At 48.2% G+C, this 63,369-nt stretch overlaps 4 protein-coding genes across 8 annotated transcripts; 2 read left to right on the top strand and 2 right to left on the bottom strand.

Moving 5' to 3' along the window:
- Window positions 1-15,094: 15,094 nt before the first annotated feature.
- On the bottom strand, window positions 15,095-28,071 carry NSDHL (NAD(P) dependent 3-beta-hydroxysteroid dehydrogenase NSDHL). Of its 2 annotated transcripts, none has more exons than XM_075435588.1 (9): window positions 28,002-28,071; window positions 26,686-26,855; window positions 25,867-25,917; window positions 23,364-23,525; window positions 22,305-22,451; window positions 20,760-20,888; window positions 18,547-18,689; window positions 16,823-16,925; window positions 15,095-16,102 (listed from the first exon to the last, which is right to left on the bottom strand). In XM_075435588.1, exons 3-9 carry the CDS (start codon window positions 25,885-25,887, stop codon window positions 15,767-15,769), a joined length of 1,041 nt encoding a protein of 346 aa, XP_075291703.1. In that variant the 5' UTR covers window positions 25,888-25,917; window positions 26,686-26,855; window positions 28,002-28,071; the 3' UTR covers window positions 15,095-15,766. The 2 variants fall into 2 exon arrangements, with proteins under 2 accessions (XP_075291703.1, XP_075291702.1); XM_075435587.1 differs by lacking the exon at window positions 28,002-28,071 and adding an exon at window positions 27,897-27,977.
- Window positions 28,072-28,379: 308 nt separating this feature from the next.
- Window positions 28,380-36,472, top strand: LOC104333409 (centrin-2). Of its 4 annotated transcripts, none has more exons than XR_012765475.1 (7): window positions 28,380-28,442; window positions 28,693-28,851; window positions 30,384-30,512; window positions 31,193-31,330; window positions 32,144-32,275; window positions 33,000-34,809; window positions 36,438-36,472. XR_012765475.1 is itself a non-coding variant. In XM_075435225.1 (6 exons), the coding sequence occupies exons 1-5, from the start codon at window positions 28,440-28,442 to the stop codon at window positions 32,231-32,233; spliced, it is 519 nt and encodes a 172-aa protein (XP_075291340.1). In that variant the 5' UTR covers window positions 28,380-28,439; the 3' UTR covers window positions 32,234-32,275; window positions 33,000-36,271. The 4 variants fall into 4 exon arrangements, 2 of the variants coding, with proteins under 2 accessions (XP_075291340.1, XP_075291339.1); XR_012765476.1 differs by lacking the exon at window positions 36,438-36,472 and having other exon boundaries at window positions 33,000-34,003; window positions 34,677-36,271; XM_075435225.1 differs by lacking the exon at window positions 36,438-36,472 and having other exon boundaries at window positions 33,000-36,271.
- On the bottom strand, window positions 36,389-40,140 carry LOC104333408 (glutamine amidotransferase-like class 1 domain-containing protein 3, mitochondrial). Its single transcript, XM_009938908.2, has 4 exons — window positions 40,033-40,140; window positions 38,074-38,245; window positions 37,063-37,264; window positions 36,389-36,581 (listed from the first exon to the last, which is right to left on the bottom strand). The coding sequence occupies exons 1-4, from the start codon at window positions 40,138-40,140 to the stop codon at window positions 36,389-36,391; spliced, it is 675 nt and encodes a 224-aa protein (XP_009937210.1).
- A 3,196-nt stretch (window positions 40,141-43,336) lies between these two features.
- LOC104333417 (uncharacterized) lies at window positions 43,337-53,123 on the top strand. Its single transcript, XM_009938918.2, has 9 exons — window positions 43,337-43,524; window positions 44,284-44,397; window positions 46,031-47,716; window positions 48,307-48,406; window positions 48,995-49,143; window positions 49,298-49,410; window positions 50,183-50,272; window positions 51,165-51,287; window positions 51,768-53,123. Exons 1-9 carry the CDS (start codon window positions 43,464-43,466, stop codon window positions 51,960-51,962), a joined length of 2,631 nt encoding a protein of 876 aa, XP_009937220.2. The 5' UTR covers window positions 43,337-43,463; the 3' UTR covers window positions 51,963-53,123.
- The last annotated feature ends 10,246 nt before the right edge of the window (window positions 53,124-63,369 follow it).

The raw sequence follows: 63,369 nt of genomic DNA, 5'->3' as shown, positions 1-63,369 counted from the left end.
CCCTCACCCTGCCAGGCGAGTAGGCAGCTGCGCTGTATGAAACAAGCTGAAGAGCTCAGTTTGGGTGCCTGGGGGCAGGCGACGCACACACGACCACAACGGTGGGCACCGGCGTTGGTGGTACCAGCAGAGGAGCCGAGAGATGGCTCGGGCACCACAAACTCCTCTCTTAGCAGGGAGCGATCCCAACAGATCACAGCCCATGGGCTGAACAGGGTAATAACTTCAGCCATGCTCTTGTCTGTCCCCATGGCACCGCTCTGCCCAAGGCCATGGAGACCGCAGCTGGCGGAGGGAGAGGGTGACGTCTCCTTACCCGCTCATACAGTCCTCTGCCAAGGAGCTGATGCACGGCCAGACCAGCACTCTTTGCTCATAAATTCTTCAAGTGCCTGAAATCAGCAGCCCATCGCTTAATTGGGAATGATTCTGCTTTCCGTGTAAGCCACTTAAAAAGATGTAATTATACCCCAGGAGATGAAACACTTACTATTCTTTAAAAGCTGACTGCAGCTCCTATTACCTGCAAACACACAGAAGAAAAACCTGCCGGCCATCCTCCTTTTTGATGGCTCAACTGCGACTCTAAAATGTTAATAACAATTTTTTAGCCTGCTGTTGTCAGGAGTTTGTAGGGCACTTGCGGTAATTAATAGCCACCTTGCCCTCCACTCGTCTTCGTGATGAGCTGGATCTGACGTTGGACCTAATTCTGAGGACTAAATGAATGCCCTGGGAAAGGAAGCAGAGCTGCTTTGATCCTGTCAATGCAGCTTTCCCCGGGGAGCACTGCAGGGTGCCTTCAGACCCCCGAGCTGTCCACACAGCCCAGGCCAGCCACCAGCTCACGTTACAGCCCTCCCGTTCCTAGTGCCTCTCCCTCCGGTCTCAGGACAGGATCCCCTTTGATGGCCGGGGCACCAGGCTGACTACCGTGCTGGTCCCTGCGAGAGCTGCATGGCAAGATGCTCTGCGCCAGAAGAAGCTCTGTCACTCAGAGCCTTTCAGGACAGGTACCCCACCACTGATCTGTGCACTGCTGCCTTCCCCAGCCCATGCAACAGGGAGTTAAACTCTTGGTGCCTCAACCAAAAAGTCATTAACAGACAACAAACTACGTCCTAAACCACTGTCACTTTACTTCCAAAGCCCACGTAGCATCACCCGTGCGACCAGCTGCAAAGCAACCCTGTCTTGTCTACAGGGATCCAGGACATGCAGCCAGCAGCTCTGGGCTCAGAGACCACCCCTGCTGTCACACTGTGCTCCAAGGAGCTCTCACGTGCTCCTTCTGCTTCTGGGTAGAAGCACAAAACTCCTTTCGCCAGCTAGGAACTCGTGTACTAACAGAGGACTTGGCAAGCGACCTGAACGCTGGCCCTCAGCCGCAAACAGGACTGAGGTCAGTCATGAGGAAGAATATCCTGGTTTAATGATAATTGATGCCTATTCTGACCTTCACGGTCCTCAAATTAGAATGCGTTTAAAGCTTGCAAAAGGTTTGAACCTGCTTCATGCGAACCTCCTAAACTCTGCTAGAGAGTTTAGACCTAGCCTCTACTCTTCAGCCCCTATGGCGGAAGGTGGGACCTTGGTTTAATGCTCAGCAGGTCAAGCCCAACCTTCTCAAACCCATGGGAAGGAGAGCCAGGGAGAGAGAGCTTCTCCACGTCAGATACACGCAGCCACGGGACAGCCTGCCCCAGCAAGGCCGTACTCGGGCTGCAGGATTGCTAACCCCAACCCGCGCACCGCCAGGCTGCCCTCCAGCGATCCACATTAGGCGTGGGCACGTCCTCGCATTTCTCCTGCCTTAGCCAGAGCACACAATGCAAACTTTGTGCCAAAGTTATGCTTCTCTGTCAGCTGTCACCTGATCCGCTGAGAAGCGAGAGCGGCGTGGATAGACTGTACCTGGTCTAGCATAAACCCTGCCAGAACAAAGTTAACTCTTTAAATTCATTGCTGCAAGGTTGGACCGCTAAAGGACGCCTATGCTGGATGAACACTTTGTGCCCAGTGGCTGTGACATTTTTGAGACTGCGTGCTTAGAACTAGATTTATGGCACCTTTGAACTCTGACTTGACTGACGTCCCATGCCTGGGAAGGATGGAGGCTCCGTCCCACTGTCTGCGCTGGGGGAAATGGGCGGCAACAGGAATTGCACTTCAGGCTTCACACTGCGAACTCGCAGCCTGCGATTTAGGATCTCCTCCCGTCTCGCGCTCGCAGGCGGCTCAACGTGTGTGAAGCGGGAGGTTGTCAGCCAGTCTCTGACAGCCCAGACCCACAGCCTGAGGCACGCTCCGGGACTGGGGCCGAGCCTCAATGGCAAACCACACCGAGCGTCCCGACGTCGGCTCAGTGTCGGGAGCAACCGGATGGCTGTGGGCTTCCAAACGGAGATCAGCTCATGCATAACTGCCTCCGAGCAGCGGGACGGTTTGTAGTGCTAAACCCCAGCTGAACGGTCATCCGTACAGGCAGGGTGACGAGTCCTCACATTTTGACAACACCCAGCTTCTCTGAAGGACCAGCTTCTCACTCTTGCCTTCCCCCTTTCCCATGCAGGGACTGCTTAACACTGATACTGTCACATATGTACTTTGTGATATTTAAGAAGCACCACGAGATTTCTGCAGTCGAGCTTGCGAACAATCAGGAATGCAATAGTTGGAGCAGCCCAGGCGACCTTAACTCAACCCTCCGAGGCCCGTGCAATGCAATAGCTCATCGGGACCTTGTTCAGCGCACGCAGAGCTGCTCTAAGGAGAAGCCAGGCTACAAGAGGCGGCTCTTTTCCCCAGGAACCACTGCTAGAGGAGTTTGAGGAGTCAGGGGTCAGCTGCAGAGGATGGACGGTTGCGCGGCCGCAGGGGCCGTTTTATGCCTCTGCCACAGTTCTTCCATGACACTAATCAAAGAATTTAAACTGCCTTATGGCCATCAAACTGTGCGCCCGCCTTTCTCAGGGTGGCCAGCACAACCCTGAATACGAATCACCGGAGCACCAAGCGCTGCAGCTGCAGCAGAGCCCAGCTGGCTCTGCGGGATCTCTGTGAAGAGCCGCAGCCCGGCACCACGGCTCCTCGGGACCTTGCTCACTGCTGCCTGGGGACAGTGAACACCTCTTCTTCCCCGAGCATGGGGAAAAGAGATGAACATCTGCAATTGCCACGGGGAAGCCTCCACAGAACTCATTAACACAAGCAACATAGACACGTTTCAGCTGTGTCCGAGGCAACAGCTGCAAAGCTGCAAATCCACAGCTACAATTTCTTTTAATTCACTTGCAACCACATACCCCACCAAATTAAAAAAAAAAAAAAAAAAAAATCAGTCTGACCAGATGAAGTTGGCAAAGACATGAGCTATTGAAGTCAGGAAAGTGTGGCATAAGCTTAATTAGAGCAGTACGCAAACCTGCCTATCCCCAGAGATCAGCTCGGGGCCCTGCTGTGCTAGGAGCCGTACAAACCTACACAGCACGACCACCCCCAAACACAAAACCTCACTGCTGTTGTTGCCAAAAATGACTAGATCATTTTTCACTATACTGGGTATACAGTTTCATTACTCTAATTACAAGGCATTAATTCCTAATTGCTCCACTAATTTCTGTATTTGAAAAGGAAGAAGGATGTAAAGGATGTTTACCGCACCCCACATGCCGCTGACCTTAAGCCTTGATGTCTGAAGATGAAAGCAAGGAGGAAGGAAAAGTTCATTTTGCCTTCAAAGGCAGAGCTTTACGTTTGTATCACAGACCTACAAGCAGAGCAGGACAGAAAATCTCCTTGAAGCTTCACGACATCGCAGAGACAGTACAAAGTTTTGCCAGGAAAAAGCAATGTTTTTGTAAAAGAAAACTAAACTCTGTAAATTGTGGAAGTTAGGACTTCCAGTTAAAGTATGATAAATTTTGGGGAACAAGTTTAATGCGTTTCCTTTGGCTGGATGAAGAAAATAAACTAGCCTAAGTACAACGTCCTGATCAGTTTGATGAGGGAGGACATCTCTGCCCCCCAGCTCGCAGTGGAACAAGCGGAATCCAGCTCGCCCTCCTGTTGGGGGCTTGTCCTGGAGCAGCAAAGGGCCACCCAGAGGGCTGGGGACAGGGACATGGAGAAGACATTCGCCAAGCTTGGAGGTGGGATGAAGCAAGGACTGATGGAGGTGCTTGTCTCCTCTGCACCAGCTTCACCACTCCCATCCCTTCCTTTCCAGGGTGCTGATTTCACGCTAATTCAGAGAGAAACAAAAGATGGCAGAGCAGGAGAGAGAGAAAAATCTCCATCTGCAGCCCTCTCTGTCCCGCACGGGTCCTGGGGAGGAGGGGTTGGAGAGGCAGAAAGTGCTGCAGCTTACCCCAAGCCTCCCCAGAGGTTGTCAAAGGTCAAATTTTCTCAAATTTTCACCATGTTGTCCGGACTCTGCTCACTCCTGCCCACAGGCTTCTTCCCAGCTAGCTCACCGCCATGCCCCCTGCTCTACGTAGTAAATCAAGAGGGGGACAGATTTTAGAAAGACGTGGGGTGATGGGCAGAGAGGGGACTTGGTGATCAGACGGGGACAAGCAACAAAGCCCCATACCCAAACCTCCCGCCTTCTGCCCCGTCTGTGTCATCGCTCTCATGCCGTCCCTGCAGCACTTAAGCACCGCTTTAGACCCACGCTTCGGTCCAACACGGTGCGGAAGCGAGCTTTATTTCCCCACGCAGGGGATTTAAAGCACGGGTTCAAGTCTCCCTCTCCCCGCCAGACCCCACGCATCGGCAGGCGAGGAAAGCCCAGCCCTCCTCTTCCTCCCCATCCACCCTCCGCAAGGCTCGGGGGAGAAGCCCCCCAACCCAGCCCTACCTGCAGACCCTCCTCGGCTGCGCCTTCCCCCCAGACACCGACGATCCTGGCCGTTCTATCCCTGGGGCTGGCAGAGGCGATGTCCGAGCTTCCCCTCCCAGGCAGCGAGGACGGCTGTGGGCCAGGCTGAGCTCTTACCTGCCGGGCCCGACCCAGAGGGCCGGCTCCTGGAAGCCGAGCCTTGTTTTGAGGAGGAGACTTGGGTGTGTTTTGCCCTTCAGGGGAATCAAACAGGTTTCTCCGTTCAGTCGGTGCGGTCTCCCCTCCCTGTGAGCTCTCTGCATTCCTCGCATTCTCCAGCGAAGGCCGGGCTCCCCAGCCCCCCTGCCATGGATGGGAGAGGGGAGAGCAGCCCCCCAGCTCCCACCCCACCGAATTTCTTCCCCCGCCGAGCCCTGCCAGGCAGGCTTGCCCCCCAGGAAGGAGGAGCAGGCACCCCGCTGCTGCTCGGGCACCGGCGAGCCCTCGAGTCCGAGAGCCGCTGACAGCGGTGGTACCCAGCTAGCATCAGGGACTGGCACCGTAATTAGCCCTCAGCAGCGATTGTCTAGTTCCAATTAATTAAATGAGGTACCCAGGTGTGGTTATCGCTATTCACTGCAGAGGAAATTGCTCTCATCTTCCTCAGTTTATTTCCCCTTCTAATTGCTGTGGTCACCACAAGCTCCCCGAGGCCCAGCTCTAGCGAGTCTCCGCACGGATGCAGCAGGACCCTTGGACACGCTGTTTCCCAGTTTCTAAAGACCGGTGGTTGGGGACGTGAGTTTAGAGCACTCATGGGGAGTTAGGGCTTCAGCCCGGGACTACCACAGGTTGGTAAGAAGGTGGCGAGGAAGCCCCAACCAGGCATCTGTCAGGACCTCTCCCCACCAGCACACGCGTTCCCCTGCCCCTAGGAACCCCTCAGCAGCGATGCCGAGTCCGTAGCCGATGAGCTGCTGGAGGGAAGCACTCCTGCGCTCTCCCCCCAGCTCTGTGATGGAGCTGCTGTAGGATGGTGGGCAAACCACCCGTGGGCTGGGCCGCGCTGCAAGAGGGCTAATAACCCATCCCCAGCTCCCAGCAGCAAACGAAGGTAACACCTGCACAGCCCCGATGCCAGCGGTGTTGCTCCAGTCCCAGATCTTTCTCTCTGATCTACTCACGCTGCAACACCAGCGGCAGTGCAGGCTCAGCTCAGCTTTCTTCCCCAGAGCCTGCTGGTGATCCTAGCTGAGATAAGCACAGCAGAGAAGGCTTCACAGAGCCCCACCCCGAGCTCCGAGCAGGCAGAGGGGTGTCCAGCACAGGAAAACTGGAACTGTTTGAAGTGGGCTGTTCAAAACGCAGCCCAGACCCTACCTCAGTAAAGCATCTTCTGGTTCAGGGCTCCAGCTGACAGCGCAGCTTTATTTTCAGTAACCCCTGAGTCATCCCATCGTTTGCTGAAGGTTCGTTCAGGTTCTTTCCTGCAGTAACAGTGACTAACAGCCTGGCCAGCCTCTCGGGTACAACAGCTCCTCTGCCAAGCGAGCAGAAGGGACAACCAAGGGTCTAAGGACTACACTTTTTTTCCAGTCTGAACACACTGTTCCACAATAAATGTTAAAAAAAAAAAACAACCCAAAAAGCACCTAGCACGAGCACCTTAAACACCAGAGAAATGGAAAAGGAGATCCTAAAACAACAGAGACAGAAGCTGAGTGTTGTTTTCCTAGATGCAGACAACTATTTTGTTGAACTGGCACAGATGCTGGCTAAAACATTAGTTGTCTATCAGCCTTGCTCCCTTCCTCAGAAGGAACACAGCAAAGAATTGCTTTTCTAATTAACTAAGATGAGATAGGTGCAGTATTAAGTAACATTTTTTTATTAGCTTGAAAACACAGGTCCAAGCATATGTACAAAACATCCAAAGACAGGACAAAGCCAGGGGTGTGGTGGCAAGGTAGAACAGCAGAGAATGTATTTCCGAGCTGGCAGCTCCATCACAACAACCCGGGCGCGCAAGCTGTTGGTGAACAACACGCTGCACAGCACGTAGCCTAGTGAGGCACAGAGAAATGCCACGCGAGACGCTGCTCCTCCACAGCCTGAACTGCCATTCAAGCCCTGTCAAACTTGACTCTCTAAAGCCTCCTCAATCTTCAGCCTCCATGTTCACCCTCCACATGCCACCCAAAGCCCCGCTGGTCCAGCACTGACCTGACACAGCCTTCCTCCATTTCAGGAGTCAGCTCCCTTGCTACCACAGCCTGAAATCCACATCGGTCCCACACTGGGTTCTCCACGCTGTGCTAGTCCTGCAGCAACGCTCCTGAGAGAAGGGACCAAAGGAGGGGGCCTACAGTAAGGATGGAGAGGGACTTTTCACAAGGGGGTGCAGTGATAGGACAAGGGGGAATGGCTCTAATAAAAGAGGGAAGATTTAGATTAGATATTAGGAAGAAATTCTTCCCCATGAGGGTGGTGAAGCCCTGGCTCAGGCTGCCCAGAGAAGCTGTGGCTGCCCCCTCCCTGGCAGGGTTCAAGGCCAGGTTGGATGGAGCTGTGAGTAACCTGGGCTGGTGGGAGATGTCCCTGCTCATGGCAGGAGGGTTGGAACCAGATGAGCTTTAAGGTCCCTTCCAACCCTTACCACACTATGATTCTATGATTCTAATTTAGCCATGGCTTTCTGCTGCAAACACGACCTATGTAGTTCCAGCTGCTGGCTAACACAGTTGTGAGGTGTAAGGCTGTTGCACAGCAGCACCTGTTGAGCGAAGGAGAGCAGCGGCCTGCTCACTGCTGTGCATCACACTGGCCATGTGCCACTCCTTGGGAGTAAAGCAAGAGGAGAGCTAAGGCTTGTCTGGGAAAGCCAAGGGAGAACTAAGATACTGCTGCAACTGCCACACATGGACAGCTGCCACTGGAATAAAAGGGACTTCATTCTGCTATACCTGCTCCCTCTTTCAGCTAGTTTCCCATGTAAATTGGGTACAGTTTCACTTGATTTCAGAAGCCATGATTCACTTGTGAACTGCAGTCCTGGGGAGGGGCAGCACCACACCACTCCTGCTTCCCCTGTGTCCACGGTCCCTGCAGTGCCGAGGCACCCACAGCTCCTGCCAGCGCATTGCTCCACTGCGGCAACGCCTGCGCTTCCAAGCTGGTACCTTCTATGAAAGGTGCCGGCCCACCGTTGCCATTAAACCCGAGACCTACCCAGCAGCCCCAGTTGTTTCTCTCCCATCTGTCTTGAAGCAGTGTAGCCCTTCACTTCAGGGGGTCGCTTTCATTTGCGGTAATGTAACTGCAAGGAGAAGCAAGCTCATGTGTTTCAGAGACTCGAGGTCTGCACAGGGGGATCACCAACGGCAACAACACGTCCCTAAAACACTGCACCCTCGTCACCATTTAGCACGTAGCTGCCAAACACCACTGTCTGCGGAAAGAGTAAAGCAGGGAAGCTCTTCTAGCCATGGCTGCTTCTAAACAGGAGCGGAGAAGTGGATGCTCCAAGGACAGCGTGAACTCATGGCCCTCTCAGGGAGTGGGTTTCCCAATTAACAGCAAGAGAGAGAGAGCACTTTAAAAAGTCTGGAAAGAAGGAATTCTCGAGAACAGTCATCTTCCAGGACTGGCAGAACAGAAAAAGAGACCTTCTGTATTTCTCACATGGACTAGGACAACACCAGAGCATCAGAGGCATTAGATACCACAGGAAAAGTAGTATATATGTATATACATGTTAGTATAGAAGTATACTAATGTAAACCACACCTTTGTCTTTTATTTCCCATTAAGGAGAGTAGGATAGGAACACACTTTTTTCCTTGTCTTTCTTCCCCTGTAGCAAAGGTTTTGTATACTCTTTGTTCAGCTCAAAATAACCACGGCCAGCCACGCAGACAGCTTACCTCGAATTGGAGATTTCCAGGGCTGTCATGTCGCCGCAGTTCACAGCACTCCCCTACTGCAAACCAAACTCTGCAAGCACATCTACGCTGGCTCAGCAGCTTGAACAGTGAGGGACAATCAGTCCCACACAAGTCTTTGTGGTTTTATCCCAATTAAGCTCTTAGATAAACCACCCTTTCCGAAGTATAGCTGGATGTCACTCACACCAGTAGGCACAGAAACCCTGATGGGTGTTTTTCTTCCTCATAATTACAGAAGCGTATTCCGTTTCTAATGACATGGCATTTCAAAATCACTGCAGTGGCCAGAGGCAGAAGTTTTTTCACCAGCAAGCGGCAGGCCTGCGTGACATCGGGCAGAGCACCACGCCACAGGGCCGCCGATACGCAGCACCGCCGGGTCCCTCCAGACCAGAGGCTAAAGGACCGCCCGGTAAGTCTGCAGGGAAAGACAATTTACGTCCCTTTGGGCACTTAACTGAGACAATCAGAGCAGGAGCATCATCTCTCTAGCTTCTAGAAGAGGCTGAGGGATAGAAACTCCAGATTTATGTTAGGAATCCATTCATTACGCAGTGTGTGTGTGTGTAGGGGGAGCAAAACTGGGTCTCTTTGCTAGTACATACAGCAACAACTGCAGTCCGATACTACTTTGAAGGCAGCAAAACTATAACCCTTACCACTGCACGAAGAGCAGCTTTTCCTGGCTAGCAGCTACAGGTTCAACACTGACAAATTCATGATGCTTCAGGAGAAAGCCACCAAATTCAGTCTCACTGGCAAGACCAGCCTTGTCTGGAAACGGCACAGTTAACCTGCACACCTCTGGAGCAAACCCTGCATGTGCTGAAGTCAACAACAAGAAGTCCCTTAACTTTGTCAGTCCAGGAGCAGAATCCAAGAGGAGCATTTTTTCCTCCATACCAGGTTAAAACAAAGAGGGTCTGGCTTGCAACTCTCCCCACCCTGCTGCAGATCTGGACTCCTTCCCCCGGCCAGGAGCCAAAGGAGCAGCTAAGGCTGGCATCCAGACACGCCAGGGAAGCCAGCCCAGCCCAAAGCGGGAGGAACGTCCCATCGCTCTGTTCCAACAACACAACCTCCTCCAGGGACACACACACACGCTCCTGCAGCAGGGGAGGAGGGATGGGCAGGTCAGAAGACCTGCCATTTCCCCATCTCCAGTTAGGAAATGTAATTTTTCTGTAAAAGCTGTAGGTGAATTTCAGCCTGGAGTTCCTGACTTTACCAGGAAATGGATTCTTCCTGAAACTCCTTTATGAGAAAAGCACAAGCACCTCTCAAAGATGTTTCACAGTTAGCACTGGTTGATGCTTGTTTCACTGCTGTTTATCTGCCTCATATTCTTAGTGCACTGCAAAGCAGATCATTTGGGATCAGCGAGACATGAGAATTACATCACACAAGGAAGCTGCAGCCACAGAAACCACTCACAGGCCGGAGAGAATGCCTAACAGCAAAAGATTTAAAGGACTCGCACTGCTTAGTTAAAAAAAATTTAAAACAATTTAAAAAAAGAAACAGAAGTGATCTGACCACAGTGTAAGAGAGCTATCCAGGAGAGAACGTGGCACACATGAAGGGCACTTGCATCCAAGCAATGAAAACAGAAAAATTGAGGACTGAGCTGCAAACTAGCCACTTTCCAACAAGAGTTTTGCCTTCGGTGGTGGGCTGGTTTGGGGTTTTTTTGGAAGAGCAATAGGCATTAAACGCTGCCAGTGCTCCAAAACATCAACAGGTGAGCTCTCAGTTTTGTGAAGCCCCGAAGCTGTCCCGGAGGGGCCCCTTAGCCAAACCCCAGCAGACGAGCCATACACAGATATCGTAGAATCAGAGAATGGTAAGGGTTGGAAGGTACCTTAAAGATCATCATCATCACAGGTAGGCACAGGAGAGCTCACAGCTAGCAGCGTATGTCAGGCTAGCAGGTCTGGCAGGCTGCGAACTCCAGGCATGCCTATACTGTAGTCTCTTCTTGCGAGGGTAAATCAGCTTGCTCTAAAGCTCTCTTCTGCCATGGGCACACTGCTACCACTTCCAGAAACAGCCAGTTTAAAACCAGTTTGCGTAACTCTACGTTCTTTTCCAGAGGTGCACACCTTTAGGAACAGTCATGTCTACGGGGTAGGAACCTGCTCAACTCTCAGAATCCAGGCAGCCAATTTTACAGGAAGGTGGTTGTACCGAGTAGCATAGCAATTCTTCTTGTTCCTGTGACAGCAGGGGACTTCAGCCCAGAGGCATGCAGCCTCCCTGACCAGCCCAGTCTGTATTCGAACAGTTAGCACAAGATATTCTTGAAAATTTTTAAGTATTTTCTAGTCATGAAATATTAGTCAACACTACTCCAGAGCACTGAACTCCATTGGAACATCTGCTGCGTTTTCGATAACACTTTCTCCTGTGTCACCACCTGGCCCCCATCCTTTCACAGAAGGTGGAAGGAAGGTGACTAACCCATCAATCCTTTGGGCCTTTGCCAACATGGCAGAAAACCGAAGCCTCAGTAGAGACTGAGCAGAGCTGTGGATGAGTAAAGGGTGTAAAACCACTACACCCATTTGTTACAAGGGAATCAAACTGGTTTTTCATGAGGTGTCATTACAAAGCACTGCCAAAACGCCAGACCTCACCTTCCTAATAGCAGGTAGCAGAATAGAATCTTATATCCTTGACTGCTTAGTGCTAGAATACAATAATCTCACCGTGGTCAGGAAGACACACCTGCACAGGAGGACAGGAGCTCTCAGTGCCGAGGCAAAACGGCCCTGTCAGCAAACGCAGGACAAAAGGGAGGCTGTGGCTAAGCGCAGCCTGATGGCTTTGCGAAGACAATAAAACAACATGTGCCATCTGGTAACAGGAACACCTCAAAGACGCTCTGTTGCAAGTCAGGAGATGCCTACTTATTTCTCATCACCAGCTCAGCAAGCTTCCTCTGGGCTCCGAGGCAAACAAGTTGCTTTCCTTCTCCCATAATAAGGATCAAGTTGCACCATCACTTGCATCTGTGGACCTGGCACTTTCCAAAGGCTTGCACAAGCATCAGCGAAACTTGGTAAACAATTCTCTCAAGGAGCAGAGTCCAGCCCACTGATGCCACGCTTGGCTCTGCAGTGCTAGAAGCTGCGGGAGCTCATACTAGGGCCTGGTGATCACTAGCATCAGCAGATTTCCAGAACGTAGGCAGGGATTTATTGAGTCAAAGGGTGGCCCTTTCAGTTTCACAAAATGCTGCATTTGAGCACTGTAATGCATCGTAGGTCCCTCTATTCGTACGTCATTGAAGATACTGAGCTTCCGCTGTGGTAACCACGCACTTGCTTGATGCAAGTGTTATCCTCCACCTGAAACCTCCTACATATCCACCTCAGGCTCGCCTTCAGTTTACCTCCGTGCCTTTTTGCTCACTGGGCATGCAAGATAATTTCTGACCTGCTTTTTCATCAATTGCTCCTCTTAACTGTTTGAAGTAATTAAAACCAAGCCACCCTTTTTCCTTTTTGGCACTGAGGTGTGTCTGGACAAGACCTTCCCCCAGGCCCTAAGGGCAAGACTAAGTTATCTCGTCGTCTGTGCATAGGTGCCCTTTGCAACCCCCCTGTAAGAAGGGAAATCAGGTTCTTGGTTACCTTAACTCCACCTAGAAAAGCACTTTTACTCCTCTCTCTTTCCCTCCTTCTCTTTTCTCTAGGGTAAGCAGCAGAAGATATCTCCTTTATCTCTCCCACTGCTTGTCAAACCAAAAACAGTCTGAGGTCAGCAAAATTAGGAGATGCAGCAAGAAAAAGCCAGGAAAGCAAAGTCAGAGAGATAAGAAGTTCGACAAGAGTGCTCTAGGAAAGTCTTTGAAGTCTTTAGCAGCTCCTGTTAAGTATTCCTAAGAACAGCAGATTGCAACTGTATTTGACCCCAGATATTCGGAAGGAAATTTTGATACTGGCAATTTGCTTTGTAGCCTCCTGTTTGCTTGCCTGCTGACACACACGCACACACACAAGATACAGGTTGCGAAGAGGTGGCAGGACAAATAAATCACAGCCAGCAAAGTACAGAAGGATCTCATCAGCTTGCCCAGCAGACACAAGCTGGGACTTACTCAGGTGCTTCTCAGGATGAGAAAAGAAGTTGAGAGGGGGAGGGTTGATCAGGGGTAGAAGGCTATCGATAAAGCAAGGTTCCTCCTCTCTGGTGGCCAGGGATACAAGCACAGCGATGTCAGGCTCCACCACAGCAACAATGCCCGTTTACTTGCTTTGGAAAACAGAAGCTAGTCAGTCTGCCAGAAGAAATGCTGGGAACCAAACTAATTATATAGGGAGTACCAAGTCAAACCAACTTCAGCATGATGCAACGCTTCTTTCCGTGCCCACCTCTGGGAAACTGCTCGCCCCCATACAAGCAACTGGTTTACCCTTCTTGCATTAACCAGACACGTGAGGGAAACCGTACTGCCTGCTGCTTTTTTCCAGCAGACTTGAGCTACCAGTGCCTCTTGTTTCGGTAGCACCTTCTGGTTGTTACCTTCACCTCTTACCTTGACAGTCCTCCAAAGGCACGGGGAGATGAGTAACCCTCCGCTGGAACTGTGTCCAAGCACCGACAGACAGCGTTTTTGGGAACGATTGAAGCTGCAAGGCAGATCTAGCTGGGGAAATGCCATCTAGAGGCCAAAACGTGCTTTTACCTAATTTTATTTTTGACTTCAGGTAACCGTAGTGCTCGCTCCTGTCACTTCAGTACAATCCTGTTCTCCCACCACCTCCCCGTGTACAGGCAGCGTTATTCTCACACCACAGACGAGGAGCTGAAGTTCTCTGCTGTGCTGCCCCACAAGTCCCAAAAGCAGCACCACCCTTTCTGCGCAGCGCTGCACCTGAACTACAACACGCTGTCCCGCAGGGCTTTCTGCACCTACCAGCTCGGATTTAGCAGCTACCTCTACCGCATGTAGCAGAGGTGCGTCCGAATTGTCCATCTGCACAAAAGGCCATTCTTCTAGTAACAAGCTAGGAGTTTAGCGTCAGTCAACTATGCTACAAAAATCAGAAGTGGGCCCAGCTTTACGGAAAGGAGCAAGCAACAAACATATTCCAGGCCTTCCTCCCCCCTTAAAGCAGGTGAGATGCCTGGCCTTTTACAAAACCTTGAGAATAAAGCCATGTCTCTCAGCCAGGCGTGGTTTCACCATAGGAGTGTTCTGTTTGTATATCACAAATTTTTTTTTGTTTTATATGTATAAATATAGCTGGGGCACTGGTACACACTTATAGAAACAGTGAGGGAAAAAATGGTCTTTCCATTAACACTGAATTTGTGCCAGCACAGTGATGCATCACAATCTAACAGGCTGAGGCTAACACAGCTCCGGTCGTGGAAAGCAGCCTCTGTCTCCCACCAACGTGGGATGACACAAGCAGATTCCAGAAAACCTAGGAACCACAGAGGTCTTTTTTTTTTTTTTTTTTTAACAACATGCTGCTGAAGAATTGCACTCTAGAATTCAAGCTTTACCTATTTAACCCTATAGGCTAAAAAAAACCACCCCACAAACCCAACAAAAAAAAACAAACCAAAAAAGCACCAAGAAAGGCCATGGTGGCTGACTGGTGCAAAGCAGAACTGTGTGAACTGGCCCAAGCAACTGGCTAGTATTTACTTCAAGCTCAAGCAAGGCAAAGGTTGGTGAAACTAGCTAGCTGTTAAAGCAGCAAATAAAAATTTCCAGGAAAAAAAGCACCCAACATAAAACCCTCCATAAAATAACCAGAAGTTAAAATAAAATTAATTTTTAAGCAGCATACCAAGCTCCTAGATGAGGTTAAGGCTCATTGAGTGAGGCACTTCTCATACTTCTGAAATCTGCAACATCAAAACTCCTGAGGAGCCAGGAACTGGCACAGAGGGAAGGTCCAACTCAAACCCTTCTTTTGAAAACAAAACAGGATCGAAGCACTTAGAAAGATTATAGGGTAAAGTACACTTAATAGAAATGTCAAACTAAACAGCTTGGTAAACACAGTATTTTGATAACCATTTTCTTGTGGAAAAGGTGTTTTTTTTCCCCCATGTACCAAGTGGTCAAAGCAACAGAAAAATCACTGTTACCAGCAATAACATATCGGACAAGATGAGGGCTTTGTGCAGTAGGATCTTCCACCTGATGTGGTTCTTAGGGGAAGTAAGGGAGCTGGGGTAAAACAGTATGTGCTAACCGACACCCGCCACAGCAAAGATTTCTCCCCCCACAAAGGGAATGATTAAAATCCTTTTTATGCTGAGATGTTCAGAATGGGATCTGCCCTTTCAAAGATGGAACACAAAATTAGGAAGTCATCTCTTCTTGATTTATTTGGGTTATTTTTGAATAGAAATCGGCTGCTGCAGAAACAAAGGCACGTGCTTCCTCAAAGAGAGCCCTAGCATGCATTTTCTCAGGTTTCCTTCTGATGCCTCAGCGAGAAGCCAAATCACCCACCAATCACAGAGGGAACAAGAAAATTAGCTTCAATAATTTAAGAGATGGGGCATGGCCGTTTTGGTGTGGCCCTCTCCTTCATCACTCTTGTACAGAAAAAAGCCAAACTACAGAGAGGAACCACTCGTGAGAAGCATTTCATTAACCAGTCTGCAGCTATGGGAAGAGGTGGCTCTTATCACCAGAGCAACAAAACAGAGGACACGGGTGGAGAGAGAAGGTGAAGGAATGCTGATGTGCTGGGTTGGGGCTGAAGAGGGCACAGCAGGGTGTTTATTCACAGTCCTTAGAGTTCAGCAGCTGTTTCAAAATAAGAAGTCACATCAAAGAAAAGAACTGTTTGCACAGCTCCTGTGTGAGTTTTTTTTCAACCCAGATAAAGCCGTCTTGATACCGGTGAGAATGGACTTTGTGAAAACTCCCTGTTCCAGAGAATTAGTGAAATTTGCTTCAGTATTCACGTTAAGATGTCAAAGCAATTAGTAAAATCAAGTAGGACAAAAGTCCATCTAGGACTTGTCAGGCCTTAGCCCGGCGCAGATGAGGGCAGCTCTGCAGAGTCCTGTCTATCGCTTCATCCAAGCTCACCACTGGTTTGTAGCCCAGGTCTCTTTTGGCCCGTTCACAGCTATAGTAGTGAAACGTTCCAGCCAGTGCTACCCGCATAGGGGTAAAAGTGGCCTTGATGGTGACCAGTGGACTCAACACCCACAGCAGCAGGGACAGGAATAGGGCCAGGTAATAGGCCAGCCAGTAGGGAATATGGTACTTGGGAGGATCGTAGTTCAAGCCAGTCAAGACACGGGACATGAAAGCCCAGAAAGGAATTGGTTCGTCATTTGTGATATGAAATGCCTGAAAAAGAGGAAGACAAAAAGCCAGATGATAAAATCATTACGCTTTTCACAAGTTTGTCTCCGTGATGGCCCATCTCATGTTCGTGCTGAGGAGACTGCCATCCCTGACTTGACTGAGAACACATTTTCCTGAGAAAGTGCTTTGCACTGACCACCTTCGTGTGAAAAGTGATGAACGCCCCCTTCGCTAAGAAAGCCAGCTACTTCTGACGCTCCAGGTCAAGATTACTCATAAATGGTCAAACAAACTGAATGATACAACACAATGCAAACACATTAAAGCATCCTGGCTGGATGTACAGTGCATGCCCAGAGCACAGTGGTGCCACGAAAATCTGTAAAAGTTTCTCCTGTTCTGAACACTATTGTAAAAGCTAAATAACTATGTTTCTTACGTAGGCAGCTTGGCTGCCCACAATTCTGCCTGGATTTCCTTTCACAAGGAGTTTGATAGCATGAAGTTAAAGTATATTCATACATCCTAGCCCATGTGGTGGCACACAATGGTCATCAGAGGAGCAACCATTCATTATACCCACAGACAGAAAAATATTGCCCCATTTGTGTGTGGTAGTTCCCCTCCTCTCCAAGACAGACGTTTGGTACAGACAAAAATCAGCCTGAATTACAGAGCAGACATATGAAACCAAGCGAGGCTTGCAGATGAAGTTTGGCTAGGGGACACCCGCTCCGCTCCCCTTGCTGGGGCCTTCCTTACCTTCCCACACAGGGGAGAGTCTTTCTGAAGGTTTTCTGCAGCTAGGATGTGTCCGTGGACCACGTTTCCCACATAGGTGAAATCTACCAAGTTCTTTCCATCCCTGCAACAGAAAAAAGGAAGAAGTTTAGCCCTAAGGCATGTTTGGCCACAAGCACATTTTCAGCCTAAGGGAGGACTTTCACACGAGATGTATTTATTCCAAGCTTCCCCTTCCCCGCTTTCTTGTGCTGCAATGTCAGGCTATACCCCGTCAGAGAGATGAAATCATTAAGTATTATTTTGGAGACAGAGAAAAGGCTGTTATTGTCTCAGCTGTTGTCAGGTCCCTCAAAGTTTACATTCCTGTAGCAGTGCCATTTTTAAACCTCACAAGTTACCAAGTTTCTAGGTGCTGCAGATCCCACAGGTCTCAGAATCAGCAGAGTGATCCACAGAAGCAGAACAAATAGAAACAGAGTTGCAATTACCACAAAGAAAGGCACTTCAGTACAAGCTTTCAGTTATGAATCTTGGGTCATGAAATTCGAACTTACTCCTTCAATAAGCCAACTTCAGCCCTAGCTGAAACAGATTTACCCTCCTGTGTTAAATCCATTTCTACACAGGTACAGAAAATGACAATGAATCTGAATATCACTTTCAAGAGTCCAGTTACATCAAACAAATGGTTTGTTACAAAAACACCACCACGCTAATTTGGCCATAAAAACAGTATTGCTGCGATCCAACATTCTGAGAAAGAATGATTTTCATTTCCTACATTCATGGGTGAATGGCTATTTTATTTGCTTTCTTGGAAGGGATATAGAGGTCTGCACAGGGGCAAGAAAACTCAAACGAGGAACGCGTGTTTGAGCTGGAAGAGAATGCAGACTTGCACAAAGTGGAAACCTTGAGTTTGTGTAGGTTTGCTGCTCACAGATCAGTTCGAGAGATCAATTCAGGAAGAGCAAGAACCAAAATAACCCAAACCAAAGGAACAAAAATCCCCAACACAAAAAAAAACCCCACAGTCCTGTTTCCTTTCTTCCTTCTACCCCAAGCACATATTCACATGTGCACACATACATATAAAGCAGCTCCTTTCATGTAATTAAAATCTATCATAAATTAAAAAGCACATTTCTTTGTGCTCTAGAAAAGTCTTTGAAATCTTTAGTAGCTCCTCTTGAGCATTACGAAGAATGATAGATTGCAACTGCATTTGACCCCAGCTTATTTGGAAGGAAATTAATATAATAATACAATCCATAAAAATATCCTTCATAGTAGTTTGGACTATTTCTTGCTCTAAAATTTCAGTGGTGCACTAGAAGCTCTGCAAGGCTCAATAAGGTGGCAAATAGCTTTAATCTTGTAATCAGAAACATTAAAGCACTGCCATGTAGGCTTTTTAATTGCAAGAACCTCAAATACCAGAAGTGTGTATTAATTAAATTAACAGCAAGTAATCTGAGCTCTCTCATATTTAAAAGGACAGCTCTTTAGACAATGCAAAGACAGCTCAAGCTATGTCAGCTTTCCCCACTGATATTCTTTTTGCATTCCGAACACTTACCATGATTTTTAAAAAAAGAATCCTGGATCAGAAATTAAAAATTAAAGAAACATACTTTTTTCCATGCCACAACAACATTACTGATTTAATATTATTCCCTTCCAAAAGGGAAGGTTCAGCATCAATTTTAACAAAAGCTATAAAATGGCTGATTCTAGCTCACCCAATTATGAACTTCATTTTGCCACTCTTAGCTGCTTGGATGAGGATGGGAACAAGGTGAGGGTCTCCAGGACCAAATATTCCATGGGGACGAACAGCAGTAGTGAAGAAATTGTTGCCTGGGTCATTCGCACCAAGCACTTCCTGCAGGGAAAAAAAAAAAGAGAACCGAATCAGGAGAGAAAGGTTGGGAAGAAAAATACGGCTTAGTAATATATTCCAAGATCATCACTACAAGGGGGGGTGTGTTCCCCCATCTCCTTGGGAAGACATCGGTGGAAGAATTACTGTCCACCCATATCTTTACAACGATCCTTCCTTTGTTCCCATCTCTTCTCCCACTTCTAATTAGAAAAACAGAGAAAAATCTGTTTTTGTTATTGAACACTTAAAGAATTGACAGGCAAAGGATGGGAACTCTTCACCCCTCTCATTTAACACCAGAGAAACTAGGGGAGCTTTGAAAATTCGTTCACCCCATGAATTCTTTGTGGGCATCTTGGAAAAAAGAAGGACACTAAGCAATTCAATCTCTGTCTCTCTCATCAGTCAATGGAAGGTTTCATTCCATCCTTCTCGATCTCAGTCAGAAGGGGTGTGATCCCATCTCCCAGCAGCACTAAGCAGATGTAGCAAGCCATCTTTGAAGAACATTTCATTCTATTGGGAGTTTCCAAACAACGTGTTCTACTAATTTTCAACAGCTGCTGGATTTTCTATTAAAATCCAAGAACAACGCATACAAATAAACACTGAATACTTTCACTGTTTCACCCAAAACAAAGACGTAATTACAAGCATATTGAGCTAGAGCTGATTGCCACTCATAAGCTTCTACTTGCTTCCACTTTATTAGTCCACTTTCCTGCAAAGTGGTTATGCTTGCGAACGAACAGATGTTTTTACACTGCATTTTCAATTAAGGTCTTTTCAAGGAACACAAGAAAAATTCTGAAAGGCTAATACTCGACTTTAGAGGGCGCACTGTCAGCTTCAGTATGGAAACAAGCCTAAATTCTTCTTGCGCAAAAAGCATAGATTCTTCCCACAACTGAAATGCAAGCCACTGAAAAAAGTTCAAAAAAGTGTTTCTTCACTTTGATTTTAAACACTCCCAAACCAGATTTAAACCACAAACACCGCAGCATTAAGAACCTGAAATAGACCAGATACTGGTGATCTGCAAATGTCCAAAGCAGCAGACATTCAGATGAAGGGGAAATTTTTAGATCTTTTTTAACAAGACTATTTTCAGTATACGGTCAATAGCATTAGCTATTTTTTTTAATATATATGTAATAATCTATACATTATATATAATTATTATAGAACAATAACATGTTATTAGGCTGGCATGCTCCTTAACTCAGTCCACATCTTGACGTCATCTTCTCTGTCCCCAGTGACTTGTTCACAATCCCAGCTGTAACTTCAGGCTGCAAATCTGGTAAATGGGGTTCAGAAACAGCCTTCCAGTAAGAGCACAGATGGCAAAAAACTCCCCTCGGCTGCTCTTAAGACAAAGGTGGATCAAGTAAGAAATGGAATTATCAGATGGCTCTCGCAACGAAAGCGACATCTCTGCTACTTCTTCTATTCTTTCTCTAGAAACAACCTGTGTAGCGTAAGACACTTCTTCATTCAACTTCCCTGGTAATTTACATCACAGCTTTATTCGATTCTCTTATTATTGAGTACACTGCTTAAGAGTTTCACCAGCCAAGGAAGACATAACTGAGTACTTCTATATCTGGACTGCTAGACAGCTGCTGGGAAAGCACCCCTGGACCAACCCATCAGCAGGCCTCGGGAAAAGGACATGGAAAAGTCCTAGGAAAAGGACGTGGGTCACTTGTGAAAGACACAAGCGGCAGCCATACTTCTCTGTAACGAACAAATGAATCCACAGCTCACTAGCTTCCATGCTGAGAATGAGAGGGCTAAAATCATGCAGATTTGTCTAAAAAAAGGGAATTTTGTGTTTCAGTCATATTCTGAAAACCCTGGCAGGCATTGCTACACATGCATGACTCTGTGCAGATTTTCTTCGCAGCTGTAAGAGCGAGATACTTCTTTTTATTGAAAAAGAGACGTGGGAGAACAACAGAGATCTGTTCAGTCTTGAAGAGTCTGTTGTGTCCCCTAGGGCATGCCCTACTTTTAGAAGGGCAGTTTAAGCATCGAAAACAATGTTAACCATCTGGTGACAAATACCTTCTCCTGCAGGATCTTCGTCTCTGTGTAATAGTCGATAGGTTTTTTTGCATAAGGGAGGTCTTCTGATCCGTTTTTTATGTCTGTGCCCTCAAAAACTACACTGGCACTGCTAGTTAACACCAGTTTCTGCAACAGACATGAAAGAAAAGTTGTTTAAAGCCTGAGACAAAAGCATCATTATTTACGAACGCTGAGTAAAGACAATAACGATGTTTAATCAACTGACTCTACAGATAATAAACTAAGTCTAGAACAACATGGGCTAACAGAAGATGATCTGAAAGTGCAGGTAGTAAAACTCCCACTCTTAATTGACTCTGTCACCTTGCTTAGTGCTACCTGAAGGAGATTAAAGCATTTCAACAAACATCCAAAGCAGTCAGTCAAAGGGAAAACATCTCCAGGAAAATCAGAGTGCTCACTTAGCTTGGCACATTTTAGCACTTAAAATGCAATGAGTGTTTAAGATATATTTGCTCATCTTGACGGTAACAATATCACAGTAGATTAAATCAAAAAAGAATTCTTATCTTGGATGTTTTTGTTAGATAAAAAAGCACTCTAGTGGATTCCAAATGGGAAATCAGTGATGTATTTCAGTAATCAGAAACATGTGGTTTTAAACAGGATCTATATTGTAATAGAAAGATGCTGAGATCCAACAAGCTCCAACAGACTTAACTCCTTGCTCTGACAGAACCCAGACTACGCCTCAAGGGAAACACCGCGGGGCCCATTTCCTATAACAGCTTATTACACAAAGGGGCAAAAAACCCCACAACAAACTGTGGGGCTGGGAGTCCTAGGTGACAGACATCATTTAATGCTAAACATTATCACTTCTGTATTTGTGCATGGACCCTGTGCAAAATGCATGCTTTGGAGGAACATCTCTGCCCAGAATAAGTAAAGGATCTTCACATGCACTGCGCTTGAAAATTTGCGAAGAATTTAAATGAAAACTCATCTGATAGCAAAACAACATAAGGAGAGAAAAAAAACCCCACACCACTCACAAGCTTGCCTGAACAGCAGCCTGGTTTCCTCAGGCTCGCTCTTTTGTGGACAAATGACTTTCTAAACCAAATTATACTGAGATTACGGCACAAGTGTGTTCCTTCTCATTACCTGTCAAAGAATTCACATAGGTAATAGATGCCATGAATACTTTCATTGCTGGAAAAGCTATCTTTAGAGCTGTCCCCTTATGAAAGCATGAAAGAATCCACTTGTCAGTCATGGTTCTCCCATGGGCGATTCCCAGATGTCTAGTAGGGGAAATTTTCATCAATGCTTTTCCTGCAGTCAGTAAGATTGCAATGTGTAGGTTTTCTGTGGCAAACATGGACGGAGCTTACACCAGAGTTAAGCAGGAGACTAGCAAGAACCTCTCTCTCCTACTATTTTTCACAGAACAAGTAGGAATTCAGTATCTCAGAGACCTCTGCCCCCCTGTCAAACTAGAGTGAAATTGGTCCATGCTGCAACTGTTATAAAGTCACATCAGCGTCTTACAGTCTCCATGCGCTTTTCTGCCCTTACCTGCACTCCAGCTTCTTTGCAGGCTTCAACGACTGCTTTGGTTCCCATAACATTCACCTTATAAAACAGCTCCCTGTTGTCACTTGAAGGTGCTGGTGATGCACAGTGAAATGCCACTGACACACCTTGTAAAGCTGGAAGCAAAGCCTGGAAGATACATCGCATGAGACAGCAGTGAAGCAACAGCAGTAGCATCTACTCAGAAAAAAAAAGGAAGAACACAAAACACAGTTCTTTTTCTCATGGAAAGAAAACCGCTAAATATCAAGTCATGTTGCTTCCATAGAGGGGAGCAGCTGGAACAGGATTAGGATCCAGGATGTTCACAATGTCCTCCCCTTCTTGCTGGACAAAAAAGCACTACATCATCTTTTCTTTCCAGAGAAGAACCTGGGAACTGTCTGAGACCTGGAGGCTATCTAGACTTCACTACTTGCAATAGTCTCAAGTGCAGGTATGAGACTCAAAACTACTTGGAGACAGGAGTGAGAAAACTCAGCAAGCAGCAGGTTTAACAGCCAACAGCACCCATGGCACTGTCCGTGCTCGAGACGACGGCCGTAAAGCTCCGAGACGTGATACTTTACACTGGTGGGGAGCCATTTCTTCACTTGCATAGGAATGTTTTTGCCAAGGCTCACACATGACTGAGTTAAGGTCTCGGTGTGCCTTAACTGTTAGGAATAATGCATTTTGGCTGAGGCTAGCTAGGAGAGCACCCACATGCAATTACCAGCAGTGACTCTAATTAGACTGTATATCTGAGCTAACAGCAATGCAAATCGTAGTACAGAAACAAGTTCTGTTCTTTCCAGCTTCAAGCACATGTCAAGTGTATTCCTTTGAATGTTCTAGATGAGGGTTCCACAGAAAACTGCTTAGGCTACTGGCTTCATAGGGAAAGGCCGGGGGGCATATCTACAACCCTTTTACAGCCTGTGCAAGGCCTTCTGGTGCTTTAGTGCTTCAACCAAGGCTCGGCAAGCTGTTTGAAGGAGCCTTCACTTAAACAAGCATCCTTTCTATCTACCCATGTCGTGTACCGCTGTTAGTCTGTACCTCTTTGTCACAGAGGTCTCCCAGGAAGAACTGCACTCCGTCACTGTCAAATCTCTTCTGAATATCAAACACGTTGACCGTGTAACCCTTCTCCAGGAGCTGCTCCACCATGTGCTGGCCTAAGAATCCTGACCCGCCGATCACTGTGCATTTCTTACCAGCCTGCAAAGACAGGGAGAAAAGCGCTTTAGCAAGCAGACATTCACCAACAAACTGCGCAAGTAAACTGATCTGAACTTTGAGACCTTCATGTGCTGGAATTTTACACAATAAGTCAGTAGCTACTTTAACTGGAGGAGTCTACATTCAGATATCAAAAGACTCTTCAATGCGTCTGTGCTATCACAGTAACTTAAAAGTTCAGACACGCTAACGGTGCACACAGCTCATGTGCTGGTTTGTATTTGGCAGGACTCTGCCTCATAACCAAGTGGCTCACGTAGTAGGGAAGAATACGAGGACTGGCTCTGACAAACTCTGCCCTGACGCTAAAGCAGACGGAATTTGCTTCAGCCACATGGCACAGATAACTCAGAATATTACAACTGTCACCGATAGCAAGGACAAAACAATGTTCAGAGAATGTGAAACTTAGGCTTCTCCAAGCCAAGAAAGCAATCAGGTAAAGGCAAGGCTTATCCTTTTTAGTTAGTCATTAGTTCTTCCTTTTTTTTTTATAAGCTTTTTAAAATCAATGCCTAGAGTTACTAATTAACAGACTCTGGTCTGGTCACTCGTCTAACTGGACTGAGACTGAAGACCTTACTGTGAACACAGAACAGACAAGCAACAAGTCTGAGGAAGCTTCTGTACAAAGAATGCTCTGTCCTGGTTGGAAGTAGATTTGCTCCTTATTGTTGCTACACAAAACCCACCTCTGCAGTTATAGTATCGAGCTGAAGGGAATTTTAACCTAGTGAAACCACAGAAAGACGACAATGGTTCAGCAGTTTCTAAGTGCTACATCGTTAAACAAAGGTTGTACTGCAAAGCATCAATTATCCACAACAGAAATCAAAAGAGTTCACTGCAGTCACTCAGTTATATTAAAGCACAACCAGTTACTTGGAACGGTGCACACAATGTGCAGTCTGATTAAAACAATTTTAAAAAGTTCTACTGGCTTGGCCCAGTGGTCTATTTGGTTTTGACAGCTGCAAGAGAACAGACGACACAGAAAGAATACATGAGTCTAAGGAGTCTCTGCAGTTCACTCTCCTTGCACTCCCCCACCACAGCAGGTCTGCATTTGCTTTACTCGTCGGCTTCCCGATTCTCCAAACTCGGTCGCACCCCTCCCCTCTCCCTGAGGAGGGGTCTAGCCTTTTCAGCTTCTCCTCAAAGGGCAGTCATGCCATCCCATTGACGTTTCTGCCTGCCTCCCCCTGTACCCCTTTCTCAGTCCTTCACAACACGTGAGCACCGAAACTGCTCGCTGCGCCCCGATGTGCTGAACCAAAGTTCTGCAGCAGCAGAGCGACGCCCTCTGTCTGGCTCTGAAGAGCAGAATTATTTTCTAACAGTACAGATAAGACAGTCCAGGTTTTTATGTATGATAGTTTTCCACTCGCCCAAGTGCAAGGACAGTGTTCTATCTGCTGATGAGAAGCAGATTTAACTAATCTTTAGTGCATATGTACAATATGCAATACAATCTAGTACACACACCTCCTGGGAAAGTTCTAAACGAAGCAACTCAATGACCAGAATCAGTGTAACTGCAGCTGACAGTGCTGCACCTGGATTAATTAGTTGTTTTAAAAAAATGCAGGTAGAAAGCCAGGCTATGCAAGATTATATTGATTTTAGGATATGAATTATCACCTATCTAGTGTTGTGCTGTGAGGATACAACAGCTTGTTCACGCTCTCTACCACTGCGCTACACTGGGGTTTTTGTTTCTTTATTTCCTAAATATCTGACATTCACTGGTCTTCCATAAGCTTCACATGAATTAGTGAGAAAATAGTTCAGAAGGTAGAAATCTCTCCATAAACAAGAACATAGGTATCGCAACAGAACAGCTTAATAAATTGTACTCCCCAGAGTAATGTCCAAACACCAACGTGAGCTAAGCAAAATGTTACTCTTTCTATATTCCAACCTCCAGCATTCAATGCAGTAACCATACAAAGAGGTCACAGCAGTCTAGCGATCTCAGGGACCGCAGCTGGGCTCCTACCTGCACTACAACATGGAATAACGTTTAAAGGCATGTAAAAATGATCCTGGAGCAACTAAATCTCCAGACCAACTGACTCGGCAGCGCTGACAAAGCCACTGATGTTCCTGGGGGGTCGGAGCATTCTTGGGTCTCTTGGGAACTGTAACAGCAGCAAACTATTCCTTGGTAAATCACATTTCCCCCAGCAATATCTCTGGGGTAGGCATTGAGGTGGAAACAGTCTCATGGGTTCTCTGGAAATGTTCAGAAGAAGTATCTATGAAAATACATTTCTGCAAGACAAATCTTGATAAAGCATCATATAAGTCCTCAACTTACCGATCTGAGGCGTGCAGCCATTTCTCAGGTGATTCAGTATCAACCTGATTCCTTTAAAAAAGGAGAATATTATTTTATTCGCAATACAAAACTTACTTAACCATGCCATTAACACAAACCAAACCTTTTTTAAGCAGGTTTCTAGTTACACAAATCAAGGTTTGAAGCCATTATGCTAAAGCAGAAGCATGAAATGAGTGAGGTAATTCTCCCTGCCCTGCTGAACAAACACGCACTACAAGAGTAACAGTGACACCAAGTAGCTTTCTCAAAGGCATAATTTTAATATAATAAAATACCCTTGATAACAAAGACACCATTTTAGCTAGTATAGTAGAACAGAATCCTAGAACAGTTTGGGTTGGAAGGGACCTTAAAGCTCATCTGGTTCCAACCCTCCTGCCATGAGCAGGGACATCTCCCACCAGCCCAGGGTGCTCAGAGCTCCATCCAACCCGGCCTTGAACCCTGCCAGGGAGGGGGCAGCCACAGCTTCTCTGGGCAGCCTGGGCCAGGGCCTCACCACCCTCTCATGGGGAAGAATTTCTTCCTAATATCTAACCTAAATCTGCCTTCTTTTAGCTTAAAGCCGTTCCCCCTTGTCCTATCACTGCACCCCCTTGTGAAAAGTCCCTCTCCATCCTTCCTGTATGTCCCTTCAGGTATTGGCAGCTGCTCTAAGGTAAATCTGAGTATTTACATTCTAAATAACACAAACAGAACCGCAGGTTTTGGCAATGTCCTCTTCAAGACTACAGTTGCTCGAGGGTGTTAAAAGCAGCAAAACAAGTTCAAGCATTTCAGCAGCCCCATGCCCACCTGTTCCACAGCAGCAGACACAGCACGGGGGAAACTGTCAGTGAAGAGGGCAGCCAGTGGTGAGATTTTCCAGGGTTTCACGTCACAGGCTGTTGACTCCACCGGTTTCATTAAATATGCTTTTCCTCCCAGCAATAGCAAACAGAACTCCTAACTCAGCTGGGATCCTACTGCATGGGGTATAATTGAGAGACAGAAAAAGGCAACACGCCTATTTAGATCTGTTTCCAGCATAAAGCCAAGCTGCACGCAAAGCCTTCTGATGGCTTTACGGTCACTTTAAACCTTTACTGCGATAAACTACTGCATTCGAGGCTGATTTGTTTCTCCTTATTCCTAGTTGGTGCTTCCCACTACCTCCTATTATTCATGCACTGAGATGGATCAAGGCTACGACTTGCTGAAAATTCATCATTTTTTGCCTAGGCAAGTTTCAGCTAGAGCAGCTCTTTGACCCATCTCACTTCACGAACACCAGTGCCATCACAACTAGACCAGATCCAGGAACAGCTCACCCATGCTGCTATAAAACCATCACAGTACCATACCTCACGCAGGCAAACACACCCGTGGAACTGGCTCACTCTGCATTTTAGCACTCTTCATTTTTTATTTTTTTCCAAAAAGCCCTTTGAAATGGCAAGGAAAAAGCCAAAAAAAAAAAAAAAGGCAGGACTGGGGCCTGTCCAGCCAGGAACAGCAAGCAGGTTTGGAAGGATGGGGACAGGGTGATCTACCCTCCAGCCCCCTCTTCCACCCCCCCTTAACACCTCTCCAAAATGCAATTTATGAACGGCTCCACCTGTGCTTTCCCTCCAGCTCGTTCAGCTCCCTCATCCCAGAGCCCCCCCTTCTCCCACCCCTTCAGCTTTCCTCACAGCCCCCTTAGGGTCTGCCCCCGCCCAGCCCCCTCATGGCCTGCCAACCCCCCCCCTCCCCTCATAGCCCCCCTCACGGCCTGCCCCCCCCCTCCCCTCATAGCCCCCCTCATGGCCTGCCCCCCCCTCCCCTCACAGCCCCCTTCACGGCCTGCCCCCCCCCTCCCCTCATAGCCCCCCTCACGGCCTGCCCCCCCCTCACTTCCCCCTTCACGGCCCGCCCCCCACCTCCTCCCCTCACAGTCCCCCTGCCCTGTCCCCCCCAGCCCCCTCACGCCGCAGCCCTCCCTTGCCCCAAGCACCTCAGACCCCAGCTGCCCATTCCACACCTACCCCACGCCGCAGCCCTCCTCGCCGCCCTGCAGGCTCTGCTGCCTCCAGCCTGCCCCTCCACAGCCCCCCACAATTCAGACCTCAGCCCGACCCCACCCCGCTCACCTCATCTCCCGGCCGGTGCCCTGCGCCCTCCGCCCTCGCCCCCGGGTCGGCCCCGCCCCCGTCTCTCTCGCTCACCAATCGGCGTGGACGCTTCCATCAGACCCCGCCCACTCCGCCGGCTCCCGCCGCTTCTCCTCGCGCGCGCCCTGGGCTGAGCATCGCGCCAGCCGGCTCTCGCTCGCTGATTGGTCCTCGGCCTCTGCCTTTCGGCCAATCGCGCTGAGGGAAGGAGGAGAGGCTCTCGGCTCCTCTCTTGGATCCGCCCCAGCCACACATTGGCCAATAGTTCTCGCCCAAGCGCCTGCCGCGCCCGGCTCTCCACCCAATAGCAGCGAGGGTTGCCATAGCAGCGGCGTAGGGGGATTAGCCAATGGGAAAGGGCGGCATTGAGTCTCGGCCTGCCGGGAGCGGAGTCGTCCGGAGGCAGCGAGCGCCAGGATGGTGAGTGCTGCCCGGCCCGGCCCGGCGCCTCCCCTCCCCTCCCCTCCCCTCCCCTGCCCTCCCTCACCGGCGGTGGGAGGGGGCCTCGGGCCCGGCGCTGCTCCCCTCCGGCTTCTCGGCGCTGCGGGGGAGGCCGCTGTCAGCCCGCAGCGGCCCCGGCCCCGCGGTGTGGGCTGGGGGCTGAGGCGGCCGCTGTCCCGCGGGCCCCGCCCGCCCTGATCCTGCTTTGCTCTTGTCTTGCCGCGCCAAGGCCTCCGGCTTTAAGAAGCCCTCGCTGGGAGCCGCGTCCCAGAGGAAGAAGGCGAGTCCCAAGCTGGAGCTCAGCGAGGAGCAGCAGCAGGAGATCCGGGAGGCTTTCGACCTGTTCGACACGGACGGCAGCGGGAGCATAGACGGGAAGGAGCTGAAGGTGAGCATCTGCCTCGTCCCAGGAGCGCAGTTCTGCGCATAGCAATAGGGGGTGACCGCCAAAATGACCTTAAACAGGAAAGGGGAGATTTCCCTCCCCCCAGCATAAAACCTTGTTGTCAACAGATGCATTTTTCTCTTCTCCTGCAGCTCTTTACTGCTGTATCAGGTGTCTTTAGGGCCAGGCTGGCCAAAATACGTTGATAGTTCTGCATTTTCTCAACTGTCGCCTTCTCTGTTAGTCAAACAGCAAAAAGAGTTTGTGCATATTAATAAGCGGGGTGTTTCCCACTTCGTGTGTGTTGCTGAGGATCGCATGCTTTGCAAATTAGGTTGTCCAAGCTATAGAACGCACCAATGTTACTAATTTTCATGCTTTTTATTTATTGTGAAACGTTTTCGGTCCCTCCCCACCCCTGTGGGAAGAACAATAATCCATACATCAGGACTTCTTTTGCTGTCAGAATTTGCCCTTCCGATTTGCTGGCCGTGTGTCCATATTGCTCCAGATGATCGCGAGATCTGATTTCAAACTCGCCGACTGTCCCTGTGTCAAAGGAGGAACAAGCAGAGCGTGTAGGGGTGCACACAGGTGTCTGCAGGTGCAGGCATCCTTGGATATGCTGCTTATAGCAGTGTTGTCAGAAAGGCACGCTTAGGGTTTGAACTGTGTTTTCCCAACATTCATTGAAATAGATTTTTGTCACTAGGATGAAAAATGAACTGGTTTAAGTTCCCTGTGGTCTACCAGCTGGAGACCCTCCATGTTTGTGCCATCAGATCGGGTTGGCAGAGTCTGGCAGAGTTGTGGGTATGACAGAAACTTCTTTCGTGGAGTTTCTTGTCTTGAAGTTATTTTGCCGAGACAGTTCTGGGTCTTCCATTTAGCTATCTTGCTTCCAGCAGGGCCCGAAATAAGCTCTTTTAAAAGTTATTATTGTTCATTGTCTTGTTTCTCATTGAAAAGGGAATACTAGTAGCAATTCCCTTGACAGGAATGGAATAACATTCCGTTTTCCAATAGCCTTGGAAATTGCCATCCACACAGGACTGTGTGACAGTTTGGGATTTTTCCTTTATTAATCGAGGTGGGACCCTTTATGTTCCGAGTTCCCATCACAAGGATTTGGAAAGTACATACCAAAAAAGGTATGCTAAGACTTTATAAAAAAATCCAAATTTTCTCAGAAGAAACATTTCTTCTGAGACTCTGTTATGTAGCCTGACCCTCCACATTCTTGCCAGTTCTGAGCTGGGGTGGTGGATGCGATGGTAAGAATGTGTTTAGGAAATTTCTGAATTAACTGAAGGACAACTCCAGAACGTGAACGGTTGCGTGCCTGTGTTCTGCATCGTGATGTGCCCTTGTGTGTACAGAGGAGGCATCGCTCTAAGTCTGCCCCTTACCTTGCTGTTTCCCTTGAGACACAGAATGCATGTTTTAACATGATATGGCAAAAATTTAATTTTTTTTCCCCTCCGTGGTTTTCTGTGTAGTTTTGTATGATTTATAAATTGGGTTTGTCCTTACAGGTTGCCATGAGAGCACTAGGGTTTGAACCTAAAAAAGAAGAGATCAAGAAGATGTTATCAGATATCGATAAAGAAGGAACTGGAAAAATCAGCTTCAGTGACTTCTTGGTAGTGATGACACAGAAAATGGTATGTACATTTTAAAAGTGAAAGTCATTTTGAAAATGGCTGAGTACCTTTCATCTCCTTTTGGTTTTAGTGGAAGATGAAAGCACTATTTTAACAACAACATATATAAAAGTTAGAATTGCAAAACAGGGACTACCCTATCTCATTTTTCAAGGTAAGGTTGAAATAATTATGTCATTAAGAAGTTTCTTTAACGATCAGTTTTGTGTGTGTGTGAGAAAAGGGAAAAACTGAAATCAAGATTTTTATCCCAGATTAAAACCAGCTCTGGCCTGCAGAAAGCTGTCGGGAGTATTGACACGTGACATGGATGGCTCGGTAGCAATCCATTGTATTTTCTTTTCTTGGGTTTTAAGATATTTACAGACGAAAACTCTGGTTTTAAAAATCTTAAAACATGTTGAGTAAAGGCAGATACTTCACAGTGGAAGATCCTGTTACTGAAATCCCAAGACGTCTGGCTAGATATGAAAGAAAAAAAACTCCCTGAAACCCCAAGGTTCAGGAAGCGTCGCTGTGTCTCTGCCGACCTTCAGCTGTTGAGTGTGTGATTCCTGCTGGCTGGGCTTCTTTAAATTTGCTCATGAAAGTTTCTCATTCTTCCTAATACCTTTATTTTGAGTGTTATCTACAACATAACCACTACTTTTTACCCTTAAACTTATGCTTACTTCTTTAAGGCTGAAAAAGATTCCAAAGAGGAGATTCTCAAAGCTTTCAAACTCTTTGATGACGATGAAACTGGCAAAATCTCTTTCAAAAACCTCAAACGCGTCGCCAGAGAACTGGGAGAGAATCTCACAGATGAAGAGCTGCAGGTTTGTACCTGGTTATGAAACCATGTCACACGCAAACACCCCCGGTCTGCCTTCGTGTGCAGCGAACAGAGAAAAGTCCAGGTTACGCTGTGCCTGTCGAGGAGGAAGGCTGTCACAGAATGTTCGTGTATTACTTCGTTTTGTACTTACATTCGTTTAAAACCTGTGTAAATAGTCAAAACCTGGTTCTCCTTCTGTCTGGAGAGCTGAGCCATCTCTGTGAGAGGTCTGCTGAACACTGGAGCTTGCAGCGAGGGTGACGAGTGGGCATCTCTGTCTCGGGGTGGGGAGGAAACCCCCACGGGGTCAGGTTTGAGGTAGAGGCAGCAGCCTCCCAGTGTCAGGTGCTGTCCTCCAGTGTCCTGTGGGATCTTCACACTTGAAGGGTTAGGGAAGTCTGCTCCCTCTCTCCTGGCAGAAGTGGAAGAGCTTGTGTCCATTCGTGAGAGGGAAGTGGAATCTGAGGTCGAAGATGGGCTAAGCATCCACGGCTGTCAAAACTGCGTCAGTAGAATTGCAGTTTTATGGAGTTACGGTGGTGTAACAGGAACAGCTCTGCTCCAAGCGCTTTGTTTCTTCCAGGAGAGTTCCTACAATACAACACTTTCTATACCGATTTTTGTCTAAATATATAAATAAAAACCTGCTAGTGTTGAGTTTAGTAAATATTTTGTAGCATAGTAGGTCTGCCCTTGAGCTAACGCTGTCCCCTCTAACACCATTTACTAAAAAGTGGTTCTAATTCTGAACTAACCTAGTAATTCTAATCCTAGTCTCATCTGCATCTAATTTCTGAATACAAATTTCTTTCAGGAAATGATTGATGAAGCAGACAGAGATGGGGATGGGGAAGTGAATGAGCAAGAATTCTTGCGGATCATGAAGAAGACCAGCCTTTACTGAAACAGAACTGTATTTATTTTTGCACTTGTATATATACGTTTGGTAGGTGCCTCACTTTTTTACAGTCTTTGATTTCTTCTGAGACAGCACAAAATATAGGTCAGTACTTTTTTCAAGTGGATGATCTTAAACTTGTGTTTGTGAACAGTTACCAAGTGCGAACGTGTTTACGTGTAGCAGCATGGTTGCTAGTTTGTGCTCGGAAGATGTTTACACTCCTTGTTTCCAAAGCCCATTTTCCAGTGACAGTGTTCAGATCCTCTCGGACTGAAAACCGTGTGTCAAATGATGGTGGTTTGGTAAAGAGGGGACTCAAAACCAGGTAGCGTGAATCTCTGTTTCCCCACAGTTGGCGTTTTTGGTCTCATGTCTCGGTTTGGACACAGCTACAGTAAACTCTTTATATGACATATTTGCAGGGATCAGCTTTTTATACTCAGTCTTATGGGGATTGTCCCCTCCCTCTTTTTTGGTATGTTCTTTAAACTGCAAAAAACTTGAGTAGATAGACTGCTGCAACTTAACTGACTGCCATTGAGTTCACACGTTTAAAGAAGAGAGGAGAGTTGCCAGTGCTGCTGCTGAAAGCTCTGTATGTTTGCAGGAATATTCAGTGGCTGCAAATATAAGATTGCATTTAAAATAAAGTGACTTATTTTGAACCGTCAGAGTTGTGGAAAGAAGTATAGAAAAATGCAAACACATCTGCCAGTACAGTGCACGATGCCCTCTGGTCTGCTGATAAATAATAAACCAATTTTTGCAGGTACCTGAAGAGTTTCAGCTTTTACGTTTGGACTGTTGGGTCTTCTGTGGGGCCTTGGTCACTAAGTGCTTCGCTCTGGAGGCCGTGGTCGCAGCAGGGGCTGTCTCTGCGGGACGTCTGTCTGTCCATCCATCCGTCTGTCCCAGCTCAGAGCGGAACGAGGGATGGCTGTTACCTTGCATGGGAAGGAAAGGCACTCCCGTGGCTTGCTGCTCGTTGTGTTTGTCGCACTGATCGCACGGGTTCCCCACTCTCCTCGCGGGTTCCTCCTTCCCAAGAACCCCCACCGCTCCCTCGCTCAAAATCCCGCTGATTCCCTTGCGGGGCTTGCATGGTTTGCTGTAATGGGGGCACAAGAGGCCGCCAAGGAAGATCGCATTTCTCACTTTAACATCACGCACTCTGATTGACTCATCAATCAGCCGAGGTTAATTAAATCAATGCATGACGTGGATCGTCGGTTGTGGGCAGTAACGGCCAGCTTGTCACCAGACCTCAGGGACCGGGCAGGACAGCTGCGATTGGAGCGCTGAGGGCATCGCCGCGGAGCGCGCCCGTCTGGTGATGGTGAGCGCTGAGGAGACGGAGTGGGGTTGTCCTGCCGCTCTCATCCAGAGGCCTGCTGCTTTCCCAGCCTGGTTGCGAATCTCCTCTGTCACCTTTTCATCAGCACATCATGGTAACGCCACCCGTGCTGCGGGGACTTTGCTTAGGCTGCCTGAAAGAGGGCACGGGCGTGCAGCGTGTCCCTCATAACTCGCTTCGCGGGTGGAAAGCCATGTTCCGGCAGAATTGCTGTTGTACTACCCTGCCTGCCGTGGGAGTTCATACCAGCACGTAGAGCTCGTCGCCACTCTGCTGCTGACCGAACCCAGCCCAGATCCGTAGCGGGTTTAGCCCCTTTCGCTGTGACGCTGCGGAGTAAATCTGAGGAGTCCTCTACCCTATCTTCCTTCACAGTGACCCCTGTCCTCAACAAGTTGAGGAGGAATGACATTTTGCAGGTAAAATTCTCTAACAGACCCTGTCCTCTAACAGGCTTTACAAACATGGTGCAAGCTTGTGCAGCTGATGGGTGCTTAGGCTGCTGCTTTGCAGGGTGTGTTTGCTCAGTCTGAGTAACCCGGATCGGAGGCCTGGATCCCGTCCGGCTGTAGAAGTGACACAGTCGCTTCGTTGGCCACAGTTGCACTTGGAACTTGAGTTACTGTCATCAAACACAAATGACTGACAGTAAGCATAAATGTTGGAGATGGGGCTAATCATTTACAAGCACCTGATAAGCAGCAACAGAGCAACTGGTGTTTGCCACCTGTTGCCTGTGGACCGCTTGCTGTGCTAACGGACTTTGCTACCTGGACTCCGCTTGTTATGCAGCCGTCAGCAGTGTAAGGTTTGTGCCAACTTACTGGCCGGGTGCCCCTCGGAGGGACCAAAGCCTTCCTCCCTGGCCCTTGCTGACAGCTCTTTGCTGCTGTTTTTCATGGCCTTGTACTACTGATGTTAGGCAGCTACGGAACCATGCTCTCTTGAGACAAAATGGTGGATGAAAAGCTGTTGGTGGAAAGTTGAGGTTTTTTCACTGCCTTCATGTATCTGCTTGTTTCAGGCATCCTTCCCTCTTTGTTTCTATTTGATATGTACACCAAGACATCGCCCCATTTTCGCTTTTGGCAGATAACCGTAAGGGCTCTGGGCTGTGAATCGGGGCAAGAGGGGATGAAGAGAATCGTCTCTGAAGTCAGTGATGAATCGTCAGGGCAGCTAACCTTTACGTCATTTCTGAAGGTGATGACTCACTCAGAAAACGGTATGCAAGCCCAGCTGGTCACAAAGAGTGAAATTCCTCATGCCTAACTTTACAAAAGCAGTAGATTGGGTCACTGGTTCCCTGAGAGGAGTGTTTCCAGGAGTTTCATCTGAGCTATTTTGGAGATATAACTTTGGGTTAGTTGTCCTTACCCCTCTTGCCTCTTTCCGTGGACTACAGAGGGGTCAGGATGGCTCGTTCGCATAGAGACAGCTGCATCTGGGCAGAGATCTCCTTCCCATCCCCGAGTGCGGTAAGCACGCACAGCACCTAGGAACCCCTGCTTCCCTTCCTTAAACCTTTCAGCATGAAATTTCAGTTCTGTCTTTAGCCACAGGGCTATTTATCTTCAAGACAGCGGTGAGGAAATGCCCTGCATCAGATGAACAATTCACCCTCTGTAGCAAAATCATTCCTCAATACCCCCTGACACTGTCAGCACCTCCTGCAGGCAACAGCCACGCGAGCCCCTGCAGTGTCCAAAGCGCTGCTGTTTGATACCAGCTCTTTGTGTCATGTTCCCTAGTTCCTCATCGCCTGTCTGAGACTCTTGTGGCTCAAAAACTTCTGTATCCTCTAATGCCTGGCTGCATGCAGACGCAGGCGGTGCACAGAGAGCACCAGCTTGCCTGGTTCTGCCTCTCCCATCCCTCCGATTGCGTTGCAGGGCTTTGTGAGATGCCTGGGAGGTGACTGGGGCGTAGCTGGTGTGGCGTCAACATGATCATAGTTGCCAAGGTGTGATTGCATGGGACCCACGCTAAAAGGACAGTGAAAATCCCCACTTTTCCCCTAGTTCAGTCAAAGCCCACACCTAACTGCAGGCTGGTGTATGCATTGCCTGTGGGTGAGGGCAGGAAGAGCCAGCGTGGGCCTGGCTCACTTTTGAAGTAAAATAAAAACTGTAGCGATCGGATCATTTTGGGGTTTGTTGCTGGTGACTTCTTCTTGTACCGTTTTTCCCGCTCATTGGCCAATGAGTAGCACTAAAAGCATGTCCTGACCCAGAGTAAAAAGCAAATAATGAAAGCAGAATTCAGTCCATGTAAAAAGTGTCAAATTTTATTCAGCAGCAGAAACGTGTTCTTTCCTTTTGCCACCAATTCCTCTGTTCTGTGAGGTGGAGGTATGTGGGGAGCTTTGAAGTACTAGCAAGGATGACTGCGTAAGCAATCTCAGAAAGGGACCGATTCCTGTCGACACATGATGTGCACGTGCCAGGTCAGCCCGGTCATGGCTGACAGGACCCAGGCAGCTCCTCGGCCACTCAAAACAAAAGACAGCGGCTGTGTTTGAGCCCTGTGGAAACCTGGCTTCTGCACGCCAGCTCGATGTGTGCCCACGCTCCAGTTGCTGCCAGGTTGCTGTCAGAAAGTGCTGTCTCCTTGGCAGAACATGGCAACGCTTCCATTGCTCCAGAGTTCTCCCTCCTCAGCAGCCACCAGTGGACTGGTGGGGGGGAAGAACTCCGTGTAGGTAGCAGCTTGTCTGTGGGCATGTGGGTGCAGAACGGGAAGGACGTTACCCAAGGCTCAGTGCCTGCACGCCAGAGGAGATGGGTTCTGTGGCTTTGTGGCATTCAGGCAAGTCTGACCACTTCATTGACCATTTTTCCAATGCCATCGTAGATCTCATGGATGGGGGCATTGCACATGAAAGCGCTGGTGGTCACCAGCTTGTTCTTCACATCCACGTGAATTTCAGTGACGTGTTTGTTCACGTGCTTGCAGCCAAGCTCCTTCATGGTCTCAGCAGTCTTTGCGTAAGGCCATCTGCAAGAAGAAAAGAGAATAAACCCAGTGTGGGGAAGCCGTCATTACACAGAGCGATTTGACGAAAGCCTAGAGTGAGAAGTCTGGATTGCAGAGAGAGGAGTGGTCCCTACAGAAGGCCTGCTCAAGAAGAAAGTCTTTCCAGAAATCTGAACATCTTCCTGACTCTAATTTATTCCTTTGTGGTGCTTGCGGTGTCTGTGTCCCTGTATAGTAATGTAACCCCAGTACAGCAAACTGTAAAAAGTAAGATCAGATTTCTAATTTTAACATCACAAACTCTGATTATTTATCAGCCAAAGTTAGTTTAATAAATGCATGATGTGGATCATTCATTCTGAGAGAGAACGTTCAGCTCATCACGAGACTTCAGATACCCAGGCAGGAGAGTTGAAACAGGGTGCTGCGTGTGTTGGGGAGGCATTGCTGGTGCTGTGATGTTCATGGTGTGATTTCGTATCAGCCCTCCAAGGTTACTTACTTCTCACACTCTGTGTCATGACCCACAGTCAGCTCGCAGCCTGGGAAGATTTTGGCTGCCAGCACTGGGGAAATGCAGCAGAGGCCAATGGGCTTTTTGGCAGCGTGGAAAGCCTTCAGGACGTCCTCCACCTCTTTGGAGATGATGCAGTTCTTGCCCTGGGTGGCCCAAGTGCTCAGGTTTTTAGCCACTCCAAAGCCACCTGAGAAAAGAGAAACAGATTAGACCAGGAGATTGGTACTCCAGGGCAGGATTTTTTTCAGGTATTACTTTGTAGAATGCTAAAATGAATTTGGTGGATGCTAAAATGGATTTGGTGGGTGGCAGCATTTGTCCAGTGTTGATAAAAGTACTAAAACCAGACAAGCTGAAGCTTTGTGAGCTGACTGCCAGGAGATGAGACATCACAGCACCTTTCTTGCTTCCATACAAAGCTGAAGCGGATAGCTATCGGTGCCCTGTTGGGTACTGGTTTTCACCCATGAGCTCTTTGCTGAATTATGGTGGAACACGCTGACAAGTTTTCACCTGCCTCTTAATCCTTGCTCCAGGCCTAATCCATCCCCACTGCCATCACGTGGTCATACTTTCGCTGAGGATGAATTACCAGACTGACCAAGCTTTCCGCTTTTGAGTCACCCCCTCTCTGTCCCAGCTTCTGCTGATAAGGAGGTAGGCACGTTGGTGAGGGAGGGGATAGTCTTACACCCAGTAAAAAAGAGCTCAGTAGATGGTACAGAGGATAATTCAATTGGCAGTTGTCTGCCCTCTCCTCTTGGGGTAAGCTGCTGCGTTGCCATGTTCTCCTTTAATACAGCTCCAAGCTCGCATGCCAGTGCCAGCACAGAAGGAAGATGTCTGTCCTTCCAGACCCTGCTTCCAGCCTGTTTTCTTCACCAGTGGCTCTGCCCAGTTCCTCTCCGGCCCGTGACTCCCGTGTCATTCCAGGCTTATGGCATATCTAAGCTGTTCCCAAGACTCTGGGCATGCAGACCCTGCGTGCCGTCCTACCTGGTATGATGAGGGCATCCAGCCCCTTGACATCCAGCTTAGCTAGATCCTTGATGTTGCCTCTGGCTATTCTGGCACTTTCAACTAGCACGTTGCGCTTCTCCTGAGTTGGCTGTCCTTTCACGTGGTCCACTACATGCATCTGGTCAACATCGGGAGCATAAACCTCTGCCTGCGGAGGGAGGGGAGAGGTCTGTTATCCTTCAGTCGTGTATCTTAAGCATGTTAAGGGTCAGAGGGAGTGAATGAAAATGCTTGAGTTACTTTGTTAGGAAAGAACTTTGCTGGTGGATGCAGTGACCTTCAGGCTCACCTGATGCCTCATACTGGCATGGGGAAGGTTATTGTCATGGGGAGGAGAAAGAAAGAAAGGTCTTTTGTAGCTTCTGCGCAGGAACATTCACCCTGACCTTAAAGGAGTGAGGGAGTTGTCAGGTGAAAGCGAAGAAGCGAGCCGGAACTGCTTGGCTTGGGGCCTGAAGTGCTGGAGGGGGAGCAGCGACTCCTTTCCTTCCTAGGGAAGAGAGGTCTCCCAAGAGCCATTGCTAGCATGGGCAAGGAGGAGCGGCTACAGACTTTGGGCTTGTCTATTGTGAAGAAAAAGGAGGTTGAGGGGTGACCTCATTGCTCGTTGCAGCATCCTGAGGAGGGGACGTGGAGAGGGAGGTGCTGATCTCGTCTCCCTGGGACTTAGGGATAGGATGCATGGGAATGGCTCAAAGCTGCGCCAGGGAAGGTTTAAACTGGACCCGAGGAAACATTTCTATACCGAGATGGTGGTCAAACACTGGAACAGGCTTGCTGGAGAGGTGGTTGATGCCCCAAGCCTATCTTAAACAAGGCGTTTGGACAGTGACCTGAATAATATGCTTTAACTTCTGGTCAGCCCTGAATTGCTCAGGCAGTTGGGCTAGGTGATGCTTGTAGACCCTTTCCAGCTGAAATAGTCTATGCTGTGCTGTGCTATGCTGTGCTGTGCTGTGCTATTCTTGGTTTCCTTAAGCAAGCATGACTAAAAAATAACAGGAAGGGGCTGCAATAACGCCTGAGTTTCCTCCACTAGAGGCCCTTGCTGATCAAGGGATGCGTGCAGGACCGTGCTCCGAGCTGCCGGCTGAGGGTATGGCAGGAGGGAAGCGACTGCAGCAGCTCCGGGAGGGAGGAAGAAGAGGCAAAATTATAGACAGCAGAGAAAAGGTTTGGCCAGATCTCAGCTTTAAGCCAGACAGAGGATACACACGTTGAAGGCTTTGGAGGTGGGTGGGCTGGCTCTGCAGCACGTCTACGTCACCACTGCGCCTTCGTGTTTCATATTGTGATTCCCAGGAGAACGGTTCTGACCCAGATTTGTGGGTGGCTCAGAGCAGAGGGTGATGTTAGGTAGGGCTCCTCTCCCTCCTCCCCCTGTCTCGCAGAGTGGCTGTCGTGACTGATGGCATATTTGAGTGGCTGCTTGAGGGTTGCCTTTTTTACCCCTGTTCAAGTTCAACTCATAAGAACTTCTCTATTTTCAGTTCTAATCTTCGGGAATTTAAAAAGGTGAATTTCAAGCAGCCAAAACCAAAAGTAGTCTTCTTTTTAAACAGAAACACCAAAGCAGAGAAGAGGAAGTGCAAGCCAAAAAGAATAGAGAATGCATTTAGGAAAGTTTGTCAGAGTTTGGATGCGCTCAGCACAGAGCACCAAGCCAATCCTCTCACCCAGCAAAGCTGCCAGAGCAAAGCAGAGACCGGGGAGTTCTCCACGCTCGCTGTAGCAGCTCCTACGCTGTGGCGTTTGCTTTGCCTCGGTCATTTACGCTTTGCAGTTCCCCTAGCAGCAATGGGGACCTTGTGATTTGTCCGACAAGTTGCAAAGCCCCATAGAGACATGTACCTTGTGCAAGAGAGAGAGACTGAAAAGCAGAGCAGGGCAAAAGGGGCCAGAGATGGGGCAGGAGCCTGCCAGGGTGCCTCTTACCTGTGCCCCCTCCCTGCTGAGATGCACCAGCACGGCCGAAGACTCGTGGATCTCGCTCCCATCGTACACCCCACAGCCAGCCAGCACGACAGCCACTCGCTTTCCCATGGTCACAGCCAGAGCAGGAGGATTCCCTGGAGAGCCCAAATTGCTGTGCATCTCTGTTCGCTGCCTGGAGCCTTTTATAGAGCGATCCCTCCCCCAGGAGCAGGTGGGGCCAGGAGGGTTGGGCTGCAGTTCTTACTGGCAAGAAGGTTTTATTTCCAGTGCCATGGGCAGGGCGTGTAAATATTATTTGTTTCCTCAACTGGCTGCTCCCTTGCAGATCTTCTTCCCAGCACGTTGTCTCCAAAGCATCCCCAGCTGATGTGACCAGTTCAACAGAGCAGCTGTGTTTTTCCTGCTGAACTGTCGATTTTCCATCCTATTTCAGACTAAAGTACCAAAGTCTTCGCACATAAGATGGTACCAAAGGGAGCCCACCCAGAGCAAGTATTCAAGCTGGTGCGTTCCTCTTTGTGCCCCATTTTTTCAAACCCTACACATATTTATGAGGATATGATATATCCTCGTACCCCATCTCTCAAGAGCAGACATTTTGCACTCAGTTGTAGTTGTTTCCTGGCCCTTGGGTCCTCAGATTAGAAATTAATACCTTGATTCTTCATCAACAGCACCATCTCTCCATTTGCCAGGAAGGTGGTACCAGAAGTTGGCAGAGCCCTGACCTCTGTAGGGGCACGTGGCAGCAAGACTGGCAGCATGCGATGGGGAAACTCACTCACTCGTGCAGAGACTTGTTCTTCCTTGTCCTTGATATGCTCACACCTGATCTGATTACGTACCTCTCTACTTTAGCTTTGCACTGCTGAAATAACTGTGGCCTGGTGAGGCTGTCTTGCCATTCTTCAGAGAACAAAAAACTTCATGCAACATCACTGAAGAATGTTTTTCAGGGGTTATTTAGAAGAAATTTTCCTTGGGTCTGTGTCATATTTGGAAGAGACATGAAGTACATCTTGTGTAGAATGAAGTAGTGTTTGGGAAAATTTGTTAGTTGAAGCAGGCATGAGGAAGATACTCATTGATAATGCATGTGATTCCATTTATTGCATGCATCTCTTAAAACTCGTGGTATCAGGCACCACATACTCCTAGCTGCTGACTATAGAAGCGGGAACAAAAAGTACATGAGAAAGGACCTGCAGTCCAGCTAATCTAACCCAGGCTTTTCCTTTCAGTTACTTTTATGACCCAAAATAGGAATCAAACTGTGACATATGTGTGGAAAAGCCCCAAAGCCTATTTAGTGATGTTTGTTTTGGTATCTAAGGTATTCTACCTGTGGTTTAGAAATACATTATTTCCTCTTGCATGAAAAAACAGCTGAATCATGCTGCAACTTGAACAGATAATTTCTTCCTCTTTCAGCTGGTTAGAGAGCAGTCCCGTTAATGATGGAACAAAGATAGCCAGAGGCTGATGATTTAAACAAACTCACTGCTTGCTGCAAACCGCATTTATCTCTGCCTGTTGCAAACTGACAGAGGTTGTTCTCCTTACTGGTATAGTGGGTTAGGTGTAACTGGACAAACCAGGCTTGTTCCAATGCTTGCTTCCTCGTGTGATAAGATCTATCTCAATAGACCTATTGAACCTAAAGAGCTAACTGCAATAAACATATTCTTGATAAATAATACTTTTCAGCTGAGTTATTCCATTCTGTGTGGGAATGTTCACACACATTTATTAGGGTGGAGACATTGGGCTTTAATAGTAACACCTTGCTTTAATCTGCATTAATATTCTAGTGAAGATGAGTGTGAAGGAACTCTGTTGCCTTAAATATCTTCTTGAAGGGTGAACATAGTTAAAGATAACTGTCCTCCAAAGGACTGAAGAAACCAGGAAAGTTTGGGAGCCATTATAGGGATCCAGCTGCACGATGGAAGCATGCCATCGTGCTCTGGCTGGCTCAGAGAGCAGGAGGAGCAGGGTCCTGTGACATCATCTGTGGACGCTGACAGTCTGGGGTTGTTCTGGATGCTGCTACAGATCCAATGCCTCTTGGATGATCCTGGAGGCCTGTCTTTGAGCTCCAGTCTGTGCAGCTCTAAGCCCCATTTCCAACAGCTTTTCTGTCCTCCAGCCCTGCCTGTGGAGCATGAGTCATGGGGGAACATAGAGCAGGATCTGCCAAGAGGTGCATCATGGGTTGCTGCTGCAGGGCCTCTGCAGAGCCATCCTTGACCAGCGCAGAAATATTAGTGTGAAGCTCTTTACACTGTTCTGCATCTTTGTTCTTGTCAAGAGGCTGGGAGTGGAATTTGCTGTAACTGAGGCTAATGGGAACAGGAGCTGAGTCCTTCGTGGGAGTAGACCCTACACTGGTCCATTGCCCACAAACAAAACGATGGAGGAATGTACTTATGTCCAGGCAAGTGTTGCTCCTATTTGCCGTGAAAGCTCGGTTAGCTCTTACAGAACAGTTCTCTGCCTAATTCCCACTTGACATGTGACCCAACATGATCCCAGGGTCAGTGTCCACTGCCTGCTGCGGCCTCCCCTCCACTGGTGAAGATCTTTATGCCCTGATCCCGTATTCTCCATGGGAAGCAGTAGAAGACTGAGAATGAACCCTTCATGCCACCTTTGGGATACAGCGGCAATCGTGGCAATGACTGATACTCACTGCCTGCACACTCCTTCTGGGAAGCCAGCAAGGTTCCTCTAGACTTGTCCTCACACTGACGGTCTCCAGCCTGCGTGTTTGCATTGCCACCTCACTCCTGAAAACCCCTGAGGAGCAGTTCCCTGCCAGCGTGCGCAGAGGGGCTGGGTTAGGTAGATGTGGAGTGACACGCGGACAGAAGTCACCTTTAAGGGAATGGTGCTGCATCTGCCCTGGGTTTGCCCAGCACAGGACAGTAGTGCCAGGCATTCATAGCTGTGACAGGGACAAACAGCAGGACCATGGCCAGTGTTAGGAGAAATAACTGGTCCCTAAGGAGCTCCTGGGCTTGAAAAGCGCTTGTTTGCTCCAGCAAGATGCATTCTTTAAAAAACCTTAATTTTAACTGGTGTAATTTCCTCACTGGCAGTAGCAAAAAGGCACCAGTAGTAATAAACCCTCAGTGCTATTTTTCAAGTGTCTTTTTTAACAAGGGTTAATCAGCAGTAAAATTAACAGGCCCCTGGAGGGAGCTACCAGCAGTCCATGCTGACTCACAGGTTGAAATTTATTGCAGCAAGGAACTCGTTTGCATTTCCTCCGGCATGCAGAAGGGAACACTAACAGAAGATGTTTGTAGGGAAAAGGGGTGGAGAGCAGGGAGGAACGCAGGCCAGTGGAGTTGGTTTGGTTATAAAGACCTAGGGAGGAAAGAGAGGCAGCATTTCAGCCCGCATCTGGGTCTTCAGCGGACTCTGCGATGGCAGACAGAAAAGCTGAGTCACTGCATTCCACCATCGGGCTCTTGGGCATTTCCGCAGGTAGGGATCAAGTCCTCTTGGCACGGGAAGATGGGGTTGGGACTAGCTCTCACGGACCACCCTCTTTTCAAAGGGGGCTCATGAGCCTGTTTATTCTCAGTCTTCTCTGCCTAGGTAAAGCTTTTAGATCCAGAGATCCCTGTGACTGTTTCAGCAGCCAACAAAATATTTGTCTTGGCTTTAAAGTGCTGGCCTGAACTTTTGCACTGGATCCATCCTGGGTGGGAAGCAAATCAAAACTTTTTGGTAGTCATTTTCATAAATGATCTTATTTGGATGCACTTTCCTCTCTTTTCCTTTTCTAGCCATTTCCCCTGCAGCTCCGTTTTCTGTGTTCACTCCCTTTCATTTGCTCCTTCTTTGCATTTCATCCTTTGAGTGCTGCCCCTTTTTGGTTTTAGGCTCGTTTTCTGTAGGCACAAGGCTTATGTGATCATCCGTAGTGTATGCGTGCCTCTGCCTTTTGGGTAGCTGGAAACGGAGAGCTGATTTTTACCTTTATCTAACAACAAGGGAGCACTTTCAAACATGATTAAGTTCCAGTTTCTTAAAACTAGGCACACCGAAAGAGGTGATATCTTGGACAAAAACCAAGTTACAACACCCACCCCCCCTCAGCTCCTTAGATTTCATTAATTGCATGTCCTGTACTGTTATTTTTTCTCTGTTCCCTGCTCTTGCCACTCTGGTTCACTCCTGGTTTTTTTGGGCAAAGTTTACAAGCCCTTTCTTTTTTTCCACCTCGCTTGTCCCACGCAGGATCACTCTTACTGGCGGTGCATTTCTACAGTCTGCCCAGAGCAGCCCCTCTGATCCCCAGCACAGCTCTAGGAGTCCTGCTGTTGGTGCCGTCGTCCCTCTTGGTGTATGCAGGTGAGACTCAGGGGCTGGTCAGCTTCAGGGCCTCCCCCTGCCATGGCTTTGCATCTGTTTGCTTCACTTTGCCAACGCATTTATACAAACCGTGGCAGCCTTGCCAGGCAACTGATTCATTCTCCTGGGGGAGTATGTCAGCACAGCAGTTTTTTCCTATATAGGCAATCAAAGAAATCAATGTTCGTTTTGAACAAATGCTTTGCCAGGATCTCTGGGAGTTTTAACAGGCGGAATACATGATTTCCCAGGCTTTCTGAGAGTACTTAGGGCATCCATGGATTGAAATGTCATGTTGATGTGTAAATGCCAGAGATCTACTTATCTGAGAGAAAAAATCGCTGGTGATAACAAAGTCCATGCTTTTTAGAATGAATGACGAGTTATTTCTTCTTTTTCACTCAGAGTGAGGAGGGCATGAAAATCCAGGATTTGATGCTGGTATTTTTTTCCCTACAAAGCAGACAGCTTGGGAGCGACACTACATATTTTAACCCATAAAACATAGGTCCACCTCTTCTCACAGTCAGCGGTGGCACAAAGTGTTAGCAGAAACCGCTTAGAAGGAGCTGTATTGGTGGGACCATATGGAATGGACCACTGGGCAGGTAATGTTTCACAGCTGGTGGGAATCAACAGCCTGCTACCAAAGGCAGGGATGTCTGTGCTCCCGTATCCCAAGAGGTGCATACTTGTGTGATTACGGTCCGCTCTGTCTTTGGGGCTCATTCAGCAGAGCTCTTGCTTCCCTTCCCAACTGGAGTCTGGCTCACAAGGCTGTGTCAGATTGAGGAAGAAATGAAGCACAGGTCCATTACAAAGCTCCAGCCTGGATGGTAGCTTTCAGATCTATCCGTACTGATCAATATCCTCACATCGCGAGGTGAGAAAGCATAGCAATAAAAATATGGTACTTTGTGATGTTGTTTGGGGGTAGTAAGTGGGTTCCATCCAACATGAAGTATTTCAAATCAAGGTCTTTGTCATCTGAGGGATCAGGATACCGAACAGGATAGTTCTTGAGAAGGAATGGGTTTTGCAGTTCCTGTGCTTCTGTCTTCTGAGAAGACCCAACTATTTATGGGGATCCAGCAGGTTGTATGACACTTGTGGTTCAAACATTGAACCTGACGCCTCACAGCAGGAACAAAACAAACCACCAGGCAACCCAAAAGAATGAGGTGTCAGGACTTAATTTGCATTAACATATTATGGTCTTGTTATTGAGTCTTGTAGGTGTCGTGAGGAAGGTAAAGCAATGGCTTGCTGAACCTCGACTTCATTAGGGCAAACTGCATGCCAGGCGTGGTACCGTGTTTAGTTGAAGGAACTCAACTTCGAGTACTTGAAGTACTTTGAGCTCACCTCCGGCACTCTGATGAACACAAAGTGTGGTGCTGATGGAGTCTTTGTGGTCATGTCTACACAGTGTAACGGGTCACAGTGCAGACCTACCCAAACTAGTGACAGCTCCGTCAGCATCATGCAGAACCTGTGCAGCTCCTTGCCAGCACAGTGATCACACTTTCAACACACCATGTGCCTACAGCCCAGCTGCCTGTCCTAACTATCACTTTCCATAACCTACTGTCTCGAAATCACAGTTCTGTCTCCGTTGTCATTTGTTTCACAGGAATTCGGAGAAGCCTAAGAAATGCCTCCCTGTTTTTGTCTCTCTGCTTGACCATCTCAGTGTTCTGGTGTGGCTATGGAGTGGTCTTCATCCTGGGAGGGCAAGGACTTTTGAATGACACTGGTGATTTCCGCAATGCCTTGGTGCCTGGCCTGGTCACATTTACTTTAGCATTACTCATAATTGCAGTGGTGGGCTTCCTTTGCAGAGAGGTCATTCTAGCTATGGTTGCTTCTGCTGTCTCGCTTGCCAGTGCTCATGAAGTTGCCACGCATTACAGTACAGCTTTCGGTTCCTCTGCTGTGGCGTGCAATTATATGATTGTCTGCTTGGTTGGTGGTTATTTTGCTCTGGGAAGAATTCTCTATTTCCTAACCAAAGAGAAAATTGCCCTCCCTGGCACAGATCTGACCAAGAAGAAGACTCATAAACAGATCCAGTCCACCAGTGGCAGCATGAATCATTTTGTAGTCACCGGTCTGATCCTGAACATGCTGTCTGCCAGTGTCTTTGGCTGTAGGCTGCTGGGCGTCACTGGCAAACTATTTATCGGTCAAGTGCCCTGGCTGTGGGCAGCTGGGGTCTACCAGATTGGCGTCTGCATTTTGTCATACCGTGCCATGGATGTACTAATGGCTACATTCTTTGGTTTCACTTCCATCCTGAAATTCGCTGAGGGCTATTGCCTTCTGTATCCAATCTGGCAAGCAGAGGAGCCATCTTTCTCTACTCCATTCCTGGTGGTTTTCTCAATTCTTTTTGCTGTCTTGGCTCTGTTTCTCACTCTTAAGAGCCCAGTGGATGGCTTGTATTTGCTGTTTTATGTGGCCTACTGCATTGCATTAGCTTGCTGTCCCAAGGGATTTTTTGAAGGTGGACCCCAAGGCGTGGATGTGGCCATCTTTGTGGTCTCAGCCTTGATGACTCTAATTCACCTGTACAACGTGAAAGCAAGTGCCAGGATCCCAACAGGGAAGGGTGCTGTGAAGGCCCTGCTTGCTCGCAGCAGTTTTCTGAAGCTTCGTGAAGGGGCAGACCTTCACACTCCCTACCTAGGCTATTCCAAGTACGCAGACGCAGAAGTACTTGGCTATGCATGCAGTGTCCTCGCTTCTTTTGCTATAACAATGACAGGGGACCCCCAGGCTCCGCTTGCTACTGTTGTAATTCCATGGGTAGTGGTAGCTGGTGGGATCCTTAAGCTTCTAGGTGGCTCAGTGGCCTTTTCCCGGGGTAAAACCCTGGAGAGCAGTGCCTTCATTCTCTATGCTGTCATGTGGATCATCTGGGGCTTGACAAGATATGGTGGCCTCTATGGCACTACCAGAAGCTTCCACACAGCAATAGGCATCATTGCATTCATGCCCTTCAATGGCTTCATTGTCTTCTGCACACTCTTCTTAAATATCGCCTGGTTCTTTTACTCCCTCGCTTTCTTGCTCATCGCTGTCAGCTTCTTGCTGGATGCCATCCATGCTCTTCCAGCTGGCTATGACATTGCTGCCACTCTCATCTTTGGTCTGGTCAGCTTTTACTGCTTCCTCTCCACCCTTTTCAACAGTGTCTTTGAGGGTTCCTGCTTACCAATGGGTAGGCCCATTGTGCAGCTTAGTGGTATGGGGGGAGGAATGACCAAGTGCCTTCACCTGCCTGCCAGGAAAGCTTCCTCAGTCAAGAGAATTGCAGGTAAGGGAAATACATAGGGCATAATGTGGGGGTGGAGGGTAAATTCTGGGAGGTTTTGTAGCAGAACACTATTATAAGGACATTTTTCCAATCCACTTGTGGAAACCATGATAATCTGATGACATTCTGATGAAGTGGGCCAAGTTATAGGAGTAATTAGAAGCTAAATATAGTACGGGGAAAATAAGACCAATTCCTTGCTAGGAGCTGGGTTTAGCAGTGAATTTGCTGCTGTCTCTCCTGCATCATATCCCTTTCTGCTCATCCAGTCTGAGATACATGAATCCTCCAGGCTAGGGCTGCCACTGAAAGCTTTGTACAGAGAAAGCAGGGCAGATGCATGGTGCTTGCTCTCTCCACAGGGCTGAATGACTTCTGGTCCTGATGAACGTGGTCCAGAACTTCCCTAAATGCCAATTATCCTCTTGGATGAATGCTAGAAAATACACTGTCAGAGGAAATGCTTTGTTAGTTGGGAAAAGGAGATGAGAGCACCAAATTGGCTGTTTCGTCTGTGACAGCTCTTCTGTGAATTACAGCCCCTTCCTTCTAGTCACTCAAGGGGTTCTGCCCTGTTCACATGCCAACAGATATCCTGAAGAATGGAGGGACTTGCGGCATCCCCACAGATACTGTGTATGTGCTCGTGGCAGCCTGTAATAGGCCTGATGCTGTGGAGAAAGCTCACCAGTAAGTATTTTTCTTGCTTCTTCTAGCCTTCACGGGAACAGCAAGGTGATGAGCCTGGGGGAGAAGATCCAAATGAGGAAAGGAGACAGTTGATCTGGAATTGTCTTCTAGGATATTGAAGGCTCCTGGCAGGTGATGGAGCCAGGTAGCTTGGATATCATAAGGAAACCCAAAGAAGTGGCAAATGAGGCAGGGGATTATTGTACATGTTTGCAGGTACATGTTGTCACAACCGAAACCCCTCTTGTGTTTAGCAAATGCCTGTAGCCGTACTTTTGTAAGCAGCCGGGACCCCCCATATTGGTGGGGTTTCCTCAGAACTTGGGCAATTGGGACTTCTACTCATCACTGTGAGAGAAGCTATAAAATTTTGATTTGGAGTAGACATTCCTCGTTGGGAATAGTCATTAAGGTCCCTTCATATCAAGTCAGCTGTTGAACAGTCCTACTTTTACTACAGACTGGTGACCTGGGGCAGAGCCTACACACCTTGTCTTAACTTTAGGCCTCACCAACACAGTTTCCTTTTTAGACTGAGAATAAATCCCCATCTTTTACTTTTTCTCATTTTTCTTGTCTCCTTTCCAGCTCCAAGCGCCAGGCTCAGGATCGGCCCATGTCACTCTGGATTTCTAGCCTAAAGCAGCTGGAGCCTGCAAAGCATTTGTTCACCCCCCTCCTCTGGGACTTCATGGAGGCTGCCTGGCCATCTCCTATTAGCTTGGTCGTTCCCAGAGGTGAGGAAATGTTGTTACTTCCAAGCTCTCTGGAGAGCTTTGGCTTTGAAACTCCAACTTGAAGTCATGCATCCCTGCCACGCCATGTGCTGCATGGCAGTATTTCTGGTAAGATGACAGGGGACCAGAAGTGCTGTGACTCTTCCTTGTGCAGGTGAATGGGTGGGCTTCCTGGGAATGAAGGACTCAGCTAAATACGTCGGCACCCCTCAGAGCATTGCCATCCGCATCCCTGACTGCACTGTCACCACACACCTCATCGACTTGGTGAGTGGCCAGAGTATGCTCATCCTGGCAGCACGAGTGACCAGACCTTGCCATTCCACTGCGTTCTACGGAGCAGGCTTGGTGTCTTGGTCACCAACACCCAGGTCTGCTGGAGGGGAGAGGGACAGTGAGAGGCTGGAGCACTCTTGTCAGCCCGGTTGGCATGTCACCTCTCCTCTCTTTTTTCTTTTCTCAGTGAAGAATCCTAGCATGTCCAGGTGAGTTTGGGGAGTGAAAAGTGCTAAAACGAGTAACTGTGGCAAGAAAAACATCATTAAGAAGGGGTGGGGTACGTAGGCAGCTGGTAGCTGATAAAAGGAATAACCACCAGGTCAGAAAGACAGAAAAGACGTAATTAACAGCCACTTTGTCTGATTTCCTACATAGAACACGTTTGTTGCAAGTGTGGTTTTATCTGAAGCCAGAATAACTTCAGAAGGTCCAGAATGTGGTCAGAGGAACAGTGATACCCTGCATGTTCTGCTCACTTCTAAGACAAACATTTTAGGTCTTTGGCAATTGCTATTGCTGGAAAACAAAATATTCTTTCCTGATCAACATCAGTAAACCCCAGTTCAGCAGGGTGTTAGTCACTCATACAGAGATTTGGTGGGACTGTAGTTGCCTACAAAGTAGGTGTCTCTACCTGGGTGAGTCACACTGAGTTCTCACTAGAGTCACTGAGCCTCACGAGTGAACTTCAGAGTTCAAGTCGTCTGTTTTATACAGCAAAACGTGCTCAGAGCTTTTATTCCTATTTTTCTGTCACCAGGTTGGCCCCATTGTGGTCACGTCAGCTAACCCAACAGGAGAGGCAGACACAACGCACCACAACCAAGTGTATGCCAAGCTGGGAGATAAGGTAACTGGGGCTCTGTGTCTTTTCATTCTGGCTGGTCCCAAAAGACATGGGGATGGAAGAACGCAACCATTTTGTTTTCACTAGGGAAATCAATAGATGACATGAAGAATCTGGGAAAGCATCTCATGAAAAAAGTCTCATGGACACTCCTCATGTTGGTGTCAAACAACAATGTAAAATATAGAACTTGGTGGGAATCCAAAATACTTCTATTTTATATGGTATAGTTATGGCTTGGCAACATGAGCTGGTTGATCTTCCAACACAGAATTATATGAGAACCAAAAAAAATGCTTCTTTGCTTACAGGCAATAAAACCACTGATGCCTGAAAGCGCCAGGGCTCCAGCTGGCGTTGAGCTGTCAGAACACAGGGGATTCCCACCTAAAGCTGAAGCTCCTCTATAACTGGTGCCTAAGCTACAAAATATTCCTGGCTTTTAGAATGTTAATAAGTTCTGGAAGTAGAATGGTCATGGCCATTCAAATAGCTGTCTTTCATTTCACTGCTAAATCCTGAGAGTAGTACACTTCGTATATTTATGGCAGCCTTTGTGAAGGCAGTTTTAAACAGAAGGTGGTACAAATCTTCCAACTCTAACTCCTCAAAAATCTGGTTTTCGACACATTTATTTTGTATTTGGGCCTTCTTCAAAGCTCCTCAGCTTATGTAAACTTGTCTTTGCTGTACTGCTGACCCACACCCCATAGAGCTCTCTCTCTCTTTGCTTTTATTAAGTTCATTCATTCCAAATTCAGCCCTTAGTGTCAACAGAGTGGGGCAGGAAGGAGAAGAGTTGCCCTTGATAATACCTGCTGTTGAGAGGGGGAAACTGCCCTCTCTTTTCGCAAGTGCCTGGGAAGGACTTGTTGTGAGCATCTGTGCTCTTCAGGTGGACGCAATACTTTGTGATGGGCCTTCTCCAGAGAACATTGCCTCCACCGTTGTGGACTGCACCAAAATCGACAGTGGAAACATAGGATTCTTCAGAGTCGGCATCATCCCCAAGTCTCAGGTAAAATTAATGGTGATTTTATTTCTGCTCCTGTTCTCCATCTCCATTAAGTGGGTTTCAGACTAGGGGTTTCCTAGTTCTGTAAGGAGGTGAAGAAATCTGTGGTAGCATGAGGATTTATTGTAGAGTGGTGTGAAAGAGCAGAAAAACAAAGCTCCATGTGTCTCCAACAAAGCCCGTGTCCTGATCCTGCCGCCGGACCACCACTGCACCTCTTTGTGCTAAGCATGTTGCTGGAAAGAGCTCTGAGATCCAAGGTCGTGGACCTCCGTGGGGCAGGCTCTCCATTTACAGCTGTCCCACCGACCTCTGAGCAGACAGAAATGCTTGGTGTAATGCCAAGGCTGAGCCCAGACACGCAGCACAAAAGAGGATAGGCCGTTATTTCAATAGCTGAAATATAATAGATAATAATAATAGAATAAACTAGTGCTTTCCCTTAATTACTAACCCACTCACCGCAGTGTTTACTAATTCCAGGTGCTGCAGATACTGGAGCAGGTGCAGAAGAAGCACACATTGGTTCCTAACAGTGGCACTAGCACCACAAAAGGCCAGGAGGAACGTCTCCATCGTAGCCACGCTGTGCACAACGGGGTGGGCACGGCTGCCTCGGGAGAGGCAGCGCCGGTGCAATCCCCCAGCAACAGCTGCAAGAATCACACGCGCCTCTGACTCCCATGCAGGTCAAGCAGTTACGTGCTTGCTAGGAAATTGTTTGCTGGACAATGACATGTAGGTCAAATTGGGGAATGGGAGAGGTTTCCCAGCTGCAGGGGTGGTTTATTCATCTTAGTATAGATACTGCTAAAATATCCCAGTGCAGAGCTGACTTACAAACCACAGTCACCCAGGAGTAAAATTTTCACTTACGGAAACTGCCGGCTTTCACTGAAGACCAGATATGACCAAAGAAGGTGTTGTATCAGTGATGGGCTGGGCCCGGAGTAACAGAGCTTTTTTCCTTTCACTGGGAGTTCATACCTTCAGTTTGGGGCACAGAGTCACGTCAAGTGTTTCGTATTTACATGTTGGGGGAGAACACTGCATGAAACTTGGAGTAGGAGTGGGAAAAGGGAACAAGTATTCAGGTACCGTGCTAGTGAATACAGTGGACTTTCTAAAATAGGTGAGGCAAAGCACGGCCTTGGGAGCTGGGGCTATCTTCTGGTACGTCTTCTCAAAATGGAGCTGACAGAACCCAACACTCAAAAGAAATGCTGTTTTCCGAGATGCCATTTTCTGTATTTCACAGCCAGTGTGAGGGTGGAATTACCATTTTGATGACTCCAGTGGTATCTCCTAAGAAGTGCTGGAGCAGTGTGGAAGACCCTCCCTTCCTGTGCTATCTCACGCAGAGCGCGAATTTCAGGAGAATCCCCCACACTGCGTTTGAGGATGCTAGAAGCTGGTCTCTTGCCTTACAGCTTAACCTGACACATCTCATGGTGCTTTTCCTCCAGAGTGCAGATTTAGCGCAGTGGTAGCCGCTGACTGGGAGGAGGTGAAATGAAACTTCAAATCAACATGAGGAGTCTTCCTCAGCAAAGACTGCATGGCTGTGCAGTTAGTAGCTGGTTTAGCCTCTGAAAACTGTTGATCTTATTCTTACCTGACTCAGGTGCAAGGTGCTGATTGAACTACAGCTGAAACCAATGAGCTGATTCATTGATCTCACCTGAAGTTCTGCTGGAACTTGAGCATAAACGCTGTGCAGTCAGAGGAGCTCAACCTCTATGAACTACGGCAAAACCACGTCTTTTCAGCTTGTACTTACAGAGCTGGCTCTCTTCCTGCCGAGAAAGAAAATGCCGCGTAATTGAGTTTGTTAAATGATTTTACTGATCTACTTACTGTATCTCTTTGGAGTTTATTAAAACTGGTTTTTAGAAAGCAATAAAATATTTTCAATGAACAGTCATACGTCACACAGAACTGTGCTATCGCCTGCGACAAGTCCCTGGAAAGAATCCTGTGGGTCAAGGGGTTGTGGATTTCAGCATGCTGGCCATGCACGAAGGATCTTAGGAGGGAATCAAATTCCATTGCTTTCCGGGGTGGGGAAGAGGAGGGAAAGAGAAGATCATCAACCCCCCAGGTGCCAGCTCCCCTGCTGAGCAGTGCTAATGAGCTCGTAAACACCAGGGCTGAATTTCATCCCTTAACTCCGTTAAAAAAAAAAAACCATAAACATTGAAATCTGAGGAAGTGTGGTAAGAAGCATTAATCTGGAGAGGTGCTGAAGCCTCACAAAGCCTCTTGCTGTGGGAAAACAGCCCTGGCTTAAACACACCAGGGATGCTGCTGCCCTGTGCTGCGAATGATGATACGTTTTAGTGTGCCAGAAATTAAAAGTGATTTAAAAAGGTAGATTCATCACAAGATGCCTCACCTGGGTCCATTTCTCCTCTTTCACTCTCTCCACAGTGCTTGTTTCTTACAGAAAATTTTCACTGCAGTGTCAGGGCACCGGGAGAACGTGGGAGGGAACAATTTCTCACTTTGCTGAGCAAGGTGCAAGACGGGGAGATCTTTCACTGAAGTTCAGTCCTTATTTTACCCCACCTGCAGCTGTCCTGTGCACAAGCAAACTGGAAAGAAATAGTTTAGGGAGGAGGAGATTTAAATGGGAAGTTTCAGTTAAATCACGGCAAAGAAATTTCCAGTATTTCCAGAGTTTTCCCAGAATTCAAGGTGAAGTAAAACACTTTTTAAGAGAATCGGAGAGCAAGGAGGACACAGTTTTAAGTGGCAAATCCAAAATACTTCAGCATGAAATTATCGAGACAAACATTTGAACTTTTTTCAGCATATTTTCTGGAAAATCACAAATCAAATCCGTTCTGAGGTACTGACAAGAATTTATCAAATATTTTCATCGCTCTAAAAATGTAGATTTTGGTCAAAAATGGTTGCCCAGGCCTCCTCAGAGGAGACCCTCCTTGAGCTCTTCTGGTGCTGTTCCTCTCCTGCCCTGCTGACTGGGAAGGGATTGCTCCATTGCAGTGTAGCAGAAGAGAGGGACAGAAGAGGACGTGGGGTCCTCAGACCTCCATCACAGGAGGAATTTGAAGTGACTGAGGAAAACCAGAGGCTTCTGAGAAAGGCAAATCTTGGTTGCATTGTCGATGACTTGGAGTCCTTTAGGCCTGAAAGGTCACCCTGGGAGACATAATAACTCTCATGAATGTGCCTCTTTGTGGAACAGCCAACAATAGCCAACCCACCGGGGATGGAAACAACCCAGGAAGAAGGGCTGTCCCACCTTGATTTTGCCCTTTGTGGAGTCCAGACACCCCTGTCAATGGAAAGAAAAAAAAAAAAGAATGGAAAATAGAGAAGTGTATTTTCCAGTCGCAGGAAAAAAACAGCTCACCCTTCTGAGAATAGAGCTGTGCCATAGGGACAGGAACTGACTCAACGTCATCTCCAAGGGTGCGTGTTGGTGTAGTGGGTGGACCTGATACTGGAGTGGGTAGAGCAGTTCGGGGAGGAAGGGCGGCATCACAACCACCTCTTGAGTGTAACCGGCCAAGCAGAGGCCTGGAGACATGGGCAGAGTCACGGAGGGCCCTTGGCCACCTCCAACTTCAAGAAACACCAGGAACTGGGAGCTCAATAGGGACAGAGCCCCGTCCTCTTTGGCTCCTGCTCCTGAAATAGGAAAGTCAAAGTCTGCCTGTAGCTTGGGATGGGATGTGAGGTGGAGGAAAAGGCAGAAGCAAAGTCCTGCTTAATTGGGTGGTAATCAGTCAAAGCAGAGCCCTTTGATCTTGACACTCTTTGAGGGCACAGCATCTGAAAACACAACCCACAGTGATTTTGTCATACTCACCTGGCTGCATTCTTCCTGGTACTCCTCCCTGTAACATCCAGGGCCTAGGGTCATTGCTACAAAATCACCAGGTGCTCCGGTTTGTCGCTTTTTTGGGAAATACCAAAGAACAACAAACAGCATATTTCAAAATCCTGGGCCAGCTCTTCAGCTGCTCCACAAAACACTGCTTGGATTTACGTACCTGATAGCCGAGTTGCGGTGCCCAGCCAAGAACCGGACAACCTCTAATGGTCTAGAGCCGGCTGGGAGTCCCCGGCGCTCATGCCAGCTGTTGTACTGAGTTTATGGAGCAGCTCTGAGCCGGGGCTCAGAACAGAGACAGCCGGGTGACAGCAGCCGGGCACTTCACCAAAGCAGAAAATAGCTCTGTTAAAGCTGTCTTTTGCTGTGTGTCTCCGTTGTTGTAATTCACGGCGCACCTGAAGTCGTCTGATGTGAAACAGCAGTAGGGGATTTATCTGCCTAGTGAATAAAAGCAATTGTGTAAAAAATCATGGGGGAAAAAGCAGTCATGTGGAAATTAAGCTTCTTGAGTCGTAACAAGAATAAACAGGATTAACTTCCATTTGTGATTCCATCACATTCCTTCTTTCTGCCCCAACTAGAAAAGCATCTGTTGGCTCCAAGACTGTCATCTCCTCTATGCACGGCACTGTCTAGCTGGGGCTGAGGAAGGAAAGGCTCCCTAGTAGCTGCATCTTTGGGCAGGGACTGGTGGGTTTAGCAGACTGTGTTCCCCTGCTCCATTTCCATGGCTGCTGGCATCCCGCTGCCAACGGAGCTCAGTTAATAACGACCACGTGTGTGAGGGCTCGTGTTCAGCTCAGTGGCTCCATGGTCTTTGCCTGTGACCTCTGATGGAGGCGATCCTGCACCTCCAGCTCTGACGGTGTAAATTCCAAACCCGGAAGTTCTCCACTTCGATCCAGTGTGAAGGTGCACAAAGACAACCAGGCACCAGATCCAGCCCTCCGCACTGGTTCCCATCTCAGTACTCAAGGCATCCCACAGCAGCACTGCTGTGGGGCCCCAACTTCTCAGCCCCATGGACAGGATGGAGAAAGATGGTCAGAAAGCGCTGCAGAGCAGTCAGGGCAAGGGGTCATGTTGGTGGGCTGGATGGGGAGGTCTATCCTGTACATCCAGTTGAGCACTGCCTCTGGCCATGGTTCTGCAGCTGTAATAAATACCTCAACCAAAAAGCCCATACCCAAAAGCTCAGACCTGTTAGTTCTTGTGAGAACCACCTTCTCGTTCCTTCCTGGAAAACACAAAGAGATCTTACTCGTGTTATTATCTCTTCCTAGATACCAAGAAGCAGGAATTTCAACAAATTTTTCTCCTCTGGCCATGAGACGGATGTCAGGGTTCAGACAGACATCCTGAGATAGACATATCTGTGGAACAGAGGCACTGTGGTCACTTCAGGGCCAGCTATGCCCAGGCACCTCTGAGGAGCCTCACGTTCTCCACGTACTGCTGCAGAAGCAGAAAACTCTTTGACCGCCTCACGAGGCAGCCCGTCTTGGCTCTGTACAGCTCTCAGAGGAGCAGGGGTTGCAGGATCACACCCCGAATTTAGAGACATTCTCTACTTGAGCACCACCATTCTCTGGCCCTATTTTTCATGTTATCCACCCAGCAGGAAGTAACAGGGGCCTTTCATGATGAGAAGTTTATTGCCAAGTTTCAGTAAACAGCCAGCTCTGAATTCCTTCTCTGACATAACACCAATTACTGGAGGTACTACAACAACCTTCCTCCTTTGACCTGACTGATGGTTCACACCAAACAATTGCTCTCTTATCTGCTGGGTTAATGACGGGTACCTATAACCAGTTTCTGACTGTTATGGGTTCCACCGTGACCTTGTGCGGTCAGGGACAACACCCTAAACTAGCAGGATATGCCCAGATTTCCTTTTGGTGTGCTATTCTTAGGAACCTGGAGGATGGGTAAGTACCAGCAGCACTGACTCTGCCCCTGACCAAGCTTGCCTTATCCCCTCAAAATTCCCAGAAGTCCCGTAACCGCCTCTGGCATCCTTTCCCCTTTAGCCTTGCTAAGGACCATGTCCTCCCGTACTCGGTTATCAGATCTTACGTGACCCAAGGGGTACCACAGGCCCCCTGTCCTCCTTCTTAGCACCCCTTACAATTGCTCCAGGCTCTCCTTGCCTGCGGCTCCAAGCACCTGCGTTCACTTGCAAAATAAACCAAGTCAGAATTCAATTACCAAGAGTCTCTTGTGCTAAGTAGAAACGGCAGTAGAGGTGGAGGAGGAATAAGGAAGGAGCAGACACAACAGCTTGTACAGTTCCAGGTGTGAAGAAGAAACCTAATCCAGTAAGCAGCAATGACCATGATTGCTGGGACACAAGAGACAGGCTTGCTTCTCCTTGGCCACAGAAAGAGCTGAGATAGGGTTTCCACAGACTTAATGTCATTATATTGTCAATAATATATGTTCTCCGTCTTGCTTCCAAGTTCTAGCTCTCCAAAGACACGACAAAGTGTGAGTCAAAGGAGGCTAAAGGCCTTGCCCATGTCTCTTCATAGCTAAACTTCTGATAAGAAACAACGCAGCTTTGGGAGGCTGCATAACTGCAGACCAGCTTTACACAGCAGCTGTTGGATCCTTTGAGGGTACCTTGTCTGTGATACTACAGGTTTTGGTGCTTTTTGAACTTTTTGGATGTGCTTTGCCCAACACAATACAATTTGTTCTCTCTGTTGAGGAAATGAGTCCCACCAGGTCTCTGGGGGAAGAGTAAGAGTCGGGCAGGAGGGCACAGGAGTGTGTTCAAGAAACTCTAGAGACTGGTGATTTTTTCCTGCTACTCTGCAGGAAATTATGTTTAAAATGTGCATTGCTAAAATCATGTTAATGAAGTTATGAAGTCACTGCCTCCGGGAAGGTGCCTTTTCCTGATTTATAAAATTATCTGACAGATAAAATGAAACAATCAATCAGTGAAAAATCAGGAACAAGGAAGGAGAAGGGTATGGGCAGAGCAGAACCGAAACCAGATGGCACAACCCTGGACATGGGTCAGCTCTAGGGAGGGAGTAACCAACTCACGGGACCTGCCATCCTGGCTTCTGAATGACGGTTTCTTGTTTTCAGATTAAACCATGACTGGTGAAAGCTACCAGCTGAGCATCCAGAAGAGTGGACAAGTTGGCGTTCTGTGCTGAGATGGAAATTCAGTGCTCCGGGAAGCTGAACTGACCAAATCTTACTTTCCTGAGAACGGAGGCACTGCAGAGGATTGGGAGACTTGGTGGTGCGGGCACATGTGCTGTCATCCTCCAGCTGTTGGTCTCTTGGTCACAGAATGGGCCTGTCCATGGAGGGCCGGATGGTCATGCCCTGATCTTCCCTTCACCAGGCTCCAGCATCTCTCCTGGAACAGAGGTGCGATGCCCTTCACCACTCACGACACTTAGTGCAATTTACTGCCTTGGTGATGAGAGCAGATATTCAGTTGTGCAACAAGATTTTGCACCAATGTTTCTTTTAATAAAATAATGACTTTCTGTCCCCTCGCCTAAAACCTTCTCTCCCATGCCTGCCTCTACACCTCTTTCCCTCTCTCATCTGATTGCATACCCAACGCTTGTCTCTGCCAGACCTGGTGGCCTATCCTTGAAAACAATTTCATTTGAGCTCAGCTCACTTCTGAGCAAGCGCTAGAGCGAGAAGGGCGGCAAAATGAAGAAACCCATTCACAGCAGAGATCTAGGGACAAAAGTGGCATGGGTTGCATCCTTTACCCCTAGCTCTCTTAGGGAATAAAGGCCCGGTTGCTCAGTGCTGGTTCCCATCTGGAAATGACCCTTCAGCAATATACAGCATCTCGTAATGGAAATCACAGCAAGAGGCGTTAAATATTAGCAATAGCCCTAATGAAAGGACCCTGTGTTCAGAGAGCTTGAATAAAGGGATTGAAGGCTCCCGTTGTTGATCTAAGGAAGGTGCGTTTGTTTCCCTCTAACCTTGCACAAATGCTGGCAGGAGTGGGCCAGACCAGGGGAGTTTGCTTTGAGTCCCTGGGAAGAATTGTGGGTGCGCAACCACGCCGACATTGCTCCAGCTCCCAACCTTCCCGTGTTGAGTTTACTGTAAACAGAGTCCAGTTACGTTTGTGGAGTCTCGACATGGTGCTGCTCACTCACCGGGGGCTGGTGACTAAAGACATTTTCCAGGTTAACTTCTCGTGATAACTGTTCAGAGCCCAGTGAGGAATTCTGTCATATATTTGGCTAATGTGGCAGAATTGACAACTGATGTGCAGACCGAAATCACGAAGGATGTCTGGAATTCCGATGGCAAATGCTAATGCGTTGGGCAGGATCTCATCACACGTGCTCAGGTTTAGAGCTGTTGCTGTTGGGAAAGCAACTCAATTAAACCCTCTTGGAGGCAGACGTGGGTGAGCGCCTTGGAAAATCTGGCCTTTTCTTTGGCATTTGTCAAGGATATCTGCTGGACATGAGCCCCCAAGACAGACTTCAATCGGTTTATAAATATCTCAATATGGCTTATAAATATCTCAAGGGTGGGGGTCAGGAGGACGGGGCCAAACTGTTTTCAGTGGTGCCCAGTGACAGGACAAGGGGCAATGGGCACAAACTGAAGCAGAGGAAGTTCCAGCTGAACACGAGGAAGAACTTCTTCCCTCTGAGGGTGACGGAGCCCTGGCCCAGGCTGCCCAGGGAGGCTGTGGAGTCTCCTTCTCTGGAGATATTCAAGCCCCACCTGGATGCGGTGCTGTGCAGCCTGCTCTGGGTGACCCTGCTGCGGCAGGGTGTTGGGCTGGGTGACCCACAGAGGTCCCTTCCAACCCCTGCCATGCTGTAATTCTGTGATTCTGTGGTTTAAGTTTTACAGTTCCTCTGTGCACATGGTCTTGCACATGCAAGTGGGTGTTTCTGATCAACATCACCGGAGGTTATGGAACAAGAGGTTTGCTTGTCGAGAGGGGAATCACAATAAACCTCAGCTAAAACACCAAGAAATTATTATTATTGTAAAATACTGTAATTCAGAATATTTTAACAAAGAGGCTTTGTGATGGTAGTGTAATGGGTATTTACCCAAATATTCCACCCTACTTAGCAGCGTGAAGACAACACTGAGAAATTTAATCTGTTTCCTTGTTTGCAGCAGAGAGAGATGCACGCTTATTCCCAGCACAAACAGGGAGAAGATGAAAATGATTGTATGGTTTATTGTGTTAAATCGAAACATGATTTTCTTTTTATCATGCCACACCTGACGTTGGAAAAGAGGTACCGTGCAAACACCTCTCTCCCGTAATTTCTCATGGGTCGGCAGAATACTTATCAGATAGTGAGTATCAAGGTAAGAAGCCCAGAGCATGGTGAATGTGTTTTTTTTCCTGTAACATTGTTTGCTTTCTCATTCAGTGAACTATAAATACTCAATTAATGCATAAAAGAGTCACCATCTTTACATCTCTGGCTTTCACCCTGCCCATAAGTGCAGACTGTTTATTGATTTTATGGCTCTCTGCTAGTGGGTAATTCTTTGTGTGTTGTCAAAGGAAATACCATTCATGGTTCTTCCTGAAAAGAAGCTGTCGTCTGAAGCCAAGAGGCTGCAGTAATTTTCTTATCTTGATCCATTTATGAAGTAAATTATAGATTTGTCCATAGCTCTGAAGTTGCAAAATAGTTCTATTTTAACCCCTGAGTTTCCAATCGCCGTAATGCTCTCAAGTGCTTTCGTCAAGGGCTGAGACATCCCAGTCTTGTTGTACCTGCAGCAGTGCAAGGCGGGAGCTGCTACTGCTGCCAAAAAGCTCCCTGTGCAATGTCCCCACAGCCGCCGCGGGTAACTTTTCAAGCCAGGCCAAAACTTGCCTTGATTTACCAAATCCTGGGCCATTCAATGTGTGCATTGATCACGGCAGACGGGGAACTCTGCAACCTTCCCTGGAGCTGCAATGTCCTGTGCCACCGATCTGCAGACGGTCTGACACAGACCCACGCCATAGCGGTGACAAGGCAAGAAGGGACCTTCGGCTTTTATTTTGTTCCAGCAGTTTATGGCCAATACTAAAAAAACCTCATTTTCTTGGAAAGGTCCAGTAGTTTTTCAAATATCAAAACATGAGAGGAGTCCCACGTCATGGGACTTCACCACATGCTTAAAGTTAAGCCTTTGCTGGGTGGTGGTGGACCTCAGCTGGCACTTCAATGCGTTTGCTGAGTAAGTGCTTTATTGTGTTGGGGCTTGCAGAAAGTTAACAGCTCTTTGCACTGCACTAATAACCCCGTGTCAGCGGTGGCCTCCTCTCCTTGCTTGTCTGATACAGTTACCTAATTCATTTATCTGTGCAGTTAAAATAAATATCCTGTGGCAGCATCTGCAGCTGGGGTGCGGATACGCTGGGAGCACCAGCACCGCAGGTAGCCCTGTCCCAGTGCAGCAGCAGGGTTTTATTGCCCTGACTTATTGATGACTTTTTGTTCTCTGCCTTTTTGGGTCCGGCCCAGAGAGGATGATGGTGTTTTAAACCTCCCCCAGACATCCCCACAGTATTCTTCAGTTACCCAGTCTCCTGTGGTTTCCTGCTCCCCTCCCAGCAGGGCTGCTGGCTTTGCCCTCGTCCCAGATCCCACCGATCTGTCTGATCCATGCTGGGAGGTGCCCAGAGTCCCGGAGAGGACCAGGGGCCGCGGTTCAGCACATGATGAGAAGGGGGATGCTGGTCCAAAAACCAGTGGAGCAGGGACGGCATTTCGCAGAGGTTGCGGAGGCGTGCCGTCCGCTTACAGCAAGAGGAGGGAGCTGATTTTAACCTCCGGGGAGGAACGGGGGCTCTTGACACATGGACTGGTCTCACTGGTGCCTCCCTGGCCGATGGCTCAGCGAGGCAGAACACGCGCTTGTGTGTGAGAGAAGGGTCCAGTGTGCGCGGAGGCTTGTTTAGCTGCCATGAGGTATGTGCAGGGAGGACAGCATGACTTAATTCCGCTTACAGCCGCTGGCACGGGCTGGGAAACCGCAGGAGGCTGGGAATACCCGGCTGCACCCGAGCGGAGCGAACAGCGAGTGCCCTCAGCCCGGGAGCGGAGGGTGCGAGTGGGTTTGCGGGGTCAGAAGGCTGCAGGGTGAAGGGGAGCCTGTGTTCAGACCTGAGCAACGGCTGCCAAGGAGCTTTGATCAGGAGTTTGGGAGCTGCTGGGACGAAACAACGTCTGCCACCTGGAGCCAGAGAAAAAGCTGCTATTTATGGTGACTTCTGAGTGCAAACTAAATAGTAGGCTGCACCGCGTGGAGGATGGGATGGACGACAAGCCCAGGGCCAAAGCAAGCGGAGCACGGTTAAAACTGGAGTCACTGTTTACATGTTAGTAATGAAGCGTGGGAGGAATCCAGCCCCAAGAGCTCCCAGGTTTGGCTGCTCAGGTCCCGGAGCAGCGTCGGGTGAGCAGGGAGGGAGCGAGGGAGCCCGGAGTTGTAGAGGGGGAATGTGGCTTGAGGGAGAAGCCCATAAGCAAGAGAGAAAGAGGCTCCAAAATGATTATAAGGAAGAAGAGAAGGGAAGGGACCTGTCCCTGAGGTGCTGGGAGGTGGTACTGTGGCCATGCTGAGGGAGCAATTTCCCTGCCCAGAGCAGGAGGGAGGAGAAGGAACAACTGTAGGGAACTGGCAGAGTTCTGCTTCTTGGACGCTGCCTCCAGCACAGGAAAAAACATTACAGAAAACCTCCAAATCTGCAATGCACATCTCGGTGTTTTGAAGCCAGTCTCCTGCCTTTGGGCCATAACTCATTGTTTCCTTGGTTGAGGTTTGTCCGTATTAAGAGTGAATTTCCCTCGTCCATGACTCCTCCCGGGTCTTATTTGCTTTGGGGGAGAGGAAAATGCTGTTCTCTGCTCTTGGCAGAAAACTCCCTCCCTTCAACGCCGTGTAATGCAGGTCCGCGTGCCCAGCGGCCAACGTGGGGACGGCTCCCAAGGCAGCGCAGCCAGGGGCCACGCGACCCTCCACAGCTCCCAGCTTGGCCACAGAGCCCCACCAGCCTCTGCCCGTCGCAAGGGGCTCAGCGCCCCGAGACCAGCTCAGGACTCACCCGGGCTGAGCAGGGAAAGGCTGTGGAGGTGCCAGAGAAGGACGGGGGGTGAGTTACTTGCTGCAAGCCTGCTGTCAGACTTGCGCCTTCCAATATTTATTCCTTCTTCTAGCGTTCAGCCGTGGAGCCTTGCGATT

This window comes from Opisthocomus hoazin, chromosome 14 (genome assembly GCF_030867145.1).
Source record: "Opisthocomus hoazin isolate bOpiHoa1 chromosome 14, bOpiHoa1.hap1, whole genome shotgun sequence".
NCBI classification, from domain to species: Eukaryota; Metazoa; Chordata; class Aves; order Opisthocomiformes; family Opisthocomidae; genus Opisthocomus; species Opisthocomus hoazin.
The sequence above is the reverse complement of the archived record's forward strand: the minus strand, read 5'-3'. Positions and strand labels throughout refer to the sequence as shown.

Bases quoted from the DNA above. Each gene is read 5' to 3' on its own strand.
- NSDHL (XM_075435588.1), bottom strand. From the start codon at position 25,887: ATGGCTGCACGCCTCAGATCG. The intron at 23,526-25,866 runs GTAAGTTGAGGA...CTGTCTTTGCAG, and splicing joins TGGCTGCACGCCTCAGATCG to GCTGGTAAGAAATGCACAGT. The intron at 20,889-22,304 runs GTAAGGGCAGAA...TGTCTGTTGCAG, and splicing joins GCAAAGAAGCTGGAGTGCAG to AAACTGGTGTTAACTAGCAG.
- LOC104333409 (XM_075435225.1), top strand. The intron at 30,513-31,192 runs GTATGTACATTT...TACTTCTTTAAG, and splicing joins TAGTGATGACACAGAAAATG to GCTGAAAAAGATTCCAAAGA. The intron at 31,331-32,143 runs GTTTGTACCTGG...AATTTCTTTCAG, and splicing joins TCACAGATGAAGAGCTGCAG to GAAATGATTGATGAAGCAGA.
- LOC104333408 (XM_009938908.2), bottom strand. From the start codon at position 40,140: ATGGGAAAGCGAGTGGCTGTCGTGCTGGCTGGCTGTGGGGTGTACGAT. The intron at 38,246-40,032 runs GTAAGAGGCACC...CTCCCTCCGCAG, and splicing joins TCAGCAGGGAGGGGGCACAG to GCAGAGGTTTATGCTCCCGA. The intron at 36,582-37,062 runs GTAAGTAACCTT...TTCTTCTTGCAG, and splicing joins CATGACACAGAGTGTGAGAA to ATGGCCTTACGCAAAGACTG.
- LOC104333417 (XM_009938918.2), top strand. From the start codon at position 43,464: ATGGCAGACAGAAAAGCTGAGTCACTGCATTCCACCATCGGGCTCTTG. The intron at 44,398-46,030 runs GTGAGACTCAGG...TTTGTTTCACAG, and splicing joins GTCCCTCTTGGTGTATGCAG to GAATTCGGAGAAGCCTAAGA. The intron at 47,717-48,306 runs GTAAGGGAAATA...ACATGCCAACAG, and splicing joins CTCAGTCAAGAGAATTGCAG to ATATCCTGAAGAATGGAGGG.